Here is a 72,089-nt window from a genome sequence, read left to right as displayed (position 1 = left end):
AAATGCATTTTTAAACCTATGTGTGTGGCGCTGTCTCCCACTGCATGTGCTTTGAGAGGCTACCACTGAAGGACTACCACTGAAGGACAACAATCCCTATACATATATATATAATATATATATATATAATATATATATATATATATATATATATATATATATATATATATATATATACATACAGTATATACACACACATGATGAACCAATATACAAATAAATGTAGAAGGGTTATCAAAACCATACTGTCCTACAAATAACACTTCTCCATACAGACACACTACATTACAATGAATTTCCTTTAATAATCCTAACTGATCTTACAATCTAAATCATCAAATGCCAGTGAAACACCTCACATTCCAATCAATACATTGCATTTACATTGTATAAATGATGCATAAAATCTATGCACCATATACATTCTGCAAATGAATGTTAACAATATCATTGCAAGCAAAATACAAACACTTCCAAACAAGTCAACTATTTTAACCAATCAAGTAAACAAAAATCAATTAGCAATCATTATTTACATCCCTAAACAATTGACAGTCCATCCCGAACAATGAAACAATTAACTAATTCACCCCTCGAGCAGAACAATTCAGCATGTGAAAAAATATACAAAGTACCAACCGGAATACAAACTTTAAAACCAAGGCTAGCCCTGACCTCCCTCAAACACACAATACAATATCAACAATTACATCTATCTAAATTTAAAATACTTTAAACTCACAATAAAGCATAGCTGCATAGTCAAATTAATTTAAAACACATCAAATCAAGCTTTTAAAACAACATCATTTCTTACCCTGTATGTATATATCTCTCTAGACATATATACATACATACATACAGTGGCAAGAAATGATATACCACAAAAAAAAAAAAATACACATGTTAAAAAAGCTTTTAAAAAAATTAACAAGTTAAATAAAATACATTTCTTTAGTTCACTTACCATTACTTGCCCCCACCGACTCCCGTTGCGCAGCTTACTCACGAACCAATCCACGAACAGGAACCCATAAAATAATAAACCATACAAAAAAATAAACATTAAACTAAAAATCCAAATCAATCCACGGGTCTTCTATTTGTAATCCATCTTTATCTTCATCTGTATTCTTCTTTCTTCTATATTCTTCCGGGCGGGGCGGGGTCTGCTTTCCATCTTCGGCCACGCCCTGGTCTTCTTTCTTGTCCGGAGGTCCTTCCTCCGCGGCGTCTGGCTTCAAAATGAGACGACATTGGCTTTTAAAGGCCTATGACGTCACATTTTCGTCATATGGTTCCCACGGCCCCGATTGGGCCATGAAAACCATGTGTTTTGGCCGATAAAAATAAAAATGATGACGTCAGTTAAAGGCAATGACAGCACAGCCAATCAGAATGGCATTGCTTCAATTGCCTTTAAGATGACGTCATGAAAAGACACATGGCCACCCTCACATGGTATGGTAGCCAATCAGAGCGTGGGAACTCCATCCCTACTCTGATTGGCTCTAGTATACCATGTGACAGAGGCTTGGGGGGAAAAAGGATGTGACGTAATTGAAAGCTTGTCACATGGTACTAGAGCCAATCAGAGGGTGGGAACTCCATCCCTACTCTGATTGGCTGTAGTACGTCACATCCTTTTCCCCCCCAAGCCTCCGTCACATGGTATACTAGAGCCAAAGGGTAGTCACCTTGAGAAAGGTCCTGTGTGGAGGACCAAAACGTTGGTTATTATGTCTCACTGAATACAATACTTTTTTGACAACCTTGTGGAGTGCTGCCTCTGATATTCGCTCATACGGTATCGTATTACATATATATATATATATATATATATATATATATATATATATATATATATATATACTGTATATATAGTTGCATGATGAAGCCACTGTACAAATTCATGGTTGAAGGGTGGGTATCGGGCCAGTGTGGCTTAACCCCTTAATTACCTTTGCGGTTATTATCCGATAAGGTGTTTAAGGGGTTAATTGATATCTGAATGTAATTGCAATGTGTTGGCTTTGTTTTGGCAATGTATTTTGTGGACAAGACAAGGATGTTGCTGGCGACGGACACTTCGTATTGATGAGGTCAGTAGTACTTTATTTATTTGAATATGCTAGTTAATGTTTTTAATAATGGGCAATTAATCTATTATCCATATCTGGATAATAGTTATTTTGCACATTATTGTACTGTAGGTGTTGGGGGGGGGGGATGTATGTATTGAATGTATAGGCCAGGTTTATTTTTTTTACATTCAGGGTTTGTTCCGTGGTTCTGCGTGGGACCTTTGGAGACCACCTGTGGTTTCCTCGGGTATCCCACGGGTATCAGGCTGGTGGTTCCACAGGTGACACATGCAGGGATGAAGCTCTGTGGTCCCACTTCTGTGGGGGCACCGCCGACCCATAGTCTGCGGGGATGAAGCTGTGTGGTCCCACTTCTGTGGGGGCACCGCCGACCCGTAGTGAGCACCCGTGAGTTCCCCAGACCCCCATGGGAACCACCCGAGGCCCCGCAGACACCTGTGGGTCTGACCCGGGGCTCCCAGACATCCTTGGGCCTACCGTGGGGACCCAATTGTGGCCCACGGTGACCCAAAGAGACCACCTGGGGGCCATGGTGCTGGCGTGACCCACCAGCAGGCCTCCAGAACCTGTTTAAAAAGGGCTGCTGGTACCCTGTAGATCTGTCCAGGTGCCCCGACAGCCCACCGGGGACTCGCGTGGGGCTGCGTTATGAACCCTGTTTGTAAAAGGATAAATCTTGTATTTATGGGGGGGGCACAGGGGGTGGGTAATGTATTTAATAAATAGAATGATGTTTATTGTGGGTCACTGTGTTGTTTTTATTGTGGGTAATGGGGGTGGGGGGGGGGGGTGTTTCCCCAACGGTATGTGGGTAGGCCTCCCTTGTGTGTACTGGGTGAGGGTGGTTAGGCCTCACGGGGGGGGGGGTTAGTGTGGGAGGGTATGTAGGCATCCTGAGTGGTGGGTGAGGGTGGGTTAACCCCTTAATGACTGTAGCGGTTAATAACCGCTATGGTGATTAAGGGGTTAGGGGACATTACTTTGGATGTTTTAATTTTTGTGTCTGTTTTGCAGAAGCGGAGGGGCCATGGCCAGGATGGGGGGGGGGGTAACGGTATGTGGGTAGGGGGTGAGGGTGTTTAGACCTCACAGTATGCACATCGGGTCCCCCCCCCCACATTTACATACACTGCACTCACAGCAACACAGGCAGGGAGATTTAACAGAAACATTAGGGGGAGGGGGCTTTATACAGATCACAGTCAAGGAGGTGGGGTTATAACCCACTCCCCCTCCCCACATTTACATAAACTGCACTCACAGCAACACAGGCAGAGAGATTTAACAGAAACATTAGGGGGGAGGGGGCTTTAAACAGATTACACTCAAGGCAGAGAGATTTAACAGAAACATTAGGGGGGAGGGGGCTTTACACAGATTACACTCAAGGCAGGGAGATACAGGGGATGTACTGTACTGTATGTTGTTTATTGCAATGCTTTAATGTGTGTACAGTATAATGTTTTTTACAATTAGATAGATGTAATCCTTGGTATTGTAAGGGTTAGCGTTGGTTTTAAATTTTGTATTCTGGTTGGTACTTATATATTGATTTTTGTTTACTTGATTGCTTAAAATAGTTTACTTGTTTGGAGTTATCTGTATTTTGCTTGCAATGATATTGTTCACATTCATTTGCAGAATGTATATGGTGCATAGATTTTATGCATCATAAATACAATGTAAATGCAATGTATTGATTGGAATGTGAGGTTTTTCTTTGTCATTTGATGATTTAGATTGTAAGATCAGTTAGGATTATTAAAGGAAATTCATTGTAATGTAGTGTGTCTGTATGGAGAAGTGTTATTTGTAGGACAGTATGGTTTTGATAACCCTTCTACATTTATTTGTATATTGGTTCATCGTGTGTGTATATACTGTATATATATTGTGACAGGGTCATTGACTCCGTGTATGTGAATAGGAGATGGCAGTATGCATGCTATCCAGTAAACGAGGGGTTAACTCAGCTTGTCAAGCAGACCACAGGTGATTTGAATGAAGCTCCTTCACCTGCTTTAAAACAGGAAGAGGAAATACCTCTGGGGCGGCAGTCTCTCTCTCTGAGGCATAGAGGGAAGACAGAGGAAGTGTTAAGACAGACACAAGCTGCTCAAAGCGATCCTGTCCCAAGAGGGAAGAATAAAGCTCCCAGGTAAGGAGCCAACTGCGTTTGCTGTACTTTATTGGGCTGGAATAGGTTAGCTAGCCAGCCAGATAGTTAGCCTGCACTTTTGTTTAGCTAGTACCCCGACCGGGGTTAGGATTTTTGTTTCGTTTCAATTTTAAAGGGACAGTGTACCCATTGTTTAGTTACCGTTTTTGGACAAATAAACCCATCAGCATTATTTCACCGGAAAAGACATGTTGTCTCCTCACTTACCACGACCATCCTGTCACACGTGGTGTCAGAAGTGAGATGTCGAACACCCTGTAAAAGGGGCGGAGCTACAGATTGCGTCTGGTGGAAACTGTCCACGCGGTAGCTGCCACTATGGAGGACGTTGTGAAGGCCTTAGTACACAGCACCGCTGTCCAACAAGAAGCTAACAAACAGGGACAGGACAGCACGGCTGCACAACGCGAGACGAACCGGTTATTTGCAGCCCAGCTTGATGTTGTTGCAGACACACAGAAGCAGCTGATTGAGCAGCTGACCCAGATTAAAATGGGCTTGTCAAGTACGGCCCCGCCGCGGCCCGTCCAGGCGAACGAGTACCTACAGAAAATGACGCCGCACGATGACGTCGAGGGATACCTCAGGTCCTTTGAGCGAATCACTTCCCGGGAAAGGTGGGCCCGCTCCAAATGGGCTGGGATTATCGCACCCTTTCTACTGGGGGAAACCCAAAAAGCGTATTGTGACCTTGACGAAGAAGCCGCAGCAGACTATGACTGTCTGAAAAGCGAAATCCTTGCAAGGATTGGTGTGACTCCCGCAGTTTGTGCACAGAGGTTACATAAGTGGAAATACCAGGAACAGAAGCCGCCCAGATCCCAGTTATGGGATTTGATTCACCTAGCGACCAAGTGGCTAAAACCAGAGGAACATAGCCCGGCACGGATCCTGGAGATGGTAGTGTTGGACCGCTTCATTCGAGCGTTACCCCAGGACCTTCAACAGTGGGTGGGACAGGGAGATCCCCTGTCTTGTGATGCCATGGTAGGCGCAGTGGAGCAGTTTCTGGCTACCCGTGAACTGTCCCGCCCCCCTCGCACCAACTACAACCCACGTCCCAACACGACCAGTAGAGGCCAGCGCTGGCGCCAGGACACACGACCGTTCACACGATTTGAACGGATGGAAGAAAACCCGGATAGGGGCAGAAACTCTAAATTTCAGAAAGGGCTTCAAGAACGAATTGGACCAATTGTTTGTTTTGAGTGTGGGGAGACGGGGCATATTAAGGCTCACTGCCCACAGTTGTGTGAGCCAATGGAGTGTGCATAGGGTTCTGTGAAATCTGAATTTTGTGGAGTGGTGGGTATGACCCACGAGGGAAAACGTACCTACAACTTCCTCACCACGGTGATGTTAAATCGAAAACCAGTCTCCGCACTGGTAGACTCAGGGAGCAATATTAACTTGGTATCCGGGAAGTTGGTTAAGCCTCTCCGGTTTCCCCAGGGTGAGAAGTTGCGGGTATTATGTGTACATGGGTGTACGCTTCCGTACACCACGACTCTGATAAAAGTAAAGGTCGAGGGGCAAGTCATCGAAACTATGGCAGCAGTTGTACCAAAGTTACCCCATTCCCTAGTGTTAGGCTGTAATTTCCCTGGTTTTGACACCCTGATCAGAGGACAGCTCACCTTGAACAATCCTACTCCAGATGAGCTTTTTCCGTTTTCAGACCCCGAATTAGTCGCCGAGGTGTCTAAAACCCCTAAGTCAAAATGAGAACGTAGGACCGAAAAAAAAGAGGTACACCCCCACCCCAGTTAGCACTGGTCACTACTCCTAATGGAGAGAGACCAGAGGGAGAAGAGTTGTCCGAGACAGGGCCTGTTGAGGCTCAGGTATATGAGTTACCCGTGGAGGTAACCGACCAAACTCCCGATGAGGAAGGTTTTGGGAATATAGAACTGTCCATAACTAACTTTGGTAGAGAACAGGCTAATGATCCCCAGTTGAAAAATGGGTTTAGCCAGGCGGTAGAAGTTAATGGGGTCCCGGTAGAAGGAACCACAAAGGAATCCTATCCATATTTCTATATTAAGAATGACTTGTTATACCATGTGAGCCAAGAGGAGGGCCAAGAAATAGAAAAATTGTTGGTACCCAGTTCCTTAGTGAGGAAGGTCCTAGAGCTAGCACACTCTCATTTGTTGGGGGGTCATCTGGGCGTAGAGAAGACACAGCAAAGAATCCTAAAAAGGTTTTACTGGCCAGGGATATATAATGCAGTAAAGAGATTCTGTGCCTCTTGTCCCGAGTGTCAGTTGACAGCCCCCCGACCAAGGTTGAGGGCACCATTGATCCCTATGCCTATTATTGAGGTCCCATTTGATAGGATTGCCATGGATATAGTGGGTCCCTTGGAAAAATCTGCCAAGGGTCATCAGTACATTCTGGTGATCCTAGACTATGCCACTCGATATCCAGAGGCACTACCTTTACGTAACACTTCCTCCAAAGCTATAGCTAAGGAATTGTTACAGGTATTTTCCCGACTCGGGATACCGAAAGAAATCTTGACAGATCAAGGTACCCCATTTACATCTAAGCTTATGCGAGACTTATGTGTAGAGCTAAAAATACAGTCCCTAAGAACCTCTGTGTACCATCCGCAAACGGACGGACTGGTAGAACGATTTAATAAGACGTTGAAGATGATGTTGAGAAAGGTGGTCGCTAGTGATGGGAAGAACTGGGACACCTTGTTGCCCTATCTCTTGTTTGCTATCCGAGAGGTACCACAGGCCTCTACGGGGTTTTCCCCATTTGAACTCCTGTATGGGAGACGCCCAAGAGGGATTCTGGATAGCCTCAAAGAAGAGTGGGAGCAACAAGCTGTGCCAGGGAAAAATGTCGTCCAATTTGTGGAAGATTTGAAAGACCGTATTGCGCATATTACCCCCATAGTCAGACAGCATCTAGAAGAGGCAAAGAGGGCCCAACGGAACCTTTACAACAGACAGGCTACGGTTCGTAACTTCCGACCAGGGGATCGAGTAATGGTCCTTGTTCCCACGGCCGAAAGCAAGCTGTTATCACATTGGCAGGGGCCATATGAGGTTCTAGAACAGGTCGGCCCGGTGAATTATAAAATTCGACAGCCAGACCGGAGGAAGGTAGAGCAGATCTATCACATAAATCTATTAAAAGCCTGGAAGGATAGAGGTATGTCTGTCCGTAGAAGCTAACGAATCCAGGAAAGGGGAGGAACCACGTGTTCAAATATCGGCAGAACTTACGCCTGAACAACACAGAGAAGCTGTAGATTTGGTAAAGAGGAACAGAGATGTCTTTTCCAGCGTACCAGGGAAAACTAGGATGGTTTCTCATGATATCGTCACCAAGCCTGGGGTAGTCATTAAGATAAGACCTTATAGAATCCCAGAAGCTAGAAGAGGGGCTATTCAGTCAGAGGTAAAGAAAATGCTAGATCTAGGCATAATTGAGGAGTCCCATAGTCAATGGTCCAGCCCTATTGTCTTGGTACCTAAGCCAGATGGGACAATACGGTTCTGTAACGACTTCAGAAAAGTAAACGAAGTCTCGAAGTTTGATGCCTATCCTATGCCACGGGTAGACGAGTTAATTGAGAAGTTGGCGAGGGCACGTTTTCTAACCACTTTAGATCTTACAAAGGGTTATTGGCAAATCCCCTTAACGAGGTCAGCAAAAGAGAAAACGGCCTTCTCCACACCTGATGGTCTATTTCAGTATACTGTTTTACCCTTTGGTCTTCATGGGGCGCCTGCAACCTTCCAAAGGTTGATGAATAAGTTGCTACACCCACACTCGAACTACGCCTCAGCGTACTTAGACAATGTAGTTATTCATAGTCCAGATTGGGACTCACATCTAGTAAAGGTTGAAGCAGTGTTATGAACTTTTCGGGAGGCGGGTCTTACAGCCAATCCAGCTAAATGTTCAGTCGGCCTAGCAGAGGCAAAATATCTTGGCTATGTTGTGGGAAGGGGGACAGTAAAACCCCAGCTCAATAAAGTTGAGGCCATTGAGAGTTGGCCCCGTCCCCTTAAAAAGAAACAGGTTAGGACGTTTTTGGGCATTGTAGGTTACTACAGGCGATTTATACCCCATTTTGCAACCCGGGCTGCACAGCTGTCAGATCTAGTAAAGGCAAAGGCACCTGAGGTTGTAAAATGGAACGGTAATGCGGAGACCGCATTTGTCGACCTACGCACAACGCTCTGTAGTCACCCAGTCTTGGTAGCCCCGGATTTTAAAAAGGAGTTTTTTTGCAAACGGACGCCTCCGAAGTAGGTCTCGGAGCTGTACTGTGCCAGTTTGTAGGAGAAGAGGAACACCCGGTCCTCTATTTAAGTCGCAAATTGTGTCCCCGCGAACAAAGATATGCCACAGTGGAAAAAGAGTGTCTGGCCGTAAAGTGGGCAACAGACACATTGAAATATTACCTTTTAGGCAGGTCTTTTACACTCATAACAGATCACGCACCACTACAGTGGATGCACAGAAATAAAGAAAAGAACTCGAGAGTTACCCGTTGGTTCCTGTCGTTACAACCTTTTAACTTTATGATCCAACATAGGCCAGGCATACTGCACAGTAATGCTGATGCACTCTCTAGGGTGCACAGTCTCGGTGCACGGGCCGCTCCACTCAGTAACGTTACGCTGGGAAGGGGGATATGTGACAGGGTCATTGACTCCGCGTATGTGAATAGGAGATGGCAGTATGCATGCTATCCAGTAAACGAGGGGTTAACTCAGCTTGTCAAGCAGACCACAGGTGATTTGAATGAAGCTCCTTCACCTGCTTTAAAACAGGAAGAGGAAATACCTCTGGGGCGGCAGTCTCTCTCTCTGAGGCATAGAGGGAAGACAGAGGAAGTGTTAAGACAGACACAAGCTGCCCAAAGCGATCCTGTCCCAAGAGGGAAGAATAAAGCTCCCAGGTAAGGAGCCAACTGCGTTTGCTGTACTTTATTGGGCTGGAATAGGTTAGCTAGCCAGCCAGATAGTTAGCCTGCACTTTTGTTTAGCTAGTACCCCGACCGGGGTTAGGATTTTTGTTTCGTTTCAATTTTAAAGGGACAGTGTACCCATTGTTTAGTTACCGTTTTTGGACAAATAAACCCATCAGCATTATTTCACCGGAAAAGACGTGTTGTCTCCTCACTTACCACGACCATCCTGTCACAATATATATATATATATATATATATATATATATATACAGTATATATATATATATTTATTTATATTCATGTATTTATTTAGATTTATTTATTAATTGTGGGGCTGCTGTGCGTGATTTTTTTTTATTGTGGGTAGCAGGGGTGGGTGAAGGGGGTGTTTGGCCCTTGGTGTGAGTTTAGGACATGCGGGGGGTTGCGGGTGCACTTAACCCCTTCACGACCGTAGCAGTTAATACCGCTACGGTCGTGAAGGGGTTAAGTGCACCCGCTACCCCCCCGCAAGCCCTAAACAACCACCGTTGGGGCTAATACCCCCTTCACCCACCTCCACTACCCACAATAAAAAAAATTCACACACAGCAGCAGCAGCACAATTAATAAATAAATCTAAATAAATAAATACATGAATAGAAATAAATACATTTAAAATACATTTTTATTCATAGTGTAGATGTGCAGGGGGTCTCCGGAGCTTAATCGCTTTGGTTTTAGGTCTGGGGACCCCCTGCTCCCCGAGAAACAGGCCCCTTTAGGGGGTGCCGGTATCCCTCTGCTTGGTTTACATGCCGCGGTCACGTGATCGGGACCTTTAAATGCAGAGGGATACCGGCACCTCATAAAGGGGGCTGTATCTCGGGGAGCAGGGGGTCCCCGGACCTGAAACCAATGCGGTTCAGCTCCGGAGACCCCCTGCACATCTACACTATGGGTAGCGGGGGTGGGTGAAGGGGGTATTAGCCCCAACGATGGTTGTTTAGGGCTTGCGGGGGGGTAGCGGGAGGGGTTAACCCCTTCATGACCGTAGCGGTATTAACTGCTACGGCCGTGAAGGGGTTAAGTGCACCCGCAACCCCCCCGCAAGTCCTAAACTCACACCAAGGGCCAAATACCCCCTTCACCCACCCCCGCTACCCACAATAAAGCGGGCACGGTGGGTTAACCCCTTCATTGCCTTAGCGGCTATCAGCTATGGTAATGAAGCAGCATTTCTGTATTTTTAATAATATTGTGCAGGAGCAGGGGGTCCCCTGAGCATTAATTTCTGGCTCAGGGACCCCCCTGCTCACTGTACAATATTATTAAAATACAGAAATGCTGCTTCGTTACCATAGCACATAGCCGCTAAGGTAAGGAACGAGTGTTTATTTATATATGTGTTTTATTTATACTGTACATGTGCAGAGGGTCTCCGGAGCAGAAACGTTTTTGTTTTAGGTCCGGGGACCCCCTGCTCCCCGAGATACAGGCCCCTTTAGGGGGTGCCGGTATCCCTCTGCTTTGTTTACATGCCGCGGTCACGTGATCGGGACCTTTAAATGCAGAGGGATACCGGCACCTCATAAAGGGGGCTGTATCTTGGGGAGCAGGGGGTCCCCGGACCTGAAACCAACGCGGTTCAGCTCCGGAGACCCCCTGCACATCTACACTATGAATAAAAATGTATTTTATATAATTTTTAATGTGCCGATGTTTGCGCAGAGAGAGCAGCGGTTCTCTCTCTGCTGCAAACACATCTCGCCAGGGGACGGCCTATAGTATCATTGATGTGCATATACAGTACTGTATGTGTACAGTACTGTATGTTAGGGGTTATAGGGGTTGTTGTTATACAATATATATATATATATATATATATATATATATATATATACTGCATTACAATTCATGAATTTATGCCATCTGGCGGACACGCGAAGCATTGCAGCCTAGTAAATCCGGAACCATTATCAATTAACACATCAACCGTGCGTCAGCCGGGCATGCGCCTGGCTGGGAAGGCAAAAGGAGCGCGGCATGCTCCAGGTGAACAGCGTGGCATTCCAGGAACATGCTAGGTAAAAGCCGGTGATTTGTAAGAATAAAAGCTGCCACTGCTGTACATACACTGAGTGTTTTAACAAGATGCAGGAGGGAAGTGTTAGAACAAGAGGTCATGCTTTGAAACTGGAGGATGGGAGGCTCCGGGGAAAGGTGAGACAGTACATCTTCATGGAAAGTGGTGGATTCACAGAATAGCTTCCAACAGAGGTGATAAAGACTAATGCAGCAAGGGAGTTAAAACATGTTTGAGATAGTCACAAGGCTATCCTAAATATGAATGAAACCAGAGAATCTAAAAGGGTCTAAGGTTTCTTAGGAAAATGGGAAGATTAGATGGGTCAAGTGGTTCGTATCTATTACCAATTTCTATGTTTCATGTAATGTTGTACAGGGGAAATACACTCTTTTTCAGGTTATAATTATTCATAGGGGATCATGGATCAAAGTAATTTTGGCACTGTTTCGTAGGAAAGAATTTAGCAGTTTGCATTGAAACACTTTACAGGGCAACACATTACTTACTTGTTAAACTGCCAACTCATCAAATAGGAAAGTGCATCTGCTGCAAAACGATAAAAATATAATGGCCTTTCATAAATTGTACTTTAACAAATACAACAAAATTCAAGCATTTTTGTATTTCTCATAGCATGAGAAATAACTAAGTGAGTAGTTTGATGAACAAACCTGTACTGAATGCAATTCGTGAATAAAACAAATATCTTTATTCTGTACATCGAATTTTAAAGTCACAATGAAGAACTTGCAACCAAACAGTCCCACAATGTAACCTTTGATGGATGCGACAAAAGCAGATATAGTACGGTGTTATGTAGCTGGCACTGGGATTCAAACTACAGAAATAACTACAGTAAGCCAGAGATGTTTTGACTAAGATACTTGGGGGGCTATATACTGATGTATTGTAACCAACATCAGTGTTCTCTGTGGCTGGGAAACCTGCAGTCCAGATCCTGCTGCCTCACCCGGCAGCGAGAAATTCTCGGTGCGTGGTTCCATTCAGCAAAATTGACCCTTTACCCGCAGGCCCTGGCTTTTTCTGTCCCTGGAGCTGCAGCGTTTTCCTTTTCTTCCTGCGGCTCCGAGGACAGTAAGTCTGGCTACATCTGTATGGTACATTTGGAGCAACATTTACATCCTATGTCATTGGGGTTCAGATGTACATCCATTCTGAGAAAGCATCAAATAAGGTATATATGGGGTTTCCCCTGCTGGGTGATCGTCACGAAAAATGGACAAATTAAATCCGCTGCTACAACCGAAGAGGGCAAAATTTTGCTACAACATCTGGGCCTGCTGAGCCCGGAATCAACTATACAAGCCCCGCCAAAAACCCCAGAATGTGTCGGCCCCCCCACTGGCAAAAAAAGGTAAATTAATACTGGGAGGAGACTTTAATATGCCTCTCAACCCAAAAATAGATAAAACAGGTCCAATAACGTACTCGTCAATAAACAGAAATATTAGGAATTTATTCAAAGATTTTTCTCACCTGTATTCTTGGAGAATCCTTAATCTGGCGGTAAATGATTACTCTCTTTTTTTTCTAATGCTCATGGGTCATTTTCTAGAATAGATTATGTAATGGTTGAATCCTCGCTCTATAATTGTCTTGTATTGTATTGTATGTCTTTATTTATATAGCGCCATTAATGTACATAGCGCTTCACAGCAGTAATACATGTGGTAATCAAATAAATAACAGATAATATAAATAACAGATCATGGGAATAAGTGCTTTAGACATACAAGTAACATTAAGGAAGAGGGGTCCCTGCCCCGAGGAGCTTACAGTCTAATTGGTAGGTAGGTAGAACGTACAGAGACAGTAGGAGGGAGTTCTGGTAAGTGCGTCTGCAGGGGGCCAAGCTTTATGTATCATGTGTTCAGAATATCCACAGTGCTATTCATATGCTTCTTTAAGCAAGTGTGTCTTAAGGTGGGTCTTAAAGGTGGATAGAGAGGGTGCTAGTCGGGTACTGAGGGGAAGGGCATTCCAGAAGTGTGGGGCAGTCAGTGAAAAAGGTTTAAGGTGGGAGAGGGCTTTAGATACAAAGGGGGTAGAAAGAAGACATCCTTGAGAAGAACACAAGAGTCTGGATGGTGCATAACGAGAAATTAGGGATGAGATGTAAGGAGGGGCAGAAGAGTGTAAAGCTTTAAAAGTGAGGAGAAGAATGGAGTGTGAGATGCGGGATTTGATCGGAAGCCAGGAGAGGGATTTCAGGAGGGGAGACGCTGAGACAGATCTAGGAAAGAGTAGAGTGATTCTGGCAGCAGCATTTAGGATAGATTGTAGGGGAGACAGGTGAGAGGCAGGAAGGCCGGACAGCAGGAGGTTACAGTAATCAAGACAGGAGAGAATGTGGGCCTGAGTCAGAGTTTTAGCAGTCGAGCAACAGAGGAAAGGGCGTATCTTTGTTATATTGCAGAGGAAAAAGCGACAAGTTTTAGAAATATTTTGAATGTGAGGGGCGAATGTGAGAGAGGAGTCGAGTGTGACCCGTAGGCAGCGTGCTTGGGCTACTGGGTGAATGATTGTAGTTCCAACAGTAATGTGGAAGGAGGTAGTAGGGCCAGGTTTGGGAGGAAGTATGAGGAGCTCTGTTTTAGCCATGTTGAGTTTAAGGCGTCGGAGGGCCATCCAGGATGATATAGCAGCGAGACATTCAGAAACTTTGGTTTGTACAGCAGGTGTAAGGTCGGGTGTTAAAAAGTATATTTGTGTGTCGTCGGCATAGAGGTGATACTTAAACCCAAAAGAAGTTATTAGGTCACCTAGAGAGAGTGTGTACAGAGAAAAGAGAAGAGGTCCCAGGACAGAGCCCTGGGGTACCCCCACAGAGAGATCAGTAGAGGAGGAGGAGGTGTTAGCAGAAGAGACACTGAAAGTACGATGGGAGAGGTAAGAAGAGATCCAGGATAGAGCTTTGTTCCGAATACCAAGAGTATGGAGAATGTGGAGGAGAAGAGGGTGGTCCACTGTGTCAAATGCTGCAGAGAGGTCGAGTAATATGAGCAGAGTGTAATGACCTCTGTCTTTGGCAGCATGGAGGTCGTCAGTTATTTTAGTGAGGGCTGTTTCCGTGGAGTGAGCAGTGCGGAAGCCAGATTGTAGAGGGTCTAGGAGAGAATAGGTGTTGAGAAAATGGAGCAAGCGAGAGAATACAAGACGTTCAAGGAGTTTTGAGGCAAAAGGCAGGAGGGAGACAGGTCAATAGTTGGAAAGACAGATAGGGTCAAGCTTGCTGTTTTTGAGTAATGGTATGACTGTTGCATGTTTGAAGGAGGATGGAAAGGTTCCAGAGCAGAGGGAGGAGTTAAAAATGTGTGTGAGCGTAGGGATTATAGTAGGAGCAAGAGGTTTTAGGAGATGGGAGGGAATGGGGTCAAGAGGGCAAGTGGTAGAGGGAGAAGAGGCGATCAAATGCGACACATCCTCCTCTGAGACAGTGGAAAAAGAGTCAAGGAAGGCAGGAGGAGAGTTAGGAAGAGGTGAAGGATGGGAGGAAGAAACAGAGGGGATGTTCTGCCGTATGGATTCCACCTTTTCCTTAAAATAGTCAGCAAAGTCCTGAGCGGAGATGGAGGAAGGAGAGGCAGCTGAGGGTGGTTTGAGTAGAGTATCAAAGACAGAGAACAGTCGGCGTGGGTTAGACTTGTGCATGTTGATTAGTGAAGAAAAGTAGGCTTGTTTAGCTTGCGAGATGGCAGAGTTGAAACAGGATAGCATAAATTTGTAGTGAAGGAAGTCTGCGAGAGTGTGAGACTTCCTCCAGAGGCGTTCAGAGGAACGAGTGGAGGAACGCAGCATGCGCGTGTGGGAATTTAGCCAGGGTCTAGGGTTAGAAGGGCGAGTGCGGCAGAGAGAAAGCGGGGCATGTAGATCAAGAGACGAGGACAAGACAGAGTTGTAGTTCCTGACCAGGTTGTCAGGGTCTGTCGCAGAGCTGAGAGAGGAGAGGGAGGAGCGCACTGCCTAGTCAGACCACAGCTCAATTGTAGTAAACTTTAAAAACTGGGGCCCCACATACAAACCCACAACCTGGAGATTAAACGAATCCCTACTCTGCAACAAAGAAGTGGTAGAAGAAATGAGGGAAACACTTAAGACCTATTTTGCATTAACTGACTCGTGTCAAAGATGACCCTGTGGGACGCCCATAAGTTTGTTGTCAGGGGCAAACTAATAGCGATTGGGGCCTGGAAAAAGAAACAAAAGATACAGGATATAAATAGACTAACCCAAGAGTTAGAAAAGGCTGAGAGACTACACAAAGCAAGCCCTTCAGATCCACACTTTAAACATGTGACCCAAGGAACGCCTCAAATCGCTATTACTAGACAAGATAGAAAAAGCTATGCGTTGGATGCAGCAAAAATACTATAAAAAGGAAAAAAGGTGGATCGCCTATTAGCAAATAAGTTAGACCAGAAAAGGAAGTGATCCCAAATATTCTCAATCCAAAAGATAGGGCAAGAAGTATATGAATACAACAAAAGACAGGGGTGCCCAATGCTACATCCAATTGACAAAACATATATGATAATAACTATAAAGTTTAAATACTTCAATAATAATTACTTGATTATTTAGTTAAACCCTTTGGCCAAAGCGTCGTAAGCCTGCATACCAAACGTCAAGGTATAACCAAAAATGCAGATCCTACACTACACTGTGAACCCTTCCCTTTACCTCTGTATGAGGGGAAAGAAACATAGTAGGTCCTGTTCTTTGCAGCAAAGTGAAAAGACTTCCCAAGTTAAAAAGGTGAGGAGGAGTAAGCTCTGGGGGGAGGTGCCACCTACCTCCATACAACTGTTACCAGTCATAAATTGATTAACACACATTCCCAGCTAGCTCAAACACCTACATCCACCACATCATGAATATATATTTATGTCAAAAAAACAGTGCTACTGAGTGTGGCAAATGTATACAACAAAAGACAGGGGTGGTCAATGCTACATCCAATTGACAAAACATATATGATAATAAGTATAACATTTAAATACTTCAATTATAATAATAATTACTTGGTTATTTAGTTAAACCTTTTGGCCAAAGCGTCGTAAGCCTGCATACCATAGTAGGTCCTGTTCTTGCAGCAAAGTGAAAAGACCTCCCAAGTTAAAAACGAAATAACCAAGTAATTATTATTATTATTGAAGTATTTAAACTTTATACTTATTATCATATATGTTTTGTCAATTGGATGTAGCATTTGGCACCCCTGTCTTTTGTTGTATACATTTGCCACACTCGGTAGCACTCTTTTTTGACATAAATATATATTCATGATGTGGTGTGTGTAGGAGTTTGAGTTAGCTGGGAATGTGTGTTAATCAAGAAGTATATGATCCAGGCCAAATAGGAACAGAGTTTAAACAATACTACGAGAAATTATATAACCTCTCTAATACTAACAAAAAAAGTACAAAAAAATGAAAATAAAAAAAATCGGGCCTGTCCTCTTTTTTTGCATAGATGTAACTTACCAAAGATAACTAATAAAGATAGAGAGAAACTTGAGTCCCCAATTACAGTCCTAGAGATAGTGGATGTTATAAAAACAATGAAAAATGGGAAAACTCGTGGGCCGGATGGGTTTTCGAGTAAATATTATAAAAAATTCTGCGCAATATTGGTCCCTCATCTAACAAAACTATTTAATACATTCCTAAAAGGAGCAAGCCCCTCAAAAGAAATGTCCCAAGCTACTATAGTAGTAATACATAAAGAAGGTAGAGACTCTCTGAACTGTGACAGTTACCGTCCCATTTCCCTGCTCAATTCTGATATAAAAATATATGCCAAGGTTTTGTATAACAGATTAAAATTAATTATACCCACCATAATTCAACCTGACCAAGTGGGTCAGGTAATTTATTAATTATTTATAATTATTTATTAATTATGCCCACCATAATTCAACCTGACCAAGTATACTGTCAGGCAAGCCTCCGACAATACCAGGAGGCTTGCTAATATTATGCATATAGCTCAATCAACTAAATCGCAACTGGTGGTCTTAAGCCTGGATGCAGAAAAGGCCTTTGATAGGCTAGACTGGAAATTAATGTTTAAAACACTGGCGGAGATTGGTTTTGGCTCAATTTTTATGAATGGGGTGAGGGCTTGCTACGAATCCCCAACACCAGCTATAGCAGTTAATGGACAACTCTCCAGCCGATTTCCAATAACAAACAGGACTAGACAGGGCTGCCCCCTTTCTCTCGATTCGCTCTCTCTATAGAACCACTTAGTTGTTTCATAAGAAATTTTAAGGATATATCCTGATTTACGGTAGCGAAAGAGGAATTTAAAATAGCTCTATTTGCTGATGATGTAATTTTAACAATTTCTATGCCTTTGACGTCCCTTCCCAATCTTTTCAGTCTACTATCTGAATTTGGTATGCACTCAGGATTTAAAATCAATAATTCAAAATCGGAGGCAATTGGTATTAATCTTCCCCATCATTTGACAAAATTGTTACAGTTTAACTTTGACTTTAAATGGGACCTGTAAGAGACGTGTTCAGAGGTACGCAATGGAGACTGTGTTAAGGTGAATTTAAAATAAGGCTTTATTGCCTGTTTCCTTAACTAACACTGCAAACATATGAAAACCACAAAAACAACAAACGTCTATCCCTGTGTAAGGGCTAACTTACTTCCCCAATCCCTATCTGCAGGGCTGGAGGGATAATCCCATTACCACCCGATTCCCCAAAGTCTCAAGAGATACCTTAAAGCAGGTGGCCCTTCATGTCAGTCTCTCGTAGGTTCCTGGGTCCCCTGTGTTCAGGAATATAAGTCTCTGGGTGTCTTGATCTCAGCATCCCTTTGTGCTCAAGACAGTGTCTGTGTGCAGGCTTCTCTGCTTTCCTGTGACAGCTCCAAATGTCAGCTCAGGAATCTCTGTCTGTCCTTCCTTGGTTCAGCCCCACGTGTGAGATTAAGGAATCCTCCCTTCCTGTCTCAGAACAGGCTATTTCATAGAGCTGTGATTAGCAGGTTGGGTTGATTGCACCAGCAATTAACCAGCACACTGCTAAATTAGAGGCAAGTCCGTTAACAGGGATAAGACCCAAAAACATTAAAATATTTAGGCATCCAATTCCCAAAAGATATAAGCTCTTTATACAGAGTCAACAATACAGTACACCGCTGCTCAAAAAACTGGAGAAAGAGATTACACAATGGTCAGCATACCCAATCTCCTGGATAGGCTGAATTTGGGTAATTAAAATGAATGTTGTGCCACGGCTTTTGTACTTGTTTCGCACCTTGCGGATTCGTGTACCACCTCAGGATCTGGCTGACTTCCAAAGGACGCTTATTAAGTTCGTATGGAACAATAAGGAAACCTGCATTAAAAGAGATATATTATATCGTCCACAGGAGCTAGGTGGCCTAGCTATGCCAAATATTTTAAATTACTTTAAGGCAGCCTAACTAGGACAGGTGATGCAGTGGCATATCCCTCCATCATCCAAAAAATGGGTGGAGTTGGAGGCTAGTCTGACCTCACCGATACCGTTGGCAGATATAAACTGGCTAGACAAAAAAGACCGTCCGAAGATAGTCTCAGATAACCAGATCTTAAAACACTCGTGATATATGGGACTCAGTCAAGTTCAGGCTGAGGCTCACACAAAAAGGCTCCCTGATGATCCTGTTAGCAAACAACCATAACTTCATCCAGGATATCATGAAACCTATTTAGATCTCTGGAGAGGTAAAGGTATATCAAAGGTTGTAAATTTATTTTCAAAGTCCTTATTACGTTCCAAGCAATACAAGGATAGTTTGAGCTGTCAAGCACAGATTTTTATCGTTATTTTCAAGTCCAACATTTTATTGAGGAGAAGTTTGATCGGGATAACATCCAGACCTCACATATTTTTAGAAAATGTGCAGACAGGCCTCCGACAAGGTTAAAATAACATTGTCTCTATACTATCATATTAATACACTAGGCTCCCAAGACAAGGCTATATATATGCTGGCTTGGGAGAGAGAACTAGGCGAGGAACTTGACTGGAAGGACATCTGGGAGGTGGTAGCCAAAAGTTTCACCAGCATTTTAATAAATGAAAACTCCTATAAAGTTCTGTACAAAACACCAACTAAATTAAACTTAATAAATCCAAATATCTCTCCACTGTGTTGGAGAGGCTGCACACAGAGAGGGTCCCTGTCCCACATATGGCTGGACTGCCCCAAAATTCAACCCCTATGGGAGAATATATTTAGGCTCATTTTGGATACTACTGGCGTTGAGATACCAAGAGACCCATGGTTTTTAATTTTAAGTAAATCATAGGACATATTCTTAGTGCAGCCAGATGTCTGGTTACCAGATACTGGAGGCAGACCAACCCATCCACATACAGGAAAGTCAGAGAACAAATATCCAATGTTATGATGATGGAGAATTTAACAAGCTATCTCAAGGACTCCATGACTACATTCTGGAGAGTTTGTGATCCCTTTCTATAATAGGGCTTGTATTGGGAAGTACCACTTATTAGCTGAAGTATGCCATTACATGTGCTTTGCATTAGCAGAACTGTTTGACCACATGTTTGACCACTCATCAGCTTAAGTGTGCCATGACATGTGCTTTGAGTTAGCAGAGCTCTCTCTCTCTCTGTCACATGTTTACCATATATAGAATTGTTTACTGCTAAGGATGTGTGACACATCAGTTATAGTATGCTTTTTTCTACAACACTTAGCACTGATTGGAGGAAGCCTAACACAAAATACTATAAATAAGAGCCTAGGCTGGGGATAGTGCCAGAAGCTTCTCCAAAGACCGTGAAGGTGCCCTGGCCAAGAGCTCCCCTCGCTCTCTCAGGATCAGACTAGACTGATTGGGACTTACCTGGGTGTTTGGAGCATTTTTCCTGTTGTATGCTGTTAAGCTGTGCAAGCTGTAACTGAGAACATAACCGAAGCTAAGTAAAATCCCTTTTTGATTACATCTCTAAGACTGTTTACTGACTCAGAGTGTGCAAGTTATTGGCTGAATCCAGAATCTTTGCATTACAGGGCTATTTATATAGCTGAGGGGTGCGGTAGATCTTTGGGTTCCTTTCTCAAATGAAATGTTAGAAGTGATAAGAACAAGATAAATAACTATATTGTTATGTTGTACTGAAGCTGTTATGATTGCAAAATGTGGTGACACCCCCACCTATTCCCCCTCCCCCCACCCCCGGTTTATAATGTTTGTGTGTCCTTTACTTTCTGTTTCTTGTTATTAAGGTGTATCCCTCCATTATAATTATGTAGCTCCAAATGTACAATATTAGTCTGTGTTAAGAGTTACTTACACTTGACAATGTATTTGTTAAAATGGTTATTTATGTGAAAATACAAATAAAGAGATTAAAAAAAACACCAGGTTTAGGGTGCAGTGTCTTCCAGATTTCTAACAATCTGCAGCACATTTGACACAACTGTGTATTGGAAAATGGTGCAGCCTGAAAACACACTGTTTCTGTTCCAAAAATTGCCTTAGTACATAGACCCGATGATCTTCTTTGGGCTGAATCCGCAGCATAAACAGGTTGCTTAAGTTACAAGCAGCTTTGATGCAAAGGAAAGTCTGTGAGGAATGACTTAACAGTGTTTCTCTGCCCTCTTCTTGGGACACCGCAGTCAGACCAGGTTTTAGGAATAATCAATGAAATTGGCAAGCACACATTTGCAATGCCCGCGCATTTGTGCAGGATGTAAGTTACACCTGCTGTGCTCCACAAAGGTCCTGCAGAGGACACTGAAAAACATTATGGCTGCGGGTCCCTTTGCTTTGCTGCAGCCTTCAAGTCTGGGGGAAGCTGGGACAAGTCCTCCAGCAGCAGCAAGCTCCCCGGCCTGGCATCATCTTGCAAACTCTGACCGTGCAGGAAAGAGGGGCAGAGCTGATAATATTGGGCATGTACAACGTGTTGCTCTTTTCATAAGCATTACCCAAGCCGTACACTTTCCTGCAGCAAGATGGCATACTGTGCGCCATTGCTCTACCGGTCAGTGGGTCAGCAATGGTGGGAAGCCCTGGGGAACACTGGGACTTCTGGTCCACCCACACCGGTCTGCTGCATCTGCTGCTTCCAACAGGACTGGTGACTGTCTTCCAAATAACGGAAGGAAGAGAAGAGATGGGTCGGAGGTTAAACCTAAGTGTATTATGTCAATTTTCCTGGAGCGTACACAGACAAAGCTTTTTATTAATGTATGACATTAGAAGGGTTGTAGAAGTTAGCAAGACGGCCACTAGTGAATTATGTGTAAGGCTATGTGTAAGTAGGTTATCCCTAATACACGACCTGGCTGGAGTGTCATGAGGACAGTGTTAAGAAACACGGTATTGTAGGAATCCATCTTGTTGATTCCATTTTTAGTTAAAACTCAGTTTTATTAACAGTCTTGATTGCCAAGGTAGGAATGGTTTATAATAAAAATCCTGAACACAAATGACATTTGCAGCTCTCAATTTATCCTTCAGTCATTTAAGCTGTTCAACAGCCTTTATTTCTTCCAGTGCTTCAAAATCATGGCTGGGTGGAGCTGCCCTGTTGGGAACATTTAGCAACATTTAGTAGTTTATAATACATTGTAGCAACTATCAGAACGGAATAGCAGTAATCCTGTTTAAAGGATCAGTCAATGTTAAAACTCTAATGCATGCTTTATCCTGTCCTGTCTGGATTATTGTAACATACTGTTATTTCTGCGTACAATTAGCTTTAAGAATCTGGAGGTACACCTGCCGGCTATGATTTTGGTTCATGTAACTGTATTTTCACCGATTTAACTCTGCTTATTAAATCTGGGCCTACACTTCCTAGTATAATCACACTAGTTTTCCAGAAAAAGTTTGTTGGTTCAGTAAAATTAATCACAACCTACAGTACATATAGAGGGTTATTCATTAAAGTGTGATAGTGCCCACTGGATACTACTGTACGGAAACTCCTATTTAAGTCAATAGGAGTTTCATAAAGGCATTGACACTCTTGATCATTAGAGTGGCTTTATTATGTTCCCTGAAGAATGTCACAAATGCTGGGACTCAAGAGGCACATGTATAACATTCAGGGAACGTCACAAGAACTTTACTAGTTTCTAGGTGTTGATTGCATTCACTGCTTCGTAGGATGCGCCACTACTATTTCAGGTCATCAAGGGGCAGAAATCCAGCCACACTTCTGTCATCATGAAGGTTAATGAATAACCCTCCCCCCCCCCCTGGAATCTAACAATGTAACAACAACGGTAGAATGGATCTATCTGTAGCTACTTCATAGTAGATTTCAAAGGTAAATCAGTGGGTGTTCTCCGGAAGCACATTAGGAACCGGAAGAAGTTCTCCAGTCTGAGGCCTATCATGGTTCTCAAATGTAAGAATCAAGTATTAGACCATTTGCCCTATTTTCGTGTCTATAATTCATGTTGAGGTTAATAAAGTTGAACTCTTTCAATGTCATGTAAACCTGTGTGTGTCACGGACTGTGTGTCATTGGGCAAACTGTGTGTGTCAATTGGGCAAATTCAGTAACTACAGTACATTGGTCTACTCTGTAAACTGAATACATACATGTAATTCTTAGTTTATTCATTTAGATAAAGTTGATGTATATTCTAAGTGGGAAGTACAGCTCAACCCCGTTATAGCACGATCCGCTACAACGCGGATCCGCTACAACGTGGATCCAACTATAACGCGGTCTGAGCGTGGCTCCCGATTTAAAAACATCTCCAAGTTTTTTTTTTTGCGAAATGGCCGCCGCACGAGGACTTGTCCGGCATCTGCAGCTTTCTTCTCTCTGCAGCTCTCTCCTCTCTCCCTGCTTCATCAGGCTGCGTCCACATGCGCGGCGCACATATCCAAGGTTTTTTTTTTAATAACATTCAATGCTTTATTGCTAACGGACACACACCTCCCCCCACCACTAATAATATTAGCATGCCATGCACGAATCGAACCCTTCATACACTGGGAGCTATGCTTTACCTGCTACACCATAGGATTGGTGTGATGTCATTGACTCTATTATCAAACTTAACTTCTAGTGCACAGTACTGAAAGGCAGTACTGTATAGTACAAGTTAAGTTTGATAATAGAGTCAATGATGTCACACCAATCCTATGGTGTAGTGGTAGAAAATCCCTACTTCACGTGGTTGCAGCCTGATGAAGCAGGGAGAGGAGAGAGCTGCAGATGCCGGGTAAGTCCTCGCACGGCGGCAATTTTGCGAACCCGGTTATAACGCGGTCTCATTATGTGGACCCCGAGTACCACGTTATAATGAGGTTCAGCTATATATTTAAATAATGGACCAGCTATAGAACAAGTATTGTCTAATTTTCTTCTGACTTTCTTATGCTTATTTAGATGGCTTTACATAGCAACTGTATACATATGGACATCTTTTGTTGGTAGTAATTGAAAAGTAACTTACCATGTTGTTTGGGGTTTATATGCCCTGGAAATGGCTTCTTTCTGAATAAAGGAAACACTATTGAGAACAAAGTTTTCCAACACTATTTATAGATAATACATCAGAAGTAAATTCAAAGTGCACATATGGTAGTGACAGTGTCTGACGGCATGAAAGCCCCACAAGGGAAACATAATGTAGGTACCCACTACGGGGGCATAACGGGAATGTATGTTTGTACAGTGGCGAGAAAAAAAAGTGTGTGAACCCCTTAGGATTTTCACGTATTTCTCATATTTCAAACCTAAAATGTTATTAGATCTAATATAATATCTAATAATAGATAAAGATAACCTGATCAAACAAATAACACCAAACATGATACTTTTTCATCATTTATTATTTATCCACAAATGATCAAATATTCAATACCCATGTGTGAAAAAGTATGTTAACCTTTAGATTCAGTACCTCTTGAGCAGCTTTCATTTCAACTAAGCGTTTCCTGTAGCTGTTGGTCAGTTTCTCACATCGGTTTTGAGGAATTTTGGCCCATTCCTCCTAACAGAAGTGCTTCAACTCAGTGACATTTGAGGGCTTCCTTGAATGGATAGCTTCTTTCAGGTCCCGCCACAACATTTCAATGGGGTTTAGGTCCGGACTTTGACTTTTCTTCTTCCGCCATTCTTTTCTAGATCTGCTTGTATGTTTAGGCATTGACCCCAGTCACTCCGTGCACGTGCGCGTCGGAAAGTCTGGCGGCTTGTGCACCAGTCTAAGCCGCGATCTGCGGGGGTCCAGCCATGATGTCACGTGGCTGGTTCGTCCTCATTGGCTGACCCGCGGCCATGACGTGGCCAACACTCGGCCGCCACGCCAAAAGATAAAAATCTTGTCTTTTTGCAAAGGCGGTGCGCATACACTGACTGGGGCTTGCCCCATACAGGGCGGTTCTTTGTGTGCAATGTTGTTTTTAAAGAGCAGTGGTTTACGCCTGGCTATCCTGAATACCATTCTTGCTCAGTCTTTTTCTGACAGTTGAGTCATGAACACTCACATTAGCCAATCGCTATTATAGATGACGTACTTCCTGGGCGCATCTGCCCTCCAAGTATAACAGCTGAATACGCACACGTTTCTCTTGTCACATAAGGTATATACACAACTATACAAGCTAGTCTTCTATCCTGTGAATTGTGCGGGTGGAACTCAATACCACCAAAGCATTAGGACTTATTAATCCTGCCGAGTTTTGAGACTAACGGGCTATATATTTTGTGCATTTACCAATCACAACATATATGGGGTATCTGTGATCACATCAATCAAAACATATGGCAGGATCTACATCCCTGCACGAACGCAACAAACATAATCAGGAATGGAAGCAAGCCTGACTGCAACACCTGAGCAAGTCAACATTAATCTGCATTCGACTCAAGGTTCAGGTCACACATGGCAGGATCTATCCATGCGCTGGTGCCATGATCCAAATCGAATGCACGATTGGGTCTGCATGCTAAATCTTAATAAGGGTCTAGACTCAGGTCACTGCAAATTGCTGACGGCCAGTGCGCATTTTATATTGTATCCCCTATACATGTACAGTATCCAATACACACTGGATCAAAAATGAGATATTCTGTAACAGTCACACTGTGGTTAAATGGGTACATTTGTTACCATACGTAGAATTAACACTTTTTAGAATGAATTGGTACATCCAATCATAAAGTTACATTCTTATATTTATGATTATTGTTAATGTCACCTATATGCCTATTTTAATAATACTAAGTATACATTTTAATTAACTATACGTACTTACACTGTGAAGGCTATTCCTTCACCCAAGTGGTTAGAGCGAGGTACCTCTCTACTTATTCCTGGATGATTTGCCAGTTTGTTCTTGGAAAGATTTTGGTAAAACAACGGCTCCTGGGTAAAGTGACCATGGTCTTAAACTTTCTCCATTTGTCTCACAGTGAATTGGTGGAGCCCCAAATCCTTAGAAATGGTTTTATAACTCTTTGTAGACTGATGAGCATCAATAACTGCTTTTCTGAGGTCCTCAGAGATTTAATTTGATCGTGGCATGACATGTTTTCACACACCTGTCTGGTGAAGACCAAACTTACAAAGTTTCTGATCTTTATATAGGGTGGGGCCTCCCAAACTCACACCTGAAGATCTTCCTAATTATAACCTTTAATTTAGCTGATATTACCAGGGGTTAACACACACACACACACACGAAAAAAGAGAAGAAAAAAGCGCCCGATCTTCGTGTGATAACATATAAAAATTTTAATAAAACATGTGTGAAGACAATTCAAAACTCACAAGAGTACGATATAAAACAGCATTGTATAAGTTTATACTCCTATACAGGAGTAGCCACGAAGTGCCGCCGCGTCTCTGCTCTTCCGCTGGGAATGGATGTCGTCACTCCTCATCAGTGGTGTAACTGGTTTGTGATTCCTCCGTCAACCACAGTCCTTTGGCGTAGGATCCCTCTAATGAAAGAGTGCCAGTGTACCGGAGCAAAGTTTGGCCTGCTTAAACCTTTTGGCTGCTAATAAAAGTCAAAGGAGCACTGAATCATGTGCAATAATACCATCCCATTCAGTGCTCCTTTGACTTTTATTAGCAGCCAAAAGGTTTAAGCCGGCCAAACTTTGCTCCGGTACACTGGGACTCTTTCATTAGAGGTAATCTACGCCACAGGACTGTGGTTGACGGAGGAATCTGAAACCAGTTACACCACTGATGAGTGATGACATCCATTCCCAGCGGAAGAGCAGAGACGCGGTGGCACCTCAAGGCTACTCCTATATATGAGTATAAACTTATACAATGCTGTTTTATATCGTACTCTTGTGAGTTTTGAATTGTCTTCACACATGTTTAATTAATTTTTTTATACGTTATCACACGAAGATCGGGCGCTTTTTTCTTCTCTTTTTCCTTAGGTTCGTCAAGGGAGTTTGCTGCACCCAAGAAGAAAGCTGCCAGCATCTTTGTTTTATTTGAGATCAACACAGGTCTTATATATTTTTTTATTAGATTCACTCACATAGTATACATACATATATTTGGACAATAATATACACATATGTATTTTTCACATATACAGTACTTATATTTTTTTTCACATATTTTTATTTTTTCTATTTTTGTATTTTTTTTTTTTTTTTAATTATATATTATTTTTGTTCAATTATATTTGCCTCCAGTCAGCATTGTAATTACATTATTGATCATTGTATGAGCACATGATTTTTGTTCATTATCACCTTATTAGCTAAGTTAGTGGTATTCACATCGATTTATTATAACATCATTTTCAATGTAATATTTCTGGTTACATCCTTGCATTTAGGCGCAGTCTTTTTATTTTTCCCCCCATATATATATATATATATATATATATATATATATATATATATATATATAGAAAAAATAAAAAGACTGCGCCTAAATGCAAGGATGTAACTATATATATATATATATATGTTATAAAAGATTTGAATGGGGAGTGGGAGATGTGAGGTTGGTGACATGGGGTGGAGAGAGTGACATGGGGGGAGTGGCAACATGGCGGAGCACAGCGACATTGGAGGGCAGTACCTCTCTCCCTTTCACTTCCCGGTGCACAGGCAGCAGGAGCATTGCAGCTGCTGGTAGGAGTTGCTCCCCGCCCAATTCGATTAGCTTATTAATGCTATGGCACTGAAGAATACCTCCCTGGGAACTAGTGATTAAACGAGCAGCCCAGTATTTATCAGTGCACTGTCATCAAACAGATGACCAGAGGAAGCAGGAGAAGCTCAGATCTGTGGCAGCAACATCCCCACTTCCTCTGCACCAGGGAGAGAGTGAGAGCGGCTGCGCACCTGATGCTGGGTTCCAATTGGGTATGTCCCCAGTCCGTGGTGGAATTACGATATGTGCCCACCACCTACCATAGGTAGGGCCCCGGGGGGCTTTTTTAAAACATGCACCGAGGCACACCGGTGGGTCAGTCCGATCCAGAATTGTGACATGTTTAATAGGTTAATTGTAGGTGATTGTCAGCTTTTAAAAAAAAATTTTTTTTTAAATTGGACAGGTATTTCTATAACGTAACATTTCCATGGTAAACAAATGTTTTGGAGGGTTTATACAATCATGTCTTTTTGCAAATTAATTATACACAATTCTAATATTTCTTCTTTACAAAAAAAAAACCTTTTACTTTATCTTCTCTCTATATACCAGATTCCCCAAATAGAGGGAAGGTGATTACACAGCATCTTTCTATTGTACTCAAGAACTAGTACACATCGATCAACAACCAAATTGTTCCAGCAGCAGAAGGGTTGAGTTGTAATTACAGTGGCAGTAGCTATGCTTTAGGATGGGCCACAGTGTATTATTAATATCCTTATTGATTTCTTTTTTAAATTGGGTAAGGATGGCAGGCAGTAGAATACTTGGGCTATTGTTTCATAAATCACCTACGGTAGCTGCAGTAACACTGGCATTATGATATACTGTGTCTCATATCTCTACAGTATACTGCAGTACTAAGAGATAGTAAGTATGTGTGCACTTAAATACCATATCAAATCTATGCATCTTATAAACCAAATGATAGTTAATTAAAGAAGCACTTCACATTAAGCAGACACCTTTCGTAAAACAAATTGTTAATAAAAAGCAATATTTACATATATTTTTTTATTTGAATATGCATTTTAATAAAGCATTTTGGTTGGGATGTGTGAACATAAAGCCAGTGCAAAGACAAATGTGGAAACATTGCTTGATTTTCTGCGTGCATTTGCATCAAAGGTAAGAAAGAGTTCTCTACATGTTAGCCAGGCACGTTTACACGCATTCAGATTTAATTTTTTTTAACGCAAATCTAAGACATAGAATTTGATATATCTCATTAAAATCTCCTTAACTCCAACTGACACTCCGACGTCGCCCGAAAACAAATGCATTGTCGTCGCCGCCGCTTGCGCTTATAGTAAGCGATGCGATTTTTTGCAGCTGGGAATATTTGATTTTTCTGAGGCTGTCGCCTCATGTGATACAACTTTCGCGTCGCGTCGCCGGCACTATACGCGCGGCCTTAAGTTGCATGCTGATATACATGGTGCAATGATGACCAAAGTCCATGATACATACAAGATAAAATCATGCAATTTGTGTAAAAAATTTGCTCTAAATCTTCACCTTTAGGTGAGCAGTGTAATAATGATCAAGGTCATTTTTTTAAATGAAGTCCTATAAAATATACATATCTCAGCTTTGTTCTCTACAGTATTCATTATTATAACTAAATATTTATAGCATTTTTAAGGCTGCTTAAAATTACCTTGATACGGTCTTCTCTTTGTTTTTTCAGCAGTGCTATAATTTCTTCCCTTCTTTTAGCCTATAACAAAGTAAGCACCCCTGAGTTAGATATAAAGAATATGCTTAGAAGCGCTAGTCCCTATAGAAGCTATACAAACAATATGCAACAATATGCAGAAGGTGAAATTGTGTCAGAGCAGCCAGGAAAACTGGTGTGAACAAAACCAGAAAGGACAGGAAGTACAAATACGAACCAGCACCCACAGAGATTGATAATGCCCAATAAGTGGAAAAAGTGGAAAAGGGGAAAAAGTCCAGTGGGTCCTAATGAATGTGGAATCTCCAATCAATGGGTCTTATTGCTACGGAGTCAATGTATTTGTTTTCGAGCAACGTCGCGTCGCCGTCGCAAGGCACTATAAGCGCAGCCTAAGGGGCACATTCATTAAAGTGCCAGAATGGCTTTTTAAAATGCTAAAGGCCATATTTATTCAGCTGTCTTCTGTTAGTGGGGCGGGACAAAATCTTAACACCCGTTACAATTCAACAGACTGCTATGTGTCTTCCAGCGCTAGAAGGTGTCTTACGGCAGAAGACTGCTTAGTAAACATGGGCCTAAATGGCAATATCACTTGTAATGTCTGCTCCCTATATTCATTAGAAGACTACTCACAAGTCCAAATTGTGCAAAAAAGTGTTATTATGTTAACGATTTTGTATACAAAGCTCACACAATTAAATATTCACACAGTATTCAATAAAATGAGAGAGGAACTGAGGGGAGCCTTGCAAATCTTTTTTTTTTTTACCTACACCCAGGCTGGTGAGATTGAAACATTGGATTAATGCTAGTTATTAATGCAAATGTGTGGCAGGTCTCCCTGGAGCCGCCGCTGATATAAAGCAGAGGAGTTATATGGCATCTGATTCCCGCTTCCTGGATGCTTTCTAATGAGAAAAAGGCTTTAAAAAAGTAATCTGGTAGTTAATCCTTTGGTGGCTCTTCAATGTGCTGTTGGGTTCAACAATAGTATTATAATAAAGATGAGATTTCAAACAATAGACTGGAACATAATTATTCCAGATGGTTAAAAACAGATTGCAAATGAAAATGCCCTGAGTATTTTTTTTTTTTATCATATATTAAATCTGCATAATGCGATTTAATATAATGTCATGGAATGAGGTCTATAATATAACAAATAGAACAGAACAGTGTTATTATCCAGAACAAAGCTACAAAAAACACAAAGATCTCAAATTAAAATATGTGATCACTGTAAAAAAAAAAAATGTAATGTTAGTCTGTACAGAACCTGCACTTTCTTTGCTCACAATCAATGCTACTCACTTGACATGATTAGTTTTGTAAATGCTTACTAGCCAATCCCCATATAGTCAATATATGCTGGGAAAAAGTAAATTAGATTACAAATGTATGAATTAGGTTTATCAGCTGTATTGCTAGTGGTAATGTTAAAGCAGTTAGTGGCAATGGAGAAAAGCGCCTGTATTATCTACTATATATTTTGGAAAACACTGTTTTTCTGTTCGCTATGCATTTGGACACCTCTTAAAATATCATAACCATATTTTGCATGATGGTTCTTGCATGAGACTTAGGAGCAGGTTTTTGTCTATGTTTGGATACAATTGGGTGCCATTTTGAATCAAGATGGCGGACTGAACTTTTAAAAGAACTGGTGGAAAAATGAGGAACAGACCTCAAAGAAACAATGCTCCGTCAATAGCAATGACGAAATAAAGAAATGTTGTAAAGCAAATGTCTCTGATTCCTTCGGTTGTGTCAGCGTGTGTGGGGGATTAAGTTTCGTCTGTGGAGAAGAAACGCGTTAGAGCTGTACACCTTGTATGCCTTCTCGTTTTTTCATGAATAAATAATATTTTTAGTTACTTAGCGCTTGGTTGAGTCCGAGGATTCGGGGAAGCAGTGATCACCATTTCTACCCTTTTTTTTTTTTTTTTAAAAAGAACTGCACTGATTTGAAATAAATTCAGCAGGGTTGTATTGTGTATATACTATATAATGTGTATATAGGTTTCATAGTCTTGGAGCTATGGCTCTGACTGACACACAGGCTCTTTTATTATCATACTTATATAGAATTATACCCAGACACACCATACACAGACAGATACACATAATTTTTTTTTTGTTAAAATATAGTTAAGGTTTGTAAGCAAACCCTTCAAAAGTCTAGAAATTGGTGACACGTAACTTTAACTCCCCCACCCTCATGCTTTGCTGATGTTATCATACAAGACGTGACATATGACGTCACCTATGACATCAGCAATGACATCACATATGAAATCTCGGATGACATGATCCCCTCACATCAGAGAATGGAATCTCATTGAACTTGGCTTGCCCACACCTCATCGAGATCAGAGCATAGGATTTAGCAATGAACTGATGAGAGTATTCCCTGATGAAGTAATCAAGCATTACGAAACGCGTAGGAGTGAGCGTGGACGTTGTTTCTGTGACCCACTGTTGTTGTAGCCATTACTCAGCAGCCACGGGACTTTATTACCTCACCGATCGCCCCGCTGAGGGTTTGTTATACTGATCGATCGTGCGGAGGTGCGGTAACCGCAGTGACGCTGTTTGCCCCGCTGAGTGGTGTTGAGAGCCCTATGAACCGGTCGGCTTGGAGGAGCGGTAAACCGCAGTGATGTCATTTGTTACGGTTTTGCGCTGAGGACTCACAAATTACTTTTCTCTGGTGAGGATCCAGAGAGGAGACAGTGGAGGATGTTAACCTATTCTTTTTCCTCTACAACTTGGACATTGAGTACTGCAGTCTGCTGTGGGGTTTAAAACTTACCTGTTATACTGCTGCTGCTGAAGAAAAGACGCTTTCATCCGGATTGGAGGCAGCTGAATTTAAGGAGTCCCCAAGAAGCAAGTCATCCGCTGTCCAGTTGTAGTAACATGTAACCTGAACATGCCCTGCTCGATTAACTGATTATTTTGTACGTGCAATACTACCACTTATTATTAATTAAATATAATTACTTATTAACCCCATGAGTCGTGCGCTGTTTCATTCTTTTTCAAACCCTTCAAAAGTCTAGAAATTGGTGACACGCAACTTTAACTCCCCCACCCTTTGCTGATGTTATCATACAAGATGTGACATATGACATCACATATGACGTCACCTATGACATCAGCAATGACATAACAAATGACATCTCATATGAAATCTCGGATAACATGATCCCCTCACATCAGAGAATGGAATCTCATTGAACTTGTTGAAATCCTCGAAGAGGTAGGAGCGGAGCACAGCGGAATGGATGCAGGGGCTGAACACCAGGGTAAGTAAAAATCCTTTATTCCACAATCAACATCATGGTGGTGGATAGACAAACTGCATCCATTCCGCTGTGCTCCGCTCCTACCTCTTCGAGGATTTCAACATATGCTGATCATTAGCGTGACGCACGCTGAAGGAACATCCACCTCTACAACCGTGAGTACCCCAGTCTGTTCACAACGGCTGGGGGCTAATCCTCATGCACCCATATGCTTCCTAGGGGACTATACATTGTTCTCAGGTAGTCAGACATTTATTACTGACTTCACCTGGAGATACAGGTCCCGCAGATACAGGAAGGGGTTAATCTTATGGATTAAACGGTGTATACACTATAGAAGATTGTTCCCTCTTGGATATTAGAACATTATCTTGATACTATATCTACATATAATCTTTGCAAAGATTCCCACCTAGCTGAGCACGGTATTCGGGAGTTTATTCTCCTATCTATCACTCTCATTGAACTTGGCTTGCCCACACCTCATCAAGATCAGAGCATACGACTTGGCAATGAACTGATGAGAGAATTCCCGAGCACCTCCAGGTACTTTCAGCTAGTACCCTATATATGAACATTACATGTGTTTCTTTGGTTGACCTCTTAATTAAGGCATTCATTTAATTAGTGCCTTCAAAAGAGAGGAGTTAATTAGCATGAGTGACAAGATAAATCAATGGAAGAGAAATAATGAAGGTAGCTAGTGGGAGCCTCTGTCACAATCTGAGTGTCGGCTCTCTGTGAAAACAAATGTATGTCACTTTCATACTTAAGTGGTGCTAAATCATCAGGCATTTTACAGCCCATTCACATTTTTAGTTTTGTTACAAAATGTTCATGGCAGTGGCCATTTTAACCTCCCAGAGATTCACATTTCAGCAACTGTTATCTATAGAATTCAATTACAAAATGTAATAAGGGTGGTCATGCTTTAAACAGCAGCAAAAGGGCTTTCACACCAGGGGTCCTAATGACCAGGGCCAGATTTGTGTCTTGTTTTACTATCACTACATTCTTTATATCTACAGTGAAAAAAGTGTGTTATCAAATAGCGCTTAAATCTAAATCGTGATCCTATAAGTGAGGATACTATTAAAATAATAAGGTGAATCCAGTGTTACAAGTGATTTCAATAATTCTATAATACTTTAGTGTTACTTCAATCAAAGTGAAAGTGATAATGTGCAAATAAATAATGTATATACAAACAACTTAGTTGGATGCTGCTCAACCTTAGATGAGGATATCTTTCTTTATCCTCGTAGTTAGCCGATGTCCAAGATGATCACGGAGCGCAAAATCATGAAAAATAGAAAAACATATACAAATAGTGCAATGTGTCTTGAACTGAAATTGTGAAATCCAAACTTCATTCATCCAATGAATTTTGTACTCACCGATTAATCTGTGTTAAGATGTACATAAAGGTATCTTTATGTTGTAGTTTTCTCCCATATAGCAGCACCAGTAGTATGCAGTATGCAGCCTATGGAGGTGTCTTCACTGCTTCCAACAATTCAATACAAAAGAAGAACAGACATAGTACAGACTGTAACGCAAACTTGTATCTGCAGTAAAATAGTGCTAATTCCACTCACATGGTTTCAAAGTATAATGCGCAGTTTGATCTATGATCAATGCCACCAGTGGAGGTCCCAAAGCGCTCTCTTTGCTCGGTATACTTGTCTCTCGTCTCCCTCACTTCCGGATTCGCAGGAACTCTTGCGATAGCTCCGGATAGTCAGGTTATGCTGTGTGGAGCTTTCCTCTTGGTGTCATACAACGCGTTTCTCCTCATCCGAGGTTTCTTCTAATACACTATAGCCATGGAGACTGTGATGGCAGATATATCTTTAAATTTTTTTTAAAATCTTGGACTTCTTTTTAGAAAGGAAAGATAGAGGGGGACGTGGTTGAGGATTCACAAGATGGCTGCTTAAGGAGAGAGCTCCCACAGCATGCTAACATAATTCAGATAAAACAGCTAACCAAAAAGGCTGTAAACTCACAAGTAAAAAATTTGACTTCATACTACCTCTGGAATACCACTGAGACAAAAACCTCAAGATTTAGACCACTTTTTGAATAAGTGCGACCCGAGAACAAAAATGGGCCAAGCCACGAGGCTGAATCGGTCCCGATCTCACCATGTACAAATGTCACTCGCCTCCTTGGACAGAGAAGATGGAGACAAAAGCTGTCCCTCACCTGCGAATACACAACAATAGAGGATTTGAAACTCCTGTCAACTAAAAAGGACATAGGAGATCTCTGCACACAGATCAAACAGCTAATGAAAGAGAAAATCAGCAAAATAAGGTCAAACATATCACACATGGGTTTCAGCGTGGCAGACCTTGAGTAGGAAAAAGAAAATATGCAGGCCACACAGGAGCAGCTATGCCAACAGCTGCACACACAATGTATAATCATGCAGGACTTGCAAAGTAAAGTTGAAGACTTGGACTACATGGGCAGAAGATGCAATCTACGGATTAGAGGAGTCCCCGAATCTGTACAAACGGCTGAGATTGATAAATACTTTTAAAATGTATTTTCTCACATACTTGGCACGTACCGGGACAATGATATCCTGATGGACAAGGCACATAGAACCCTAAGGCCTAGACCAAATGAGACGCGCTGCAACAGGGTATTGTGGCTTAGCTACATTACTTCAAAGTCAAGATAGATGTTGTAACAAACGCCAGGACCTTGGGGGCAATTACACATAAAGGCAGTGAAATAATTTTTTTCTATGCAACCCTACAATATTGGAGGGAGCATAGGCCGGTAACTGACCATCTACAAAAAATGAGAGTAAAATACAAATGGGGCTTTCCATTTAAGCTCATTGCCACATTCCAGGGCAAAACAAGGATCCTGAAGACCCTGGAAGATGCGCCCCAGTTCTGGGAGGGCCTAGACCTGACACTACCATCGCCGCAGGAGCACAGAATGGGAGATCATCCCACAAACAGAGGTGTGCTACCCCGTAGGCTGTATTGGAACCTGGTCCATAGGAAGAGAAACAGGAAAGGCCAGGTCCAGGACCCTGTCACCAGGGGACTCGTCCGGAGGATGTTAGAGGAATTCAGGGCCTGCGAACTGACAACCGTGGTGGCTACGACTGGGCCTCCGGTGTGTCCTTCTATCCCCTGATGGCGGTTGCGAGGAACCAATGTGGATCATAGGAACATGCAAAGTTGCTCTGGGATCTTAAGGAACCGAACTGTAAAATATATATATATATACACACACATATATATATAAATAATTCTAGCTCTCTCCCCCATAGCGACACTGCCGCACGAATAGATACAGGGTCTTGGGGGTCTGTACCCTGGGGTTCGAAGCTGGAAAAGAATTAAGCGCACCCAGAGCCCAGCCCGCAGCAGACCAGTTGATCTGTTCCAGCAGCTAGCTGATCTCTTTTGGACCTTTCCTGAGTGTCCTACATGTCCGATACCCACACATATTTGTGAGTTTTTAAATTGTATTAGCTTTTTTGTTAGTAAAACTGTTTTGCACTACACTTTGTGCTTTCATTTTTGAGGTGAATTTGGAAGAGAGCGTCATCCATACAGACCCACGAAAAGGGTTGTTTTCATTGAGCTGGAAAAACCTGCGACACTTCTGAGTGTATCAACTATACATTTGTCCTGGAAATACTGTTTTTAAACTTTATTGCACTATTTGTATTCTTTCCTGTGTTTATCTTTACACATAAACCCCGGGAGGATTTGCGCCCTGTTCTACGTTTGCAAAGCTTCTTAAGCCTATCTGGAAAGTGTTGAAACTGGAGCAGCATTCCACAGGGGTTGTATACATTTCATATATTCACCACTATATTTTTGATTTGTGAAGTCACTTGCGCGTGTTTTCTTTGCACTCCTGAGCTGAGGGCCACACAGGATATCACGGGCATGAAGGTGCCGGAGGATCCGTGGATTACCATCCTGAATAGAGATAATATCCCAAACTACAATCTGAAAAAAATCTTTCATTTTACATTTACTAAACGTGGCAAGACGAGCCTTCCCTTTGCTTTGGAAGCAGCTTCAGTTCCCACACTTGGGGTCTGGCTTCCAGGGTTTGGGAGACCTATAATATGGAGAGACATACGCACCTCTGACACAACATGGGAAACTTTGACACTACATCGTATCAATGGATCTTCCACAGTAGCATCAGTGTAACGTTAACAAATTAGAACTGGGCCTTAAGTACCATCTAGCCATACTTAGCAGGCAATTTGGAGTGAGGGATGGTGGGGGATACCCCGACTTGTATGGAAGGTAGAGGGGCGCAGGGAAGTAACCCGGTACACTCAAGACCCTGGGAGATATGACATGTTAGATTATGTCCTGATCCTAAGTTTACTCCTTTTGTAGGGTATTCACTCTATTTCTCTTTCGCCCCTTTTTTAAATTTACTTTACTTTGTCTGGGTTTGTCCTTTTATTATCTATTTACATATGTACCATCCGTACGTACCATTTTGGTGATTATCGGACACAAATAACTCTAAAATAAGAGGCCCGGTGGTTTACCGAGGTCCTCAGGCCTATACTGGGAATAGTGCTGCATGGGTCTGTTAACTGTCTATATGACTTAATACGTAAAGGAAATGTTTAACTGATTTTTTGTTTATTTTGTACATTTTCTATGTCTTTGGGAAACGTAGAAAAGGTTTACAGGGATATATCAAATAAGTAAAGATGGGAAGGATGTTGATCCAGGGATACATCTGATTGCCATAATTTGGAGTCAGGAAGGAATTAATTTTTCTCCTTATAAGACATCATTGGATGATGTTTCACTGGGGGTTTTTGTTTGCCTTCCTCTGGATCAATATACTGTAAGTACAAATATAGGATAAGTATCTGTTGCCTAAATTTAACATAGGTTGAACTCAATGGACATAGATCTTTTTATTCAACCTCATCTACATAGTAACTATGTACTATAACTATGTTACTAAGGAGGCATCATAGGAAGTGATCACAGAATAATGCTACTTGACCCCTTTGAGTGCCGTAGCCCCCTCAGGACGTCACTGAGCAGTCTTTTTCATTAAGATTGCGTTAAGCGCTCCTAACGTGATCACCCCAAGCAAAAGGAGCCAAGGCCCATAATGTAGCTACTACCACATGGCGCCCCTGCTGTGCCAGACATGACGTGGTAGCCAGTGGTCGACAAATCACCCAAAAATCTACTCGCCGAACAAAAAAAATCTACCCGCCACCTAGTCCCGCCCCCAACCCCGCCCTGGTCCCGCCCCCAACCCCGCCCTGGTCCCGCCCCCAACCCCGCCCTAGTCCCGCTTTAAAAAAATAAAAAAATAAATTGAATAAATTCCTAGTAAGAACAACATTCGTTTTTGACATAAGTTTATTTATTGTATTACATTATACTACAATTAGTCCTGTTTACGCGTGTGTGTGTGTGTGTATGTGTGTGTAAATGTCGGATTTACAAAAAAAAGCCAGATGTGAATGACTAATTTCCTGCATCCTTTATCCAGTGTCTGGATGCCCCCACTTCACAATATCTAAAGCAGCAATCCCACCTGGGATCTTACCTGATTCGCAGTCCCTCAATGTCCAGGTACCTCATTCCCGCAATGTTATAAGTTGGAGGGGAGGTGTTTTCTACCTGTCTTCTGGGTTAGGGGGGATTCCGATGTCTCCCTTCTGAAGCTTGAGAGTCAAATCTGGAAGAAAGCAGTATAGGTTATTTTGGTGTAGTATAGGACAGTTAAGATATATAGGGTAAATAAGATATCCAGATACAGAGAGGGGAGAGAGAGAGAGAGAGGGGAGAGAGGGGAGAGAGAGAGAGAGGGGAGACAGAGAGAGAGGGGAGAGAGACAGAGACAGAGAGGGGAGAGAGACAGAGAGTGGGGAGAGACAAGAGACAGAGAGGGGGGAGAGAACACACACACACACACACACATTCTCCCATATACACACACACACACATTCACACACACACACACACACACACACACACACACACACACACACACACACACACACACACACACACACACACACACACACACACACACACACACACACACACACACTCTCCCATATATATACACACACACACACACACACACACTCTCCCATATACACACACACATTCTCCCATATATACACACACACACTCTCTCTCTACACACACGGGGGGGGGAGAGAGGAAAGGCTGCGACCAGCACCACCACCACCACGCTCCCCCCCCCCCCCCGCCCGCGGGCTGACATGGGGACCGGGAGGAAGCAGGGACCTGGGGGGACATCCCCGCTCCCATCTCCCGCCCCGCGGGCTGACACGGGGGGAAGCGGGGACCAGAGGGGATATCCCTGCTCCCATCTCCTGCCCCGCGGTCTGACACTGGTACCGGGGGGAAGCGGGGACCTGAGGGGACATCCCTGCTCCCATCTCCCGCCCCGCGGGCTGACACGGGGGGAAGCGGGGACCTGAGGGGACATCCCCGCTCCCATATCCCGCCCCGCGGTCTGACACGGGGGGAAGTGGGGACATGAGGGGACATCCCCGCTCCCATCTCCCGCCCCGCGAGCTGACACGGGGACCAGGGGGAAAGGAACACCCCCGCTATCACCTCCCGTTCAGCGGGGACAGCGAGGTGGGGGGACGGGGAAAAACTGCAGCCACGGGGACCGGAGAAGAAACACCACCGCTATCACCTCCCGTCCCGCGCAGGCAGCGAGGGGGACGGGGACATCGCGGCAGGCAGCAGAGGGAGTGCGATAGGCGTGCGGGAGGCAGCAGAGGGAGTGCGATAGGCATGGGGAGGCAGCAGAGGGAGCGCGGGAGGCAGCAAAAGGAGTACGTACTTCCAGCAAGATCGCCATGATCGAGCGTGGTGCGCGGGCTCGTATAGAGCCTGGCCGCGCGCCCACAAAGCCTGGGAGCGCACGCCAATCAGCAGTCAGGTAGGGGGAGTTTTTTTTTTTTTTCAGCGCGAGCAGGGAAAATTTCAAAAAACAAATACGTTTGCTGCTTGGGCCAATAGGAGCTCGCCCAGATGTTAAATCCACTCGCCCCGGGCGTGCAGATGTATAGGATTGTCGAACACTGGTGGTAGCTACATCATGGTACACCCAAAGGGTTAATATATGTTAATTCTGCCAATAAACATGCTGAAAATATAAAGTACCAAGTATGTCCAAAAAAAGAAATAAAAAATGCACGCACATTCATTTACAACATTTATGTTTACAAAATGATTAATTTTATTTAAAGATAGCTGTTATTCTATTAATGATACAGCTGTTATTGAACTTAACATAGTGGATATACATTTTGATTCTTTATTGAGCTCTTGTAATTAGTCTTGCGCTTCTGTTTTGATTTTGATTTAGCAGACAACTCTCATAAATATTGTGATTTGAAAACTTGGCACTGTCCGTCCCATCCACCGCTGTAAAAAGTTGAAGACACAAATTACATAAACATTGCCTCTCGGCGGATCCGATTTAGAAAGGAAGGTTTAATGCCTAGTAATGGATGAAAAGCACTACAGTGCAATTAATTGGAAATGACCATTTGCTGACTTGCAAAATACAGAGAGCTGCAAAGCTCAGCTTCTTGTGAAGCCCACTAGAGAGATTCTTTCATTTGGCTGTTGTCCCGGGCCTCGCAATGCACTCTTTTTACATTAAAGAGAGAAAAATTGTACTGGAATGACAGAAAATGTGCCAGCTATCACAGCACGTGGTCTGAGTGTTATATATTGCTGGAGCTAAATTGGATGCAGTGCACATAAAACAGATATGCATGATATAAGCTTAATGCAATCAGCATTTTACAGCCATTCCCATCCAGAAACCCCCATTGAAGTGTGTGGGTATTTTCGATGCAGAAAGGCAGCTTCAGCATATATATAGGATTACCTCCTGTATCATTTAACCCCTCAGTGCCCTGTAGACATACAGTATATGTCAGGAAGGTTGGCAAAGTGGGGGCCCTTATGACTACACTATAGCGACATGGGGTTTTGCTCGTTCTCTTGTAGGGGGGGGGGGGGGCGTTCACGATCATCTCTCAATATGGGCATTGCCTGCAAACTAAACGTAATTTGAGGGACCTTCCTTTTACATCAAGAGAGGCAGGAAGAAATTGAGTGAACGCTCAGGAAAGCCATCTCGTAATCGCTAGTGCAGGAGGGTCAGTGGCTACAGAGGTGGCAGGATCCTTCTGCACTAATGGGCTAAAGAGTGCAGTCCCTCCTAGGACCATAATGAACCAATGATAGTGGCATGTTAAAGGGGCTAAATGCAGGCGATTTACACATTTTTCACACAAATCAGAAGCCTGAATGTGTTATACACCTTTTTATTTTTACATGGAAAAGGAGAAAAATTGGAGGATTTTGATGAACTTTGTGATATCACTATGTGCTGAACAAGAGTTTGCACAGGCAAAGCCCACTCTCTCTTCCCTTCTTATCTTATATTGGCCCTCTAACAGGGACTTTTAGTGTGGTCTAAAAGTAGGGGAAACACTTGATTGACAATTTAGAGGCCTTGTTAAAATGACGTTTTGAAGTTGTCTTATCCTAATCTTTTTAATTAGGTTCTTTGATGTCTAATAATGACAGAGTTTTTAATTAAACTGCATTTGGAGCACTATTGCACAGATACTCCCATTGAAGTCAATGGACGATAGTGTCCCATTTGGCACCAGCACAGTTTAATATAGATACCCTAAATGAGAGGGGTTTAGCAGCCTTATTAACCTTTTCAGTGCCCAGGAGCAATCACATGATGTGAAAGTGCCTAGGGGTCCATTGGCACACTGCAGGTGCCGGACCACACAGTTTAATTCCCTCACTGATTTTAGAGAGGTGGAATCGGACACACTGCTGCATAGTGGTGAAGAATTCCTCGGACTAAGGACAGCGGCATATTTAACCCTTTGGGTGCCCTAAGCTACTACTTCATGGGGTCTGGCACACCAGGAGCCCCAAGACATAGTAGCTACGTCATAAATGACTTGCTCGTTTTTGTAGGGGAGATCGCGTTCTGAACGTGAATTAACAGGAAGAGGACTCTTCTATTCCATCATCAGTGACGGAGCAACCACATGATTGCTTCGGAGAAGCAGTTATAGAGGTCCTGCACCCTTCACCAAGGCATTTAAATTAAATGCCGGGGGAGGCGTGAGTCCTCTGTAACGTCCCTTACGTGTCTTCGGCAATGATAACGAGCGTCAAATGATGCTGCAGGGTCATGTGATGTGACGTCACAGGACCCGTGACGTCATTTGACGCCGTGTTCTAAGCCAGGGGGGCTTACTACAAAAACTTTGCGCACCCCTGCCTTATGGCATTCAGAGAATGCCATCAATACTAGTTTTTCCAAGAGGCTATCACATTGCTCTATCACAACAGTGAATGCCATCAGAGTGAAAGTGGATCTCCTTACCCATCCTTTCATATCATTGAGGGCCGCTTGTGACCGCTACCCTAAGGCTGCGATCCCAGTCAGCACTGCAGCACATGCGCCCGGCAGGGGGGCGGCGCATGCACAGCGCTTGACCGCGATCTGGGAGAAGACTGCAGTGTTTGCGACCGGGGAGGGGGGGCGTGGCTGGGGGTTTCCAGGGGCGTAGCCATGCCCTCAAGCGGCTGGTCTGCCCTCATTGGCTGAACCGCTGGTGGGGGCTTGGCCACGCCTCCGTCGCAGACTGTGAACTCAATTTCCCTGTCTTTAGGAAAATGTTGTAGTATAGCGCAGCTGCCCCTTCTGCGCGAAGGTGTGTACTGGGCCCTGCCCCATTGAGGGGCGGTGCTTGTACGCAGAGCGCACGCCGAGGCCTTCGCTGTAGAAGGCACTGGGACCGCAGCCTAAGCGATCATGTGGTCTCGATCCCAGAAGAATGTTGCTTATCTTCCAGGATGCTATGGTTTAATCAGCGATACGTACATTAATGGCGCTATACAAGTAAAAATATACATACATACATAATGGTGCATAATGAAAATGGGCAATCCTCCTCAAAATTAACTCAATGGTAACCACTGATGTAAAAGAAAAAAGTGGAGAATTATTTCTAAACAAGCCTTACAGACCTACGGTATTCATTTAACTGTGAAATTGCCAATGCAATAATCACCTGAAAATTTGGCATTTTGCCATATTCATTAAGAATTCTGTATTCATACAAATCGCATCATTTGACCTCTCAATTGCATGTGGTTTTTCGCCCAATTTGGTGGAGAAAGACTAATTTAGGAGAAGACACATTTTGCTTACACACCGCTCTCTCTCGTCAGCAAAAGCGTATTGACCGGTTGACCTGCCAACTAGCAGCTTAAGGAGTAGCTTCGGGATAATGTCATTTTGCGAGTTTGCTCCATTTGTATACCACATGTAATTACATAGCCGGTAAAAAATGAGTGCAAATAACAGCCGTTTTCCCCACGGTATGGACACGCAAGCTTCATGAATAGGGCAAGATGCAAATCTGTGTTTTCACCAAGAAATTCACTTATTGATATTTAACAAATGGGCCCCCTAAAAAGTACGGATTTATAAGATCTGTGGCTTATTATTGTTATAGGACTCTCTGGTAGCTATTTACTCTCCCAGAATCCCCAGATTGTCTCATCATCGCTATTTATTGGCTTCCAAGTGAGGTCAGTGACATCGATCAGACTAGCATTAAGCCTCATCCAATTTTATCCGTCATATTGCTCTATCTCAGAAAGGTCCAAGGAAGATTAGTTTGGCTGAAATAATTTGGATAGACGCCCTTTCAAAACATAACGGACATTTCTTTAAGAGTTATGGGGCATGCATGTTAAGAGGGTGTTTTTAGTTTTCCGTTTTGATGAATTATTCATTAAATCATATATATATAATATATATATATATATATATATATATATATATATATATATATATATATATATACACAGTGTTCGACAAACCTATACATTTGCTCGCCCCGGGCGGGTGGATTTAACTCCCGGGCGAGTAACTATTGGCCCAAGCAGCACACGTGTTTTTTTTTTAAATTCCCCCGTTCGCGCTGAAATTTCCCTGCTCGCGCTGAAAAAAAAAACCAAAAAAAACTCCCCTACCTGACTCCTGATTGGCACGCGCTCCAGGCTTTGTGGGCGCGCGGCCAGGCTCTATATGAGCCCGCCCCCAACGAGCGGCCATTCTGCCTGGAGCTCTGTTGGAGGGTAAGTACTCTCCATGCTGCGGCCCCTCTGCTCCTTCCCTGCGATCCCCCTGGTCCCCACATGGCTCCCTACTCCCCACCGCGGAAGCTCTCCTGTCCCCTGCTCCTGTCCCATTCCCCTCCTCCTGTCCCCTCCTCCTGCTCCTGTCCCCTGCTCCTGTCCCCTGTCCCCTCCTCCTGCTCCCTTCCCCTTCCCCTCCTCCTGTCCCCTTCCCCTCGATCCACCGATCGATGTCAGGGGCGGGAGGTCCCCGCTGCTGCAGCCCGGTTGGCTTGCGGGGGGGGGGGCTCGGCCCTCACCACGTGCCTCCCATGCGTCCCCTACCTTCATGATGGCGCAGCCGCCGCATGAGGTGGGGGGATGTCGGCCTGGCCCCCCCCCCCCGCCACGAGCATCATGCCGCCGCGGGCTGGGGGGGAAGAAGCAGCCTGCAGCTTGGCCAGGCACTGTGACATGCCGGCGTGGGGAGCAGGGCAGTGGCGGCCACGGCGGGGCTGACTGTCACCTGGGGCGCCCAGTGGGGGATACCTGCTGATTGGGGGGGGGGATGTCGGCCTGCCCCCCACACGAGCGGGAGATGGGCGCGGGTGGGTGGGGGATTTGCGTGGTGCTGGTCGCGGCCTTTCCCCCTGTGTGTGTGTGAGAATGTGTATGTGTGTGAATGAATGTATGTGTGTATGGGAGTATGTGTATGTGTGTGACACCAGAGGTCCCCCCCAGTCAGTAACCCCCCCCCCCCCCCCAGTCAGTAACCCCCCCAGTCAGTAACCTTCCCCCCAGTCAGTCAGTCACCCCCCCCCTGTCAGTCACCCCCCAGTCAGTGTCAGTCACCCCCCAACCCGTCAGTGTCAGTCACCCCCCACCCCCAGTCAGTGTCAGTCACCCCCCACCCCCAGTCAGTGTCAGTCACCCCCCACCCCCAGTCAGTGTCAGTCACCCCCCACCCCCAGTCAGTGTCAGTCACCCCCCCCCCACCCCCAGTCAGTGTCAGTCACCCCCCCACCCCCAGTCAGTGTCAGTCACCCCCCCACCCCCAGTCAGTGTCAGTCACCCCCCCACCCCCAGTCAGTGTCAGTCACCCCCCCAACCCCAGTCAGTGTCAGTCACCCCCCACCCCCAGTCAGTGTCAGTCACCCCCCCACCCCCAGTCAGTGTCAGTCACCCCCCCACCCCCAGTCAGTGTCAGTCACCCCCCCACCCCCAGTCAGTGTCAGTCACCCCCCCCACCCCCAGTCAGTGTCAGTCACCCCCCCACCCCCAGTCAGTGTCAGTCACCCCCCCAACCCCAGTCAGTGTCAGTCACCCCCCCCACCCCCAGTCAGTGTCAGTCACACCCCCCACCCCCAGTCAGTGTCAGTCACCCCCCCACCCCCAGTCAGTGTCAGTCACCCCCCCACCCCCAGTCAGTGTCAGTCACTCACCCACCCAGTCACCCCTGCCCCACCCAGCCACTCACCCAGCCTCTCTCTCTGTGTATCACCCACCCTCTGTGTGTGTCACCCACCGTTTCTCTCCTCTGTCTCCCCCACACTCTCTCTCCCCCCCCACACACTCTCTCTCCCCCCCACACTCTCTCTCCCCCCACAATCTCTCTCTCCCCCCCACACTCTCTCTCTCCCCCACACTCTCTCTCTCCCCCCCCACACGCTCTCTCTCCCCCCCACACGCTCTCTCCTCCCCCCCCCCCCCACACTCTCTCTCTCTCCCCCACACTCACTCTCTCTCCCCCACACTCTCTCTCTCTCCCCCCACTCTCTCTCTCTCTCTCTCTCTCTCCCCCCCACTCTCTCTCTCTCCCCCCCACACTCTCTCTTTCCCCAACACTCTCTCTCCCTCTCTCCCCCACACTCTCTCTCCCTCTCTCCCCCACACACTCTCTCTCTCTCTCCCCCACACACTCTCTCCCCCACACTCTCTCTCCCCCCCACTCTCTCTCTCTCCCCCCCACACTCTCTCTCTCCCCCCCACACTCTCTCTCCCCCCCACACTCTCTCTCCCCCCACACTCTCTCTCTCCCCCCCCACACTCTCTCTCTCCCCCCCCACACTCTCTCTCTCTCCCCCACACTCTCTCTCTCTCCCCCACACTCTCTCTCTCTCCCCCACACTCTCTCTCCCTCTCTCCCCCACACTCTCTCTCTCTCTCCCCCACACTCTCTCTCTCTCTCTCCCCCACACTCTCTCTCCCTCTCTCCCCCACACTCTCTCTCCCTCTCTCCCGCTCTCCCCCACACTCTCTCTCCCTCTCTCCCCCACACTCTCTCTCTCCCCCACACTCTCTCTCCCCCACACTCTCTCTCCCCCACACTCTCTCTCTCCCCCCCCCCCCACTCTTTCTCTCCCCCCCACTCTCTCTCTCTCTCCCCCACACTCTCTCTCTCTCTCCCCCACACTCTCTCTCTCTCTCCCCCACACTCTCTCCCTCTCTCCCCCACACTCTCTCTCCCTCTCTCCCCCACACTCTCTCTCCCTCTCTCCCCCACACTCTCTCTCCCCAACACGCTCTCTCCCTCTCCCCAACACTCTCTCCCTCTCCCCCACACGCTCTCTCCCTCTTCCCCACACTCTCTCTCTCTCTCCCCCACACTCTCTCTCTCTCTCTCCCCCACACTCTCTCTCTCTGTCACTCCCACACTCTCTCTCTCTGTCACTCACACTCTGGATCTCTTATTTACCCTATATATCTTAACTGCCCTATACTACACCGAAATCTTAACTACCCTATACTGCTTTCTTCCAGATCTGGCTCAAGCTTCACACGGAAGACATCGGAACCCCCCCCTAACCCAGAAGACAGGTAATGAACACCTCCCCAATGTATAACATTGCGGGAATGAGCGTACCTGGACATTGAGGGACTGCGGATCAGGTAAGATCCCAGGTGGGATTGCTGCTTTAGATATTGTGAAGCGGGGACATCCAGACATTGGTTAAGGGGTTCAGGAAACTAGTCATTCACATCTGGCTTTTATTTCTAGATCTGACATTTACACACACACATGTAACAAGGACTAATTGTAGTATAATGTAATACAATAAATACATTTATGTCAAAAACGAATGTTGTTCTGACTAGGAATTTATTAAATGTATTTTATTTATATATTTTATTTTAAAGCGGGGTTGGGGGCGGGACTAGGGGCGGGGTTGGGGGCGGGACTAGGGGCGGGGTTGGGGGCGGGACTAGGTGGCGAGTAGATTTTTGGGTTGGGCGAGTAGATTTTTGGGTGATTTGTCGAACACTGTATATATATATATATATATATATATATATATATATATATATATATATATATATATATGCAAAAAACAAAAGAAAAACAGGCGCACTCCTAGTGTAATAAAGTATAAAAAGTTTTTATAGGACTGTAAAATATAAAAAACGCACTCACAAACAGAGTAAAATTAAAATCATGTATGAGATATACTCAATCGCCTGAGAGCTGCAGGGGGTCCACGACAAAACGTCCCGTTGATGCCACCTCTGGTGTGTCCGATATAGCAGGATGTATTGGTGCTTCAGGAACCGGATGATGTCAGACTCAGTGTCTTGGTCAGAGACTCCCTCCGGCTACACCTCCTTCAGCTACCACTGCTCACCAGCAGACAACCGCAGTACCGGAATGACGGCAGTCCCATGCAAATTAGCAATAACCTCAGAACAGAATAAAACAACACTAAGTGTGTGATGTCAGCCGCCGTTCCGCCACATCCGGCATCCCCGGTGGGAACTATAGTCATCTGGTGGTGTGTTCCCGGGGAAGGAGTTCGTGGAGAGCCTGATGCCGTGAGTCCCTGCTGGACGGTTACTCACAAGGGCTAGATCGGATCCGGTGGAGCTGCAGAGCAGTGGAGCAGAGGAGCAGATGTTTGCTGTTATTTGGAGCATGAGTATAATCTCATAAACTGCATTTTTATCTTCTATGTTTGTGAGTTCTATTTATGAGCTTTTTTGGGAAATTAAATTATTTTTGCACAGTAATGCACTTGGATTGGACGCTTTTTTCTTTTCTTTTTTCTATGCAGGTGGAGAGGGAGGTCGTTGTGCCCTTGTAAGGAGGCTGCCTTTATCCTAATAGTGCCTTTTTTTTCTTTGCATTGGACTGATGTTCTCATGGACTTTCAAGGACTGTTTGTGTAGTTTGTATTCATCACATGAAAGAGGGTCCACAGCACACCTTTGTGTAATAATTTATGTACAATTTATTTTATTTTTCATTGATTTTTTACCAGTAAGAGTTTATTTATTGGTATATTGTATTAGGTTTTTGACTAGGTTTTATTTTTCTCTATTTTTTGCTATCAAACAACACCCAAGCGCAGTCCCTAATGTTATATATATATATATATATATAAGGGAGCGTCATCACGTCAGACGCAGGGACATTGACGTCATCACCGTGCGCTGGGACTGACTGACCCGCGCGATTGCTGCAGAGGCTTCCCATCTCGGAGCTACTTTAGAGGACTCCAAAACAGGCAGAGAGGAGATCATCTACCCTGGACTTTGATCGGGACATCATCCTGGGACTGCAAAGACCAAGACACTGCAGCTTCTGACTGGATGGTGGTGATTATATATCACAATATGCTTGTTATTATTGTACCTTTGTAAGTGCAATTCTTATCCCCCCTTTCCCCTCCCCCTCATTAAATTGTACTATTTTACGCTATGGGCGTGCGCTCTCTCTTCCCCTTTTTCATATATATATATATATATATATATATATATTTGTCTTTAGCGCTTTTCATTCTCTGTAGTTTTCTAGATAAATACTTTATGTGGAATTGATCTAATCCTGGAGTGGTCAATTCCAGTCCTCCAGGACAACCAACAGGCCAAATATTGGGGATATCTCTGTTTTACCACGTGGCTCAATCAGTGATTCAGTTGTTGATTGAGCCACCTGTGCTGAAGCAGGGATATCACCAACACCTGACCTATTTGTGGCCCTTGAGGACTTGAGTTGGCCACCCCTGATCTAATCTGTTCCATTTTCTTAGACTCATTGTCATAAATAAAAAGATTAAATACCCTTGACTTTTGATTGCTCTAAAACGCAAAGCATTCATTATTCTACATTAACATCATACTGCAAAGAGGATAACTATGTACAGCTGATAGAATCCATTTGTAATCGAATTGAGATTATGGAAATCAGGGCAGTCTATACTTGTTTAGTTTAAAATATGCATAGAAAACAGGCATTACAATGTGTAATTCTCTGGATAGCTTTAACCCCTCTAGTGCTAAAGGTTCCTGTAATGCACTCTTACAGTATTATTATCATCATCTTTGTTTTGTATGAGGCCAACATATTCCGCAGCACAGTACAATATGGGAGGGAAAACAATAACATGTATGACAAAAAAGAGAACGATATATGTGAAGACAAACTGAGACAATACTGTACGAAGGAGGTCCCAGGCCCCAAGGAGCTTACAACCTAGAAGGGGAGTGAAGACACAAGGATTAGGGTTATGGGAGTTTCTTAGCAAGGATTTACATAACATTCCATTGCTTTGTTTATTCCATTGTATTATATGAAGTTATAGAATGCATATGTTATAATGAGGTTTCTTCTGGACGTCTTCTATTTCACATAATCCTATAACATAATCTAAACCGTCAGTTGTAAAAAAGATAGTCAACAAATGTCATCCTTTTGACCGGACACAAGCAAATAAATAAATCAACTATATAAACATTTCTGCGTGTTATGGTTCATTTTGATATAGTTGAATTTCTTACGTTTTGATAATTACTACTGCAAATATTACTTGGGGGATCGTTTATCAAAGCCTCTCAATTGCAAAGCTGGAGCAATTTATCAAATAGATTTATCAAAGTAAAATTCCCCATTGGTTTCTTTGGGAAGACCACGAGACTTTGCTAAATAACATCAGTTGTGTCCTTAGCATGAATTCTGAATCTTCTGCTTTGCTCTCTCGAAAGAACAAACTTGAGCTATAAAGTGTTTTCACGCAGGTACAATGAAGAGATATGATGAATTAGAAAGATTCCAGGCAACATTGAGGAGAGTGGGATCTGCGCAGCAAGAGAGACAAATGAGAGCTTTCTTGCATTTGAGCCAACACAGATGTAGGTGGGTTGTATTTTATTAGTTGTTGTCTAGTACTATGTTTGTGGTTACAGGGCCGCAGACAGGAAATGAGGGAGGGGTAGCTGGTCCCACCCAGCGAGTCTATTTTGGAAGTTGGGCCCAACAGGAAGGCGCGCCCAACTTCTGTGATCAGTCGTCTGGCGGGGCCATCCTTTGTTACGGAGGCCGGTAAAGAGGGCCCACCCCTCGCTTAACCATCGTTCAGCTCCCCCCGCTCAACCACCCATGGGCCTAGGTCAACAATGTCTTGTGCATCGTAAAAGCGGTCAGCGGGCTTGTGTGGTTAGCTAGCACAAATTCTCTGCAGTCGATTAATGTTTCTAGTAAAGAATATGTGTGTCTTTATTTATATATATGTAGCCATGTCTAAGATTGGTGTACATATCTCTTTCTCATGTTGGCAGTAAACCTGGTAAGTATGCAGGATTGCCAGCATCAATCATGAGGGTTGCCCTCACACCCTGGTGAGGTGTCGTATGTCCCCAAAGGAAGTGACAACATGCAGTGTGTTCCCACTTAGGATACAGGGCATGTTTGTTCTCCGGGGGGTGATATAAGACACAGCACTGCCTAAAGTTAGAAGTTCAGTTTCCTGTTGTTGAGTTGCTCAGTTCATTGAGAGGCACGTGAAGGTCTGCAACATTGTTGCAGTGTCTCCTGCTAGCTGTGAGTCAGTGAGCAGACGCAGCAGAGTTAGAGGAGCTGAGAGAGACAGGAGCAGCCCAGGGAAGGAGGTAGGGTACAGGAGTCAGGGACTCCCTGTACTAGGCCAGCACCCCCAGGGCCCGAGATAGCTCAGCTCCCCAGTAAAGTGAGTGTTGCCAAGGGCAGCCCTCAGGTTAGGGACCCTGCCACTTACATTAGTGGGAGCTGGGAAAGAAAGGTTACAGAGAGTTGGAGTCAGGGAGCTGTGAGGGAAGGAAGGGTGCGGGGAGCGAGTGCAGCTCCTGCCCCATATAGGTACCCACACCCCAGGTAGGCCCCAACTCCCCACTAGCTTAGTGGGTAAATGCTTAGGGAGGCCCAAGATAGGGACGCTGCCCTTAGTGTAGAGTGCTGCCTTGTCAGAGTCACGGCTGTTAGTGCTGTGAGGTCTGACAGGCAGGCAGGCACCTTGTTGCGCAGCACGTTGGCTGCAGTATCCAGTGAGCTACAGCTTGCTGCTGTAGGCGCTGGGACTCGTTAGGTCTTAGTAAGTACAGTCAAGGCTGGGAAGAGTTAGGGGAGTAGGGCAGGTTATTAACCCCGGTAGGCCTCTAGGAGTTTTCCCCAAAGCCACTTTAGGTTGCGGTACCACAGGGACAGGCCCTAGGTTAGGGTTCCTGTCACGTTAGTACCAAGTGTTAGTTAGGGACTCAGCGGATGCTGCGGTTCCTGTAAAGCGGTTCGGACCCACATTGGGGTCCGCAGAGATTATTCCAGAGGGAGACCGCCCTGGCGGTCTGCGTACAAAGGAGTTCGGTTGGAGGATCAGACGGATTCATCACACGTCTGACCCTTTGCGAAGCCAGTTGCTGATCCGAGTACCGGAGTGCTCAGCAGGTACCATACAGTCATAAGTGCACCAACGGGCCCCTTAGTGTAACTGTGACTGCGCAGTCACCCACGTTCTCTCCAAGAGTGCGGGACATTGGGTGGGATTCTCGGGACACTGGGTGGGATCACCTGGTGTTGGGGAAGCGTCCTGCGCGACGCAGTAGGTGTCTCCTCTAGAGAGGGACACAGGTTATATTATGGTATTACCGTGATATGTTGTTTGCATGTTAGTAAAGTCCTTAGTTATTATACCCCACTGTGTATGTTATTATTATTGATTTTCCTGCGAGGAACCACTCCCCCTCTGGTGGGAGCCATCGCAGGTGGAGGCGCTGCATCGTGTAAGTGATCACCGTTAGTATTGTGTTATGTCCCAGGTTCCCCGTGGCGGAAGCTCAGCCCTCCTGTGAGCCAACAGGTAACGCACCACACCTAAGGTAACACTGTATGTTCCCCGCACTCACACTGTATATGCGATTGGGTGGGGTGGAATACCCGTTACATATACTGTACACTACTACTGATATACATTAATCTAGGTTTGTATTAGTAGGTATTTGACTTCACTGAGCTGAAACCACTTTGGGTTAATGCAATTATAGGAAAGTCATAATGTGCCTTTGGGAACTATTACATTTGTATTCTTCATATAAGCATTACGGCCTTGTGTCTTCTGAAGTGAATAAACCTGCAAAGATTCTTGTAAACTGACCTGATTGAAGCCCCCAATCCTATTGTGACATCCAGACAATTGACTTCCACTTCTGTTGTGAAAACAGAACTTATAGGTTGTAAATCAATGACAACACTGAGAACAACAGGTGACTAATTACAAACACATTTAATAAAGCATATCATTAAAAATACATATAATACATAGTGTCCTAACATTTTTATATTTTATGTATTATGTATTATGTATTTTATGTATTATCCGTCTCATGTTATATGTTTGTATGTATGCCTAACAGTATTACACTATGTTGTGAATTTTTTTCCCTTACATGGTATCCCATCATTTGTGGAACTTCCATTCCCAGGAGAAACATCCACGCCACTGGTTGTATATTTCCATTACTATATAATATATGTTTTTAATGTCTTAGTGCAGAGCGCCATTGATATATTTTTTTGTACTGTTCAATACCTGACTGGGGTTCAGGGATATATCACAGGCTGCCTACACACTAGGATATAGCGCTACCTATTTGTTTTTTATCCTGTGTAATGACCCAGCAACTCCTTTTTATATAAATGTTTATAGCAGAAACAAAACCTATTATCCTCCCCAGCACAAATGAATAAAGCATGGGTGGCCAACCCTTTTTTTAGTCGTGCCAATAAATGGGTACAAATCTGTTAGCGGGGCACTGTCCTACTGCCCCCCCAACCCCCTCCTCCTCTCTCGCTCAAAATACCCCCCAACCCCCGTTCTACTCCCCTCCTCCATTCTCTCAATACCCCCCCCGCCACCCCCACCCTCTAAGAATTTTACTTTGGGGGATGTATGGAGGCCTCCTTTGCCGTGCAGCAGGGACATAGCGCACTATAGGCACATGCAAAAGTTGTGTCCGACTTCCGGTGCCTGCTGGGTGCACCGACAGGGGGAATGGCCCTGCAGGTGAAGAGAGCTGGGCCCCGCAGTGCACAGAGGCCCCGGCTACCAGTGGAGGAAACTGGTAGCGCTCCAGCCCTCCGGAGCAACTGATCACGGAATATCAGCACACAGGCCATTCCAAATGCCGTTGTGGCCTACAGACCACAGATTGGCCACCCGGTATAAAAATCATGTATATGTTATATGCAAAGTTTCCACCCAATGCCAAAATGAAGCATTAAATGTCAAATGTTGCAAACCAAGCTAAATTTTCCCCTTTTCAGCCGAGCATGAAGTCAATGTGCATTGCAATTTCTCTTAACATGCCAACTTACAAAACTCTCTAAAAACTGCTAGATCCACTTGAAGCAGCAATCAAAGCTGCCGTTTCCCCCACCCCCTTTCAATACAATGATAAGTAATTAACTAAGTTGCTGATCGATCTGTTCTCCTGTTATTGATCAGTGAAGATTCGGCTCGGGGGTTCACGAAATGGCTGTCAGTGCAGCAGCAGAGGACCAAAGATGCAAAGTTCTGTGGGGAAGCTCATGTGACTAGGCAGTCACTAGATTGCCACAATTGGTCAAAATTGGTTCACTGCTAGAGAGAGGGCAGGGCTCAAAAAGGGGTGTGCCAGAGCCTGTTTCAGAAGGGGATGTGACTTTGTAAATGGTTGCTATAGAAACAAAAAATGCTTGTTACATTATAATACATCAATGTCATTCAGAGTGCTTTTTTTTTAAATGGTACAAGTATTTTCTCATAGTATAGAACCGATTAAAAAAAACAACAAAAAAAAACCACACACGATATTGCTTTAATGCTGAGACCATACATAGGGCTCACACCTCACGTTTGGCTCACCGTTTTGGAGATATTTCCTGGAAGCGAAAGAAATCGAAGAATCATTGTGTCACATTCTTAGGGCTTTAAGGCTTAGCGAAACGTTTCACAAGGAAATCAAATGAAAAGAAATGCTAAAAATGTTGCAAATGCATTTTGGCCAAATTTTGCATATTTCTAAGCTTTACCTATTCAGTGCCAATTTGAAAGGCAATGTGTTGCTGGCCCATCTGGCACTGACAGAGTTAAATGTTCTGTAACAATCAAACGAGTAATGTCCATATTTTTAGGAAATTGCATTTGTAGCCCTTTTCAGTGCCATGGTCCCATAGGCACTCTGAAGTGGTCACATGATCACTCCGTCGCCGATGACAGAATAGAAGGTGAGGCGTCCTTCTTCCGTTTCAGTTCCTCATCGGAACGCAGAACGTGACCTCCCCTATAAAAACAACCGGAAGATGACAGTGCTACTGCGTCACGAGGCCCCTGGCGTGCCAGAGCCCATGACGTAGAAGCTACGTCTATAGGTCGTCCAAAGGGTTATATGGGGCGACAATTGACTGACTGTTAAACTATATGCTATTGTTGCTGTTAACTACAATATTAAAGATCTTGACATAGAAGTTATCTTTGGATAGAGTTGCATTATTATTTTTTAGTCTTTAGACGTATGACAGTAAAATGCACAAATTGATTATCAGTCTCAAATCCCCTTTTGCGCATGTTTTAAAGATCTCTGATAAACCTTTCAAGCCTTGCCAATAGCTGGAGTGATTGAAGATGCCTGAAACGAACACTGACCTCTTCATCATTCCTCGCTGCTATCTTCTGCACCAAATAGACTGACCATTAACTAAATAAAATTATTGTCATAAATCAGTACATTATAGTAACGGCTCCTGGGCTTTTTCCTCTTCATTCCCCTTTTCTTGCAGGTTTCTCAAGCTTCTAGGGTGTGTTTGGGGTGTACTGTATAATCCATGTTTCTGGTGTGTTTATAGCGTATGATTTACAGTTTCTGCTAACTGAAAATTGCCAGTTTCCTAGGCATGTAGATAAAATGTAGCTCTGCTGCTACCAATGTAATACTCTGGTGCCTTTATGAAGCCACACTGGTGGCCATGTGGCCTCCAATGGACATTATCACTCATTTACTTGTTTATAGGGCAGATCCAAGAAGAAAAAAATCCTCCCACGCTGAGCAGCACTTTCGTCTTTTTAACGTTGGTATCCTCAAACTTTAATATTTTCTCCTTTTCAGACCCCATCGATTTCCTCTTCCTGTTGAGTCTAGGCCTTCTCCGTTTTTTGAAAAACGATGTGATGTGGAGTTTCCAACTGGATTCCACAAAATCCTCCTGGGAAGCCGCGCCTCATCTGTTGAGGAAGTGTTTGAATCATTCTCTGAAAATGAAACACTGTGAGAAAGGAGATTATAGTCAGGCATATCTGTACCCGACGACTAATGGTGTTTAATGCTGCCATAGGTAAACTTGATTGTGCTCATAATCCAGGCTGTCTTTTTCAGATTTGTTCTGTTTCACCGACATTACGTTCTTTTCTAAAATGTTAATCCTCTGTGCTAATTTAGAGTCTAGATCTTTAAAGTTGTCTACATATACGTGTGTCTGTAGTTTGGATTGTAAATAAGCAAACTCTTTTGCAGCAGTCAATTTGTCCTTCATTTTATGTTGAATTATTAAATCAATCTGAAAGAATATTCATCTAATGTCAATCTCCACTGTGTCTCAAACTCATGATTCTCAAAACCAAAAAATAAAAAAAGGTAGGAGCATTGGTCATGCATAATCGTCTCGGGACGTGTTTGCTCTTGCTATAATTTTCTAACATCACAATGTGCCACCAAATGCGAAAGTCTTGTGCTATGAATTTCTCTAAAGTAACATTATTTCTAGACACTATACGTTGGAACAATTAAATACAAAATGTGTAGTAGCGTCCAAATTTGTGTTGAGATGTAAAAATTTTTTTTATATATATCAAATGGAAATACAACTGTATGCTCATTTGCATGTCTTAGGCAGGTCTGCAACCCCGCCTTTCACCATTATCACCCAGCACACAGCACTTCCATTGCAGCAAAGGATTCTGGGAAATGACATGCAAATGAGCACACAGTGCCACTTTTTGCTTCAAAACCATTTTTAACATGGTTCCCTATAGGCTTAAGCTTGCTGCATGGTCACAGCTTTGAGCACAGCCAGGGTTAAGATGCATAGCCAGAAAACCCACCCACAGACAGCTGTTTCGACCTTAATGGGTCTCATCAGTGCGGTGTTGGTTAACTGGCTATGCAAAGAAGCAATAAAGGATGGGGTTTACCATAATACTGAGTTAAGTTATGGTGAGTAAAAAAAGTGACAAAAACCCTCCACAGCAAAGCATGTAGCAAATGGAAATACAACTGTATGCTCATCTGCATGTCTTAGGCAGGTCTGCAACCCCGCCTATATATATATATATATTTATATATATTAGTACACTAGGGTATATAATCAATTCAAATAATGAATATACAATGCCTGAATAAAGAAGTAGAAAATCCGGATCGTCCAGAGTCACATCTGGAAATAGATCTCACAGGAACTCAGTGAATAGAAAAATAGAAAAGACTTTATTTAGGACATGTTTAAAGAATACAAAAAAAATCATCACACGCGAAGGGGCACTTTCTCCTATAATCAATCGTGACGGCAACTCCACATCATGAACGGAACGAGGACCGAACAAACCACACTTCACCCTGGGTTCCGTTTAGGCAAGTAAGCATCTACCTCTGAAGACCCTGAACTTTATATGGGGGTTCAGCTATATAATAATTGTTTGTTCTTGTTTGTTCTGTAGTTTTACGTAGCGCTTTACAAAGACATTTTGCAGACACAGTACTTGCCCCGTGGAGCTTACAATTTATGTTTTTTGGTGCCTGAGGCACAGGGAGATAAGGAGCAGACACGGGAATTGAACCAGGTGCCTCTGCTCCAAACTTAGTGCCAGTCAGTGTCTTTACTCACTGAGCCGCTCCTTCTCCCTCATTGAACCTGCCTACAAGCAACGCTTATATACATTTCATTATATTGGTACACTTCAGTTTCCTGGAGCACTAGACAGTCGTTGGTCACCTAAGATTGAATAAGAGCTGTGAACGCAATCTGAACAAAGACATCATGTTCCATTCTTTACGGCAGGGACGGGTGCAGCGTTGTGTAGACCAGTGGTGCGCAAACTGGGGGGCGCGCCCCCTTGGGGGGGCGCAAGATTATGTAGGGGGGGCGCAGGCTGCGTGCGGGGAAACCTGGGGGCGGGCAGAGCTGTGCCAGAAGCTCCGTGCAGAGGCTGCTTCCAGTTCTCTGCTGTGTCTTGCAGAGGGGGCGGGGCCTTGTAGAGGGGGCGGGGCCTTCCCTGCACACAGACAATCCCTTCTCCTCCTCCTGTCTTTTACCCGCCCGTTTTCAGCAGCACATGGGGGGACCGGAGCAGGTTTAGTTACTCCCTCCACCGTGTGTGTGTGTGTGTGTGTGTGTGTGTGTGTGTGTGTGTGTGTAGAAATGTGTGTGTATATGTATGTGTGTGTAGAAATGTGTGTGTATATGTATGTGTGTGTAGAAATGTGTGTGTATATGTATGTGTGTGTAGAAATGTGTGTGTATATGTATGTGTGTGTAGAAATGTGTGTGTATATGTATGTGTGTGTATATGTATATGTGTGTGTATGTGTTTTGTATGTATATGTATGTGTGTGTGTGTATATATGTGTGTGTGTGTGTATATATGTGTGTGTGTGTGTGTATATCTATATATGTATGTGTATGTGTGTGTGTGTGTGTGTGTGTGTATATATAAAGTATGTGAATGTGTGTGTGTGTATATCTATATATATGTGTGTGTGTGTGTGTTTGTGTGTATATATATATGGATTGTTGTGTGTGTGTGTGTGTGTGTGTGTGTGTGTTTGTGTGTATATATGTGTGGATGTGTGTGTGTGTGTGCGCGCTGTGCCTGTTGGTTGTCTGTGGGTGTGGGTGTTGGGATTGAGTGTTGTGTGTGTTGGTGGTGATTATGTGAGTGTTGGTTGTGACTGTGTGTGTGTAGTGATTGAGTGTGTGCTGTGTTGGTTGTGATTTGAGTGTGTGTTGTGTGTGTGTGTGTTGTGATTGAGTGTGTGTGTTGGTTGTGGGTGTTGTGATTGAATGCAGCGTTGCACAAACTGAGGGGGGGACGCCCCAGGCGCAAGATTATTTAGGCGGGGCGCGTGCAGAAAAAAAACCTGGTTGTGCAGGCGAAAAAGATGTGCGCGCGCGGGCGGCCAAATAGAATAGTGCAGGTGGGGCCACGTGATTCGGAGGTACGCGGAGGAGCACGCCCCAGCGCTGTGATGTCAAACGCCCCTCCCTCCGGTGTCTACCTACAATAGCGCTGTGGTCCTGCTCTCCTCCGCTGGCAACCTGCCTAGCTGCGATCCTCTTCATGTGAGAGGGTAGGCTGCCACTATATCAATCATACTATGAATGTACAAAAATAATAAAAAAAAGTGTAAACACTTCCCCGCTCGTGCTTGCAAAATTATGCAGGACACCCTGCGCTCGTGCTTGGAGAGTTGGTGATGTCACCGCTCTCAGCGGCAGCGTGGACGCAGCCTAATTTTGCAAGAGCGAGCTGTTGAAGTATGTAAGTATTTAGACTGCGCTTATAGTGCCGGCGACGCGACGTCGCCCGAAAACAAATGCATTGTCGCCGCCGCCTCGTGCGCTTATAGTAAGCGTGCCGTGGCAACGTGATTTTTTGAAGCCGGCAATATTTGATTTTTAAGGGGCTGTCGCCTCATGTGACAGCCCCTGAACCAATCAATGGCCTGGTCGCCCACGCCGCCGCCGCAAAGCGAAATACAACTTTCGCTAGCGGCGACGGGTGACGTCGCGGGCACTATACGCGCGGCCTTAGACATATTTGTATTTACATTGTATACCGTTTAATAAAGGGTTTTTTTTCATGGGATTTTGATTACATCAGGCAGGGGGGCCCGAGAAATTTCATGGATAAAAAGGGGGGCTCGGCATAAAAAGTTTGCTCACCCCTGGTGTAGACAATGGAGTAGAGCAGGGGAGCGCAAACTTTTTTCCATGCGCCCCCCTGCCGGAAGTTCCCCTGTCTCCGCCCCCCCCCCCCCCCTCTTAGCTCGGCGGCGGCGGCATGACGTAATTTGATGACACATTGCCATGGCGACGCGTCTAATAAGCCGCCGGAGCCAAGGTAAGTGAGGTTTACAGAGGCCTTCGCCGCTTCCCGGCACTTAATTTAAGTGCCTTCGGGAAGCGCACGGGGCCTCTGTAAACCCCGCGCCCCCGCAGTCAGTCTTGCGCCCCCAGTTTGCACACCGTGGAGTAGCAAACAGTGTTCTTTTACAGTGTTGTGTAAGCAGCAGGCACGGTGGTGAGCAGAAAGCATACCCTGGAGAGGACATGGGCAGTGAAGAGAGAAGTAAAACAGCCCTGCACCAGCATTCACATAAAGATTTGAACTCAAATTGGGATCTTTCACTTACAATTTGTTCATTTTAACTGTGTAAAAGGAGTATAGAAAAACTTATTTTCTTTATTCCTTTCTTGGAGAATTTTATTAATATACATTTTTGATGAGTTTTTAAAAAAAAATATATATTTGTACATTTTTTGTTGTTTTGAGTTTCCCTTTGCATTGATAAGTTGTTTAAAACATTTATTTTTTGGATTGCTCCTTTAACAGTCTGGTCAGGACATTAAAGTTATGGGTCTAAGTTTTTTAAATTAAGTATTTTGTGTAGTAATTTACTATTGTACATAAACATGAAATGCATAACAACCTACAATACCATTTTCTCTGCCATCCAAATATCTATTAAAATACTCTGTTGCTCAGTGCTAGTCCAGTAATATGTTAGAAATAAATTGGCTGTGGAATAAATAATACACAAATCCATCTTACCTTTTGTAGATAAATGGCCTTCTGTTCCAGATGTTGTTCTTTTTGGCCTTCCAGAATGAAATAATCAGTCTCTAAAATATAAAATATTGTACAGGTTAGCAAACTATTGAAAAAACAAAAAAAAAAAACACACAAAAATAACAAAAAACCTCAGGCACTATTAGAGAGGGTCGGCGGTCCTTACAATGCATCTGATCTCAGGCGCATTATTAGAGAGGGTTGGGATTGTGCATAATTTCACAAAATAATTATAGGGTTCCTTAAACAAAAAGAAAGGTTACAAAAGCACTGTACTAGACAAAAGCCAAGTAGAGAACATGATCTCTACCACTATAAACTCTTTATCATTACACTGTAAGGTCCTGAATATATTTGAACTTCATAATTAAATCTAGATAATACAAATAACACTTAAGGATGGAATCGCTCTTTGGACCCTCATTACTAAGCTGTATTCATTTAAATGGACTGTAAGGGCTTGTTGAGAACTGTTTTAGTAAAAAGTGTCTAGGGACCAAAGAGAACTAACGCGAGTGCTCGTTTAAGGACTTAAATCTCGGTGACATTCAATATTTATAATTGGAATATATTAAGAATTTTGAATACCCCTCTGTAACAGGGTGGATTCAGGGATGTGCTGAAAATGCAGACACTCACTTCAACAGAGGGCTAAATTCAGCAGCTTTTTATTACAACACAAAAATATACACATAAATCATAATAAACTACAAATAAGGATACATGGCTGGTGCTACCCTATAACGTTCCCGTCTACTGCTCTGTGAGAAATCTTACTCACATTAGGTACCAGCCCGGCAAAGATAAATGGTGCAGAATTGTGGGACACTAAAGTTCTTTTTGGGAGTTGTTGGTTTAATAATAATAATAATAATAATAAGGCGAATAATAATAATAATAATAAGGCGAGAAGTACCTATAGGAAACTACATCTCCTAGGTCCTTTTTAAATGCATCTTTTTATAGGGTTGCCAGGTGTCCACTATTGAAGGGTGGTCCTGTATTTAGACACTCTATCCAGTAAAAAAAAAATAGAGGCAATACTGGACATATATTACCTCTCTGGACATAGTGACCTGACCGGCTTGGGGGTTCAACAGGATTACCCAGAGCAGGGCTGTTGCTAGAGGGCTGGGCAGCTTTCTCCATTCTGATTGACTGCTGCTGAGTAGCAGTCAATCAGGAGGAGCTTTCAGGAGCCTGGGGGTGGGCCAGCGAGAGGAGGAAACAGCATGGAGCGGAGAGAGCGGAGAGAGCTGAGAGGGGTGAGTGTGTGTCTCTAGCACGTTGCACATTTCACCATTGTGTCCAGTATTTTTGAAGAAGTCATCTATCTGGCAACCCTATACAGTATGTATAATATCAGGATTACTAATCTATTTATCGAGCTTCCAAAATGTCACTTTGGAGTTGAATTTGCGTTATTTTGAGCAAGGCCCACTGAGCACAAAACAATGAATGTACAGCGTACTTTTTGAATGAATGTATAAATGTAGCAGATGTCATTGCACTTGAACTTGCTCGCCCAATTCAGAGACAATGGTGTCTGCTTCACTAGCACGTGTCCCACGACAGCAGGAGCAATGACTATGACTGCTCGTGATTTGGAGAGTGCCAGAAGGAAGGCTAAGGAAGGAGAGAAGCTATGCATATCATTATAAGATGGATTTCCCATGCCACAGAATCAAGACCTTTCCCAGACTACAACATTTTGCACATAAAAATAGGTACCACTATAGTTCCTCTACTCATGCTGGATGGAGGTAGCCCCAAGAAATTCCTTTGGACACGCCCTATCCTATGCAGATTGCCGCACCCAAACACTTTCTGTTTAAAAGGCAATCCAAGCGGATGATTTTGTTTGCATTTTATATAGGTTTGAAGCAGGGGGTTTCATGAGCTGGACCCCATTAATTTCAGCTCTGGGTATCCCCTGCTTCCTCAGATACTTACCTTTGTAGGTGGTGCCGGTAAACGCTCCGCTAGTAGAGATCAAGTAATGGCGCTTTTCAAAGCTCCCACTCCCTGCGGGCCAATAGGAAGCCGTGATGTAATCCGTGCGGCTACCTATTGGCCCACGTGACGCGGGAGCTTTAAAAACCAGAGATACCGGTACCCCTTTTGGAGGTTGGTATCTCTGGAATCAGGGAGCCCCCGGCGCTGAAATTAACAGGGTTTAGCTCCATAGACTCTTTGCTTCAACCCCATATTAAAAAATAAAAATAAAATCACCCACTTGGATTGCTCTTGGTACAGATGGTCCTGTTGATGGCTGAGGAAGTGTACTACTGTCTGCCTAACAGACTGGTATTACATTTAGTACACTTCATAAGACGTTTGGACTAATGGACTAAGTAGCAGATCTGTGATGTGCTTCAAAAAGCTGATCTTGAAGAATAGAATAGACTGTAAATATGTTAGAAATTTTGCTGTGTTGTGAAAATACTTTGTTTAATGCAGCGGTGCGCAAAGTGGGGGGCGCTGAATTTTTTTTGGGGGGCACTTGAAGAGGTCCCGCGCTTTTCCCCGAGGCATTTAAATTAAATGCCGGGGGATCGCATGAGGCCTCTGCAACAATAAAACTTTACCTTTATTCAGACGCTGTGACCCATCGCCATGGCAACACGGCGGTGTCATGCGGGGCTACGTCACACGGCCATCTCCATGGAAACGGGGTCACGTGACGCCGCATACAAGCGAAGGGGGGGGGGCGCGAGAGCGAGCTGGCAGGGGGGCGCAGCTCAAAACGTTTGTGCTCCCCTGGTCTACTGTATAATGCATTAGCTACAAGGTGTTTTTTTGCAGCATAACTCACAACATTTATTGACTATGGAGACATAGTATATGGCTCGGCTCCTCAAACCCACCTTAGCAAACTTGACACCCTCTACAATTCAATTTGTCGTTTTGTTCTCCAATGCAACTACAACACACATCACTGCGAAATGCTCAAAGAACTAGATTGGTCATCACTAGAGTCTAGGCGCAAAGTTCACCTTTCCTGTCTCACCCTCAAACACTTTCTGGGCAAGCTACCCAGCTACCTGAACAAGCTCCTCACCCCTACCACATGCAGTACCTATCACCTGAGATCAGACTCCAAAAGACTATTCATGGTCCCAAGACTCAACAAAGTATCCGGACGTTCCTCCTTCTCCTTCCGTGCACCCCAAAACTGGAACAACCTACCAGAGACTCTCATATCCACCACCAGCTTAAGTTCTTTCAAATCTAAGGCTGTCTCACACTTTAATCTGGTCTGTAACTGTTTCATACGCTCATAATATATATTTTCTTTAACTGTACATGCAATGTCTTGTATATAATGTATACCTTGTTCATTTATGTAACTGTATTTGTAACCATGTATTATTTGTTTTACTCTGTGCCCAGGACATACTTGAAAACGAGAGGTAACTCTCAATGTATTACTTCCTGGTAAAATATTTTATAAATAAATAAATAAACATCATTATGAGATTCTCAACTAGTGTCTTTTTAATGACAGAGGATGAGGGAATTAGCAGTGACAGCATGAAGTTCATACTTACTGAGATCTTCTGAAGGAACCTGGTGAGCAATATTCTTTTCTAGAAGAATGAGAAGAAAAGAAATACATTGATCAAAAGGGAATAATAATCAATGCAACCGTACAAGATAAATATACAAACAAAATCCAGCTAGTTCATGATTTTCTGTGAAGCTCATTCATTTAGAGCAAAAGTAAAAAAAAGACACCAATGCACATAGCTATAGATTCCCAACTTTCTTATCCTCGATGCGGCTTAAAAGTCTGCAGTTCAATTATAATGAGCCATTTCTTCTATCCTAATTCTATTCACCTAGCTGCATAAAGACAGAGATATAAAAAAAAAAGTAGATAATTATATTGTATTTCTTAATTCAAGAGGGGATCTTTAGTTGCTATAGGGTTTGACATTCCCATGTCTTGAGTGGTCTTACCAAACTGTGGGTTCTCACTAATTTGGTGTCAGCCTCACTGATGTTTCAAATTTGTGATTTAGCATTTATATTTCTGATAAAAGACAGACATATTCCATTAAAATTTCATATTTTGGTTCAAACATCTGATTTGGGGCCTTTTTTATTAGTTCTATATCAGATCTGCACTCTGCCACAAATTGAAGGTAAGGTTATTTTCACATCATCCCATGAAATCTAGTTTTCTGGGCTTTGTCTCTGTGGCCGATACACTTTTTTTGTGGATGATTTAACGTTACAAGTTGCTAAGAAGTAACTTAAATTCTCCCAACAAACCTTTTTAACCTTATTCTAAACTCTTGGGCAACCTATTTCATCATCACGCTGGCCATTGTTCCATTTGTAGAAATAATAGAAGTTTAAGAATTTGTAAATTTTATTTAATCCCCCTAAAAAAAAAATCAAAAAAAAAAAAATCAGTTTTCCGTTTGGGAACTAAAAAAGCCGAAGGGATTAATCCGAATTCGCCGTTTGATACAATCTGGACAGATTTTTTAGAATCCAAACTCAGATTCCATATTGAATCCACAATGCGAGCAACGGATTAAAATCCACACTCAGATTCGATTTGGGGGGATCCAATGCGATAATTCTTCCTCTAATTATAGAAGTAAATAAGAATTTTAATCAGTTAGTGTTAGGACCTGCTAATGGTCATGCCTTGATGTGGCTAGCAGGCTTATAGCGCTTTGGCCAAAGGGTTAACTAAATTACCCTTTTTCAAGAGATATATAGGTATTTCACTTTGTATTTTTGTCATATTGGATGTAGCTTGGGGCTTCTTTGTTTTTTTGTTGTATACAATTTAGCCACGCCCACTAGCACTCCAATTAACACACACACACACACACACACACACACACACACACACACACACACACATTTTATGTGGTATTTTTTGTGGAGTTCCTTAGAGCTTGCTGGGTATCTGTGAGTTTGGGAGCGGGACTTTCAATTTAATAGTGTCTCCAGTTTTATATATATATCCCCTCAAACCTCCCTCCAAATAAATGAGGGAGATAGCCTGTGCTGAAAAAGGAGCACACCTGAGGTACCCAGGGAGATATACCAATGTATATTTAAATGAATCCCATCTCTACTGATAACGCCCTTCCAATTAATAGTGGGAATGTAATTGGAAGTGCCTGATACTTAGGATGTATATATACTTTTCAAAAGTGTCAGAACTAGTGAATGGGGGACCCCAGGGCAAAAATATTTTGCACCTCCCCCCCTGTACACTCACACATAACCTCCATCCACCGAGAGTTAGGTTGCACAGAGCCAAGAATTCTGGAGCGCAACTTTTTGGTGACAAATCGGTCTCCGGAAATTGGGGTGCATTACGTGGACACCCAGGGTGATAGAGGCAGCACAGAAATATCCTGCCCCTCAACCTCTATAGTGCGCTGATCCCTTAACCATTACAGTATCAGCAGTCCGCAACCATCACCACTTCTATGTCACATGAACGCTCTTGGAGCGATCACGACACGTTTAGGTCCTGCATGCTAGAAATGGAAGTGTAGGGGGCCTGATTTGCCCTATAAAAAAACGAGCAAGTGCCCATAAAGAGCTTACAATCTAAGCTATACGTGGGGAGACTTATAGACATAGGAGTACATGGAAGTGCATTGGTTCATAGAGCATGGTTAAGTGGGCGAGTAAGTGCAGCTGCAGAGGGTAACCATGTTATTGAGGAGTTACTGAAATTCCTTCATTATGGATGTCAGATTTTAATATAGGAAGATGAGGCTTCATAGGTAGTAGGGACAGGGGAGCAGAGGGCAGCTGGCACGAGGTGCAGAAAGAGACAGAACGCAAGTCCTTGTTCTAGATATGGATGTGGAGCCGTCTTGCCCATGTTGGGGAATATTATAGTCCCATTCATTTGCATGAAGCAGAATCCTCCATGTCACAGTAGCTTCGCACAAAATAAACTGGTGCCTTAATAATGGGTTACAAAAACATAAGCATGCATTTTAAGTAGGTCAAGTTTAAGATGGCTGCCTGCATAATGTATAACTGCATTATTCTGCACAAGCCATTACTAAAAGTAGGAAAGAGATTAAATAGATGGTGTGCAGCATCTGATATACCAGTGGAAATGCCATTAGTAGGCTTATAATATATCCTACTTTTTAAAATGTTAAATACTATAGAATGCACAATTAGGTTAAAAAAATGAATTAATCGGACAGAGGGGGAGATCTTAATAAAGGTAATTTTCTAGGGCTTTTTTTTTATTTTAAAAGATTAAATGCAAAACAAATTCATTATCTCAGATCAATATGTAAAAGCACATTTGTATTGATTTTTTAATTTACATTTTCCTGACAAGGCCCTTTCAGACGATGTGTAATTTTTGAGAACTTGAGGCCTTTTTTATGTAGCGAATAGAGTTATTGAACCAGTCAGTGCTGGAGAAGTTTGTCTATGGGGCAGCATTTTGGTTGAGAAGAATTGTGCATGCACAGCAAACAGTGGTTGAATGTGACAGTTATAAGCCAGACTACTTTTTAATTTGCAACCCCACAGTACCAATACTTTTTTATTTTTTATTTACAATCCGTTCCATTTAATGAAAATTGGTTTCTTTTAGAAAGCCTCCCTCATCTAACCAAAAATATTGTAGGTTTACTGGCTATGCAATTCTTTTACCCAGGCTGTGCTGAAAAACTATATTACGGCGGGCATAAAATTATAGGGGGTTCATGTTAAAATGGATGAGTGACACACCGTGTGCTCATTTGCAGGTCATTACCCAGAATCCCTAGCTGCACTGGAAGCATTGTATGCTATGAGATAAAAGGAGAAAAGCAGGGTTTCAAACCAGTCTAAGGCTAAGGCCCCGCTGCACGCGCCCGCACGGCCGCCTTGCTTGCCGGCGGCGCGTGCAATTCACTGCACCGCAATCTGCAGCGAATTTTTTCGGCGCGGGGGGGGATGGCCAAAACGGGTGGGGGGGCGCGGCCATGACGTGAGGGGGCGGGACCATCACACAGCCCCACAGCGCAGCACTGCAGCCCCTCAGCCCCACAGCCACTCACACACACACACACACACACACACACACACAAATACACACGGGGGATCGGAGCAGAGGGGGGGATCGGAGCAGAGGGGGAGGGAATCGGAGCAGAGGGGGGGGATCGGAGCAGAGGGGGGGGATTGGATTGGCTGCCTTGCGTGTCACGTGACGTGGCACTCGCCGAAACCACAAGCTCCTTGTAGCTCCGGCTGGCTGACGCGTCACAGCACGCAGTCAGCCACGCCGGAAGGAGCCAGCGGGGACATCCAGACCGGAGGCAAGCAGCTGGTGGAGCGCGGCCGCGCTCGCTGCCGGCCTCAGCGGGACCAAAGCCTAAGGCTGTGTTCCTGCTGGTTGCTGACCACGCTCATGCTTGAGAGCGGTGACGTCACCAACTCTCTAAGCATGAGTGCTGGGTGTACTGCCTATTTTGAGAGCGCGGGTGGGGGGGGCATATCGAGTAAGTTGAGCGCATTTCAAAGTCAGTTTTTTTGTCTGCTCAAGCACCAAGTTTGGGTGAGCGTGCACCGTGTGAGCAGAGACTTCCACATAAAGACTGCAATAAGTAAAAGAGGCAAGCGCCGAGCGCACAGCACGCTCAGCGCCAGATGGGACGCAGCCTAAGGCTGGGGCCATGGTGCCGCAGATCGTGCAGATGCTGAGCGATCAGATTTCCTTAAGGCAGTGATCGCGTCCATGCGGCCGCGTGCGGAAGCATGAGGGGGCGCGCATTGCGCAGGAAATCCGTTGAGACTGATTTCTTGGTGCGACAGGCCGGTTACGTGAGCGGTTCGCCTGATGCCCCTAGGAACGCCCTGTCCACCATAGCCAGGGAAAGCACTCGCTTAACACGGGTCACTTCACAGCCTCCGCGCGGGCGAAGGCACCATGGCCCCAGCCTAAGACATGGGAATGTGCTCACAAGTGATATTTGTATTTATTGTATGAATCTTAAAACATAGCACAAATAGCTTCAGCCCAATGTTTAACGCCCTCTGGAAAGGGTTTATAAAGTTACATTTTTTTTGTTGTTGTCGTCAGGCACAGTATCACAATTTTTTAGGCCCTTCAACCACGGGTCATAAAGATTAGAAATTACAGGCCCAGATAGCCTATTCTTGCCAAGCTCTAGCACATGCTCAGGACCATTTAAATAAATGTGCCATGAGGTTTGCCAAGTGTTTTACACTGTAAATGAGGGCTATAGTGTGGTGTAGCAGCTCTCTCTGTTATCTACTATCCATCACTTGCTCCTCTCTATCATCTCCCTTCCACTGATCATTACTTGTGCAATCGCCTTTTCTACAGGGTGTCCATGCTAAAAGAGGCGCGGACATGATGAAACTAAATACACCGTGTGGACACCCCGTATGATCTCACAGGGTCGAACTGGCCCATCAGCCAGGGTCCTGGGGAAAGCCCTGCTGGTCCCTGGCAGCCCACTCTCCGTTTTTCACCAGTGCAGTTCTTCTTTCAGCTATTTGATGACAGCGCGCTCATGAACAGTGTCCCATTTCTCTCGTACACAACACTAGCCCAAAGGGTAAGAAGAGGAGTGGGGCAGTATTAATAAGCGCAACAAAAAGCAGTTGACTGGAAAGGACAAGGAGACAGTACTACCCTGCGCTCCGGAAAAAGATAGCCCAATACAGCCCCCCAGGTCACCCTTTTTGCTCCCCATGTCACTCTTCTCCCCCTCCTTCCTGTCCATCCCCGCTTCTCTCCATTCCCCCTCCTCTCTTCAGCTCTCTTTATTTCCCCCCCGCTCCTCTCTTCATCTCTCTCTCCCCTCCCCTCTTTATCTCTCTTTTTGTCCCCTCCCCTCTTTATCACTCACGCAGTGTGGGGGCCCCGGCCGCCCTCAGCCTCTGCTCCATGTCCCCTGACACCAGCCTGGACTCGAGAGGCGGCTGCAGCATCACCGAGTTCCAGAATATCTTACAGCAGATCCCGTCCCGCTCCGAGGACCCCGTGAACACCGTGTAATAGCGGCTCAAGTCCTCCGTGCCCGCCATGCCCGACTATTGTTTTTCTTTATTCCGGAAGTTCCCGTTGCCTTGGTCACGAGACGCTTGAAACCTGCCATGACTGAGTCTCATGTCGGGTTATTTTATGGTTCCACTGCAGCGGTTTCTAGACCGGAAGTTCCCGTTGCCTTGGTCACGAGACGCTTGAAACCTGCCATGACTGAGTCTCATGTCGGGTTATTTTATGGTTCCACCACAGCGGTTGCTAGACCGGAAGTTCCCGTTGCCTTGGTAACAGTGCTCAAAGCTGCTGTACATGGCTGCAGATCTCTATACTTACTCTCCTGTGTATTCACCTTCATAAGGAGGGTGCTACATTCAGTTTTGTACAGCTATTTTTTTAAATTAATATTTAAATAAAGTAACTTAGTTCATAACATAAAATTAACATCAACTCAACCTATGTAACAAACATTTGTCTCTACATAAACAAGCAGAATATTAAATATAGCTAAATATATTTATATATAGTACTCATTTACTCTGCAGTATCGCAACTGGACTAACACGACTATTTCTATTATATATATATATATATATATATATATATATATATATATATATATATATATATATATAAAAAAAAAAATCAAAGATGGGCACTCCTAAGTAAAAATATATAACAAAGTTACTGTATCTCGTGTGCGCGTATCATATATATATATATATATAAGATAGCACTTTGCATCAGTCGACCATCCAGACATATTATTTTTGTATAACTCACATCCCCCTAATCTTCATCACAGCGACTACCATACACTTAAGGGCTGTTACATAGTGTGTGCGGCCGTGCGTGCGTGCCTGTTCGAAGGCGCGTGCACGTGCCGCATGTTTTTTGAGTGTATGCTGTGAGCTGTGAAGGTACTGTGTGTTTGTGTGTATATGTATATATGTGTCATTTATTATATATTAAATAAAAAAACATTGGTAAAAATAAAATATTTATTACATTTGTGCAGACACACAAATACATACACACATGCAGACACACAAATATATACACACACACACACACACCACCGGTAGCGACACGAAAAGATGACTTTCTCTGTCTTCCCCGCTGTCTGTCGGCTTCCCGCTCCCTGCCGTGCACGTGCGCGGCCCTTGTATAGCAGGGCTGACTAACCTCAGCCATCTATAACTGCCGTGTGCGTGCACGGCGTAGCACGCGGCCGCACTATAGAACCAGCCTAAGTGGGCCGCGCTCTTAAAAAAGAAAATCGGGATCTCACACTTAAAACGGCAGGTGCCAACATCATTTATCAAAGAATCCCAGAAGCAAATTTATGGCAAAACTATTGAACCAGATTTAGCAAATATTCCCCTCCCCCTCCCCCAACTGATGAATATGGTGCAGTAGTTTTCAAATATGATCTTAGTACATAGGTCCCAGCATGTCTGTGGTATAATGACATAACAATAGGTGTTACCACTTATTCCTACAGTTTATTCTTTCTTTATTTCACCCACACGAGCTAGCATCAGCCATCACTAAACTGCACATTCTCTTTCTATTGTCAATGGAAAATGCATAAAGACCGTAGAGTTGTCAACCTCTAAGGATCTCACCAGTATGATAGCTTACCTAAAAACAACATTTTGTTAAGAGTTTAATTATCTTGTTAGCAGTGTTTTCCCCCACATAATAAATATAACCATCCTAAAGCAAAGATGTGGGTGCTTTGGAAACTAATCACAATTTATATTACATTATGTCTTTGGAATGGGGGAAAGTTTGTCAGTCAAGTGATTTCTTTGCCCTTACCCCAAATGTCCTAATCAGAGAGCCAATAAAGATAAGGTGCGGGGAAAAGAGATGGGGGGCTCTGCCTGTGCAAACTCTTGTAGAACACACAATGAATCACCCCCCCCCCCCACCTCCCAACTGTGTTTATAAACTAAAAATTGTTTACAAATACGTATGTGTCAGATTTTGATCAAAAAGACATTATTCACTCAGATCTAACCCCTTAGACAAGTGACTGCCATTAGGTCATTTTGATCCTAGAAAAGCATTGCCCCATTGTATGCAAAAGTACTGATTTATCCCATTGCGGTGTTGGAACTCATGCTAAAAATAAGTCAAGATGACTTTGTCTGTCTCCCGTGGGAAAAAGTTACGCCTGCCCTACAGTCATCATCCTCTGGATAGAGAACTCCGTGGGCTTGAGTGAACCTGCCGGAGGGGAGCGAGTTTACATTATGATGTGAGGTAGACGCTAATGAGGCTGCTTTTCAACGTAAAAAAATCTGTTCCCACCAACCTGACTCTTGAAGTTGACTTCTTTAACAGGCGATTGACAGGTCATTGACAAGCAACTCACTTTAAATTGGAGTTTGCCCCGGGAGTCACTTTAACCCTAAATGTAAAGTAATTTGGGGGGGGGGGGGATTTTGTTTGCGTAACATCATAATCTCTGCCTGTGCAAACTCTTGTAGAACACACAGTGACATCAGACACAAGAGCAGCCAGAGGGAATCACCCCCTCCCTAGTCTCCGCTCACCGTGTTTACAAACTAAAAATGGTTTAGAAATACTTATACTGTAGGTGTCAGATTTTGATACAAAATGTATTACTTTTTACAGATTTAACCCCTTAGACACGTCACTGCCATTAGGTCATTTTGATCCTAGGAAGCATTACCCCATTATATGAAAAAGCTGAGCATTGCTGACCCTTAAGGTAGCAAAACGAGAACAATGCTATATATATTTGTTAAAAAAAACTCAGTTCTGTAGTATGTACTGATCATTCTTTGGTTGCTATAGCAACCATTTAGAAAGTTACATCCACTTCCTCTTTTGAAACAGGCTGAAACTTTTTTTTAGCCCTGCCCTTTGACAACAAAGTATCACAAACAGCTGTTGCTGTGTTCCAAACAGCAGACTGTCTATTACTCTGAAAGTTGTAAAAATAATGTGTTACACGTAGTAATATAATGTTACATATCAGCTACACCATGTCACAGACTGCAACACAGTTAGAAGGTGGCCATTTTGTTAGGCACACAATCAGGACTTTGACAGATTTATAACAGGAGCACCAAACACTTGCCAGCTTAGGTAAGAATGTAGAATTATACATTGGCACACGCTTTACATAAACCAATAAGAAAATAAAAAAGGGGGAATATAGTATTGCTGCTTTAACTCCTTCACTGCCAGAAGGGTAGCTGGACTGATCATGTAACCCATATCCTTACCTACCTACTGTGATTCAGATGTAGTAAGTGTGTTCTATAATAACATGT

General features: G+C 43.9%; 1 protein-coding gene across 3 annotated transcripts; it reads right to left on the bottom strand.

The window, feature by feature from the left end:
• Positions 1-21,710: 21,710 nt before the first annotated feature.
• HOATZ (HOATZ cilia and flagella associated protein) lies at positions 21,711-68,949 on the bottom strand. Of its 3 annotated transcripts, XM_075604385.1 has the most exons (6): positions 68,645-68,948; positions 63,326-63,364; positions 59,757-59,827; positions 29,127-29,186; positions 23,780-23,820; positions 21,711-21,888 (listed from the first exon to the last, which is right to left on the bottom strand). In XM_075604385.1, the coding sequence occupies exons 1-6, from the start codon at positions 68,820-68,822 to the stop codon at positions 21,822-21,824; spliced, it is 456 nt and encodes a 151-aa protein (XP_075460500.1). In that variant the 5' UTR covers positions 68,823-68,948; the 3' UTR covers positions 21,711-21,821. The 3 variants fall into 3 exon arrangements, with proteins under 3 accessions (XP_075460500.1, XP_075460502.1, XP_075460501.1); XM_075604387.1 differs by lacking the exon at positions 29,127-29,186 and having other exon boundaries at positions 68,645-68,949; XM_075604386.1 differs by lacking the exon at positions 63,326-63,364 and having other exon boundaries at positions 68,645-68,949.
• Positions 68,950-72,089: the final 3,140 nt, after the last annotated feature.

The sequence above is a fragment of the Ascaphus truei genome, chromosome 6 (genome assembly GCF_040206685.1).
Source record: "Ascaphus truei isolate aAscTru1 chromosome 6, aAscTru1.hap1, whole genome shotgun sequence".
Taxonomy (NCBI): Eukaryota; Metazoa; Chordata; class Amphibia; order Anura; family Ascaphidae; genus Ascaphus; species Ascaphus truei.
This window is presented reverse-complemented; position numbering and strand designations above follow the sequence as displayed.

Bases quoted from the DNA above. Each gene is read 5' to 3' on its own strand.
- HOATZ (XM_075604385.1), bottom strand. From the start codon at position 68,822: ATGGCGGGCACGGAGGACTTGAGCCGCTATTACACGGTGTTCACGGGG. The intron at 63,365-68,644 runs GTGAGTGATAAA...TCATTCTTCTAG, and splicing joins GGCCGGGGCCCCCACACTGC to AAAAGAATATTGCTCACCAG. The intron at 21,889-23,779 runs GTAAGTTACTTT...TGTTCCCAACAG, and splicing joins TATAAACCCCAAACAACATG to GGCAGCTCCACCCAGCCATG.